The 71931-nt window shown below is 32.3% G+C and overlaps 5 protein-coding genes and 2 long non-coding RNA genes across 8 annotated transcripts; 1 reads left to right on the top strand and 6 right to left on the bottom strand.

Moving 5' to 3' along the window:
• Window positions 1-14711: 14711 nt before the first annotated feature.
• LOC146913470 (alpha-L-arabinofuranosidase 1-like) lies at window positions 14712-26560 on the bottom strand. Of its 2 annotated transcripts, XM_085716692.1 has the most exons (18): window positions 26367-26560; window positions 24982-25828; window positions 19545-19687; window positions 19186-19446; window positions 18812-18930; window positions 18569-18722; window positions 18015-18084; window positions 17649-17794; window positions 17087-17132; window positions 16934-16986; window positions 16662-16818; window positions 16458-16576; window positions 16294-16371; window positions 16048-16151; window positions 15853-15909; window positions 15560-15755; window positions 15107-15250; window positions 14712-15019 (listed from the first exon to the last, which is right to left on the bottom strand). In XM_085716692.1, exons 3-18 carry the CDS (start codon window positions 19647-19649, stop codon window positions 14921-14923), a joined length of 1908 nt encoding a protein of 635 aa, XP_085572818.1. In that variant the 5' UTR covers window positions 19650-19687; window positions 24982-25828; window positions 26367-26560; the 3' UTR covers window positions 14712-14920. The 2 variants fall into 2 exon arrangements, with proteins under 2 accessions (XP_085572818.1, XP_085572817.1); XM_085716691.1 differs by lacking the exons at window positions 24982-25828; window positions 26367-26560 and adding an exon at window positions 20724-21857.
• On the bottom strand, window positions 21954-23952 carry LOC146913471 (putative L-type lectin-domain containing receptor kinase V.6). The gene has a single exon (XM_085716693.1). It carries the CDS (start codon window positions 23661-23663, stop codon window positions 22731-22733), a length of 933 nt encoding a protein of 310 aa, XP_085572819.1. The 5' UTR covers window positions 23664-23952; the 3' UTR covers window positions 21954-22730.
• Window positions 26561-35507: 8947 nt separating the features above from the next.
• LOC146913469 (protein FAR1-RELATED SEQUENCE 5-like) lies at window positions 35508-37696 on the bottom strand. Its single transcript, XM_085716688.1, has 3 exons — window positions 37319-37696; window positions 36814-36911; window positions 35508-36723 (listed from the first exon to the last, which is right to left on the bottom strand). Exons 2-3 carry the CDS (start codon window positions 36862-36864, stop codon window positions 35647-35649), a joined length of 1128 nt encoding a protein of 375 aa, XP_085572814.1. The 5' UTR covers window positions 36865-36911; window positions 37319-37696; the 3' UTR covers window positions 35508-35646.
• An 11054-nt stretch (window positions 37697-48750) lies between these two features.
• LOC146913468 (putative defensin-like protein 244) lies at window positions 48751-49367 on the bottom strand. Its single transcript, XM_085719817.1, has 2 exons — window positions 49231-49367; window positions 48751-49065 (listed from the first exon to the last, which is right to left on the bottom strand). The coding sequence occupies exons 1-2, from the start codon at window positions 49304-49306 to the stop codon at window positions 48809-48811; spliced, it is 333 nt and encodes a 110-aa protein (XP_085575943.1). The 5' UTR covers window positions 49307-49367; the 3' UTR covers window positions 48751-48808.
• A 6036-nt stretch (window positions 49368-55403) lies between these two features.
• LOC146913467 (calmodulin-7) lies at window positions 55404-58947 on the top strand. Its single transcript, XM_085716690.1, has 2 exons — window positions 55404-55575; window positions 58227-58947. Exons 1-2 carry the CDS (start codon window positions 55500-55502, stop codon window positions 58598-58600), a joined length of 450 nt encoding a protein of 149 aa, XP_085572816.1. The 5' UTR covers window positions 55404-55499; the 3' UTR covers window positions 58601-58947.
• A 1815-nt stretch (window positions 58948-60762) lies between these two features.
• Window positions 60763-61709, bottom strand: LOC146913466 (uncharacterized). Its single transcript, XR_015013595.1, has 2 exons — window positions 61143-61709; window positions 60763-61040 (listed from the first exon to the last, which is right to left on the bottom strand). It is a non-coding gene; the product is annotated as an uncharacterized LOC146913466 (long non-coding RNA).
• Window positions 61710-67967: 6258 nt separating this feature from the next.
• Window positions 67968-68507, bottom strand: LOC146913465 (uncharacterized). Its single transcript, XR_015013597.1, has 2 exons — window positions 68356-68507; window positions 67968-68254 (listed from the first exon to the last, which is right to left on the bottom strand). It is a non-coding gene; the product is annotated as an uncharacterized LOC146913465 (long non-coding RNA).
• Window positions 68508-71931: the final 3424 nt, after the last annotated feature.

Genomic DNA, 71931 nt, shown 5'->3' with positions numbered 1-71931 from the left:
TTGTCTCTTCTCCTAGTAAAAAGTTAAAAGAACCACAAAATGATATACATATCCATTTGGATTGGCAGAATGAAATGAGTAAGAAACTACAAAACTATTAACACCACACTTTTCTAACATGTTATCTTTAGACCGGATATAAGAATGACTTGATTGTAGGGTTTAGAGAATACAATAATAAGAATGTCAATTGTTCGATCCCCACCCTCAATAAAATAAACAATACTAACATTCACCCTTTCTGAAAATTGTTGGGTTGAACTAAATTTAATCTAGTCTAACTCAAAAGAGATTGTTTTGTTAGAAGAAAGTAACATTTTGAGAAACAAAAATAATGTGTTTTTTTAGAATTATACTTCCTAAGTGACTTTGGGGGGTGAGGAAAGAAACTGCCACTCAATTTTTTTAAGGGTCCTACTTAAAATTTTAGCTATTCATAAAGGGCCCACAATATATTAAAATATATTGACTATTACTTTCCCCACCCTGCTGAATTCTAGCGTGCCCTATATTTTTTTTCCTTCCAAAAATACCTTAGTCAGATTATATATTCGAACTACTTTTGGATTATATAATCCGGAAAATTTCGTGCATTTTGGAGCTTGAATCACCCTGAAGGATCTTGATGCCAAAGTGCGTTGGATGGATTCGGGTTATCACTACAAGAAACATTACATTTTGCCAGGGGCAAAATCCCTGCCAAAAGGACGGAATCCCCGGAAAACTGGACGTTTGTGAGGGAATTTCCCAGGGGCATAAGCCATCGCAAAACCGCTCATCGCAAACCTTTTTCCAGGGGTTCCACTCCTGGGAAAAAAATGAGGGCCTTAACCCCTGATAAACGGCCTGGCATTTTCCCTGACAAAAGCCCTGGCATATTCCCTCACTTTCTTCTGCAACTTTGCAGTCTCTGACTCCGACTGCGCTGACTGACTGACTGACGACTGACTGATGGAAAGTCAAGTCAGATCCGCAAAAAACCAGGGACATGCGAGGAGTTTAACCCCTGGCAAACGTCCATATTATTTTTTTAAAAAATGTTTTATTTATAAAAACGTATTTTTTATTAATTAATTAAATATTTTAAAAATAATTTTAATTAATAAAATGTATTTAAATTAATTAAAAAAATCGATTTTTTTTAAAAGTTGTTTTTTCAAATACAATTAAATGTTTCAAAAATCATTTTAATAAATAAAATTTATTTTAAATAATAAATAAAATTGTTTTTAAAATATAAATAATTGTTTCAAAAATAATTTTAATTAATAAAAAGTAAAAAATAACAGATTTTTTACTACAGAAATTTAAAAAACGAATTTCCATAAATTAGAAAAAAAAATGTTTTAGAAAAACTGTTTTAATTAGTATATAAACAGTTTTCTACCTAAAAATACTGTTTTTATTAGTATATCAACAAATCTACCTAAAAAGTACATATTCAACATGTATCTAATCTATTTTCTTAAAAAAAAAACATGCATATATTCCATAAAAAAAAACATGCATATATTCTATAAAATAACATCCAACATCATCAACATATATTATTCTATATAGCATTTATTAATTTGAATTTCGAAAAAAAAAAATAACAATATATATTATTATACAATTAACATCCAACATCATCAACATATATTATTCTATATAGCATTTATTAATTTGAATTTCGAAAAAAAAAAATAACAATATATATTATTATACAATTTTTTCTCTAGTTTTAACATTTTTTTCTAATATATTATTTTCTTTAACAGTTTTATTTTAAAAAAAATCGAATTTTTTTTTGCCCAAAAACAAAACCGATCATGAAAAATTAAAACATCATATATATCCAAAAAAATCAAACATGTATTTTAAACTACTTATAAATTCAAAAATATCATATATATCAATAGTATTTAGAAGAACAAGTTAAATACAAAATGAATATTTTAATAAGTAGTAAAGAATAAACACACAAAAATATAAGAAGTGATGAGAGATTTACCAAATTAAAGAAGTTTGTTAATGTTGAAGAAAAATAGTGTATGAAAGAAATTGAGAAGAAAAAAGAAGTGATAGCATACTACCATTTCCGAGGACTTGGAAGAAATTGAGAAGAAAGAAATTGAAAGAAATTGTGTATGTTATAAAAGAAGTTTCCAGTTTCCAAGTATCAAACCCAAGTGATAGCATTCGGTGCAATGGCTTGGAAATATATAGATGAAAAAAGACAAGTGATAGATATAGGTAGGTCCCAACTTGCTTGAAAAAAAAAAAGCTAAAGTGTGCAGCGCTTTGTCACCTCAAGGAGTAACTTTTGCAGGATTATCTGCTTTTGGCAGGAATCTACCATTTCCGAGGGCCTATCCCTTAGACCATTTACAATGGTCACCAACATTAAACACCCTTCAACACCCACTTTTTCAATTCCCAACACTCCACATCATCTTCTCTCTCTTAATTCAACACTCATTCAACTTTAACCTCTCCAATGGTTTTTTTCATTCAACACTCTACCCCACCACCTTTTATTTCTTATTCTTATTTAATTTTATATTTTTGTTTTTATAATTACATAAAATTACAATTATCGATTATAATTAAATTAAAATAAAGAAACACTTAACATTTTTTTTTTGTAAAAACAAAATTTATTGGGATCCATTTCATTGGAAAGAAGATTAAAACTTCACTTAATTTGCTAATAGAAAGATAATAATAAGAAGAAGATAGTGAAAAACTTGATTTTTTTTTTCTGTGTCCAAATCAAATGAACCAAGTCTCTATTTATAGAGAAAAAAAAAATCATGAATTTTGGTATATTTTTTTGTTTTTTTTAAAATATTTTAAAACGAAATAATTGAGGTTTTTTTATTAAAATTATTCAAAACCGGGCATCCAATAAAGTAGCACCACGTGTCCCTCCATCATTCCAGAATTCTTCTTCTCTCTCCGTCCTCTGCTTTTCACACGCCCTGTCTCCGCGTGTGCTACACGCGCCAAAAAAGGACCAATTAAAACGCGACGCGTGGCATTTCTTCTGCTTTCAATTGTGTTGAACCGATTCATCTTCTCTATCATCCATGTCTGTTTTCAACAGGCATTAAACAAACCATTGGGATGGAATTTTCTGTTGAAAGCTACATTAAACAAGCCATTGTAAGTGGTCTTACATAACCCCTCGGATATTTGCTGAAAAAGCCTGCAGTGAACAGCTTTTGACCTGCCAAGCCTGCAGCAAGCTACTTTTGAATTTTCAAAATGGCGCCTTGTAATATGCGACGGAATAAGTGAGGGCCTACCCTTGTGTTATATGCCACGGGTTTCCCTTGGCATTTTCCCTGGGAATTTTCCCAGGGGTTACAAACCCCTGTCAAAATCCCTGGCAAAGGGTAATGTTTCTTGTAGTGTATATAATATGGACTGGTTTTACACAATCCGGATTATATAATTTTGAATGTGTCAATCACCCCGTAAAAAATCAACATTTGGGGTGAAAAAGGATGTTTCTGGATTATATAATCCGAACTTCAATTTGATGTTTGTTAAAGCTTCAAATGCGGTGATTTTCAGCAAAAAAATCCAAGTTTGTACAGATTTGTGTGGTTCGGATTTTGGGATAAGGGAGAGAGTGAAAAGTTAAAATTGTAAAATTGTAAAATGGGAGGGGTGATTTTCCTTATATATATCGAAGCAGTTCAGATTACGTAATCCGGATTGCATTTCGTATTTTTTCGGATTACGTAATCTGAAGGGCATTTTGGGAAATTACAAAGGGCACATGAGTATAGCATAGGGTGGGAAAAGTAATAGTCTTTGTTTTCCGCCGGTTGTGGTGTTTGTTTGTTGTGTGTGAGGGTCTTCCTTCTATATACAACGTCCGTCTATCTTTTTCTTGTTTGTTTGTTTCGATGCATTAATAATATTGGCTGCTTAAAAAAAAAAAAATGTAGAGGACAGTGTAAAACATACTTCTCCGGCATAATCAACTGAACTAGAGTCTTTTGGAAGTGTAAATTAAATACTCTCCGGTAGAAATTACTCGACCCGTGTGTCTCTTCGTAAATGTTTGACAAAACATTTTTTTAGCTTATAACCAATAAGTTATAAATTAATATTGCTTAAAAATATATACTTTGTATTTATTAATTTTCATGAGTACATTACCAAAAAAAAAAAATTTCATGAGTTTATAACTTATTTTTATTAGTTTATTGTGTTTCTTGACAAACTAATTCAACTAGCTTGTAATTTAAAACTTACTTATACACTCGATTTTGAATTTTAATTTTCGAGTACTTTTTTTGAATTTTGGTTGAATAATTCTAGAGTGATCTGGAAAAATTCAATTGGTTCTTTTTTCATTAATTGTTTCGAAAGTAAAATCCATAAGGTAAAGTGAAATGTTGCTTTTTTTTTTTGAAGGAAGTGAAATGTTACTTGGTAAATTACATTTATTTGAATCCACATCTCATCTCATTTAATAAAATCTGAGACTCCACTTTAGTGATAGTCAATCCGTTTTATATTTGTTTCAACTTGAAAATTCTTTTAGGATGTGTTTGAATGAAGAATTTACTTTTTCATTTTTAAATTACAGAGATTATGAAATGTTTTTTTTTAAAAGTTAACATATTTACATAATAAACTTACTTCAAAAAAAAAAATTTACATAATAAACAATCATATAATACTTTAATCATACTTAATTTATTTTAGAAAAACATCTTATATATAGTCCATAGTTTAAAAAAGAAAAGTAAACTATGTCCTCCCTTTCCTCTCCTAAATTCTCAATCATTGTTTCTCACTTGGGACTAAGTGTACAAGGTTATTTTATCATTTTGTTTGCTTATGTTTCCGACCCAATTGCTAAATAAATGGTTCCATTTCATATGAACATCAAATTTTACCTCTACATGCAATTACATTGTCGATGTATGACAACAACACATGTGACCACGTTCAATTAATTTTTTTTAAAGTACGTTGAATTAGTTTATTTTTTCAATTGTTTACCAACGTCAAATGTGTATGTGTCAATAGTGATATGTCAGGTATCTGGTGTTCATATTTGTGTCCGTGTTTGATGTACTTGTCTTGCTTCATGTGTTTGTTTAACTATGAGAAATGCTAGGTTATTCAAACTTGAAGGCAAAGTGATGCGATTTTTAGTAGGATTGAATAAATAATATCATGGAACAATAACCAAGTATGAATAGAGTTTTCTCTATGATTTCGCAACAAGAAAGACAGCGACAACATGGACTGCTTCCTCCAGCAATTTGTTCTTCACTTGATTGGTTCAGTTGCTATAGTAAGATTGAACCAGTAGCTGTTAGGTTACCTAATGGAAATAATGTTGAAGCATTTGTTCTTCACTTCACTGTGACTCCCTATAGACGTCTCATTAGCCGTCTCTTATATCTTAACACCAGCAGACCAAATATTACGCATTTGCTACCCAGCGACTCAGTTAATTCATGGCGCGACCAACAAAAGTTTACTACAAATTAAGTTGCAATGCGTATGCTATTATATCTTAAAAATTCTCCAGGTCAAAGGCTTATTTTTCGCTTGCAATTCTGAATTGCATGTCTTATTAGGATTTGTTGATGCTGGCTGGTTGCATTGGCACCCATAAATCAATCTTTGCATACACTAAGAATTTTTTTTAAGTTTTTTTAAATATAAATCGAATCAACAGTCACACGATAGTGTAAAATTATTTACTAAGCATGATATTTATTTACTATACATAGATAGTGTAAAATTATTTTACATGCATATTCCTAATAACACTTTATTAAATGTTTTTTACATGTTAGACTATTAACTAAACTTTTAAACAAGCACTTCATAACATAACATTGAATACAACGGTAATGTAACTTCTATCCACGATGCTAATTAAACGCATTTTGCTTGTCTAATAAGTTTGAATATGAAACAAGATTAAGAAAGACAATATTTTCATAGTTCATACTATGAAGCATTTCTTTTTGTAGCAAGTTATGGACCTTTCCTTTTCAGTCACTAGTGTGTTTGCTTCCTTTCTAATATAATATAATTTGTGGACCCCGCATCCTTAGATTTATGTTGAACATGCATGCTAATGTGTCTCTAAGTTGAACCGATTTGTCTTTACTTGATGAGAGCAATGTCTCCTTTTTTTCACTAACTTTTGTTCCTAACACGTGTCAAACTCCTATTAGGATTTGGACCATTGGTGTCATTAAGCCTTAACGCATTGACAGTGACCAGTGAAATCAATTGATTCCAAATCAATTTCAACGCATATTCAAGCAAATATTTTTCTATGTCATATGATTAACTTTTAACATTGTTCCAAATAGAATTACCATTTCTACTCAAGAAACTACGATTATAAAGCTTCATTGGCAAACAATGCATGTTTATAACCACAAAGTGATCATGCATGAAGATCCACAAGATGGATCTCTCCAACCTTTGTCCAATAAACTTTCTTAATCTTGTTTCATAGAATCTGCCACCAAATTTTTTTCAAGAAAGTGCACTAGTAATGCATTCTTTCAAGCTGCACACCGAAGTTAAACTCATATTACTACTTATATTACATATTAATGTATTTACATTTATCTCTCTACAAATACATTGAGGGTGCTAAAATTCAAGACCTCTCGAATTCAAGACTTTTTTTTTTTACCAGTAACCAAGCCTTTGGACTTGATTTTTTTTTTTTTTAACATAGTAAACTTATCCTTTAAAAAAATTTATATAATTTTTTTTTTTTGGGACAAACTTATAACATTTTAGTAGAAATCAAGGTACAAATAGATGATACTACATCAGCAAACAAGTGGGAGCTAACATAAAATGATGATACCTTCGCTAAGGCTGAGTGACCCATTGACTTGCCTCTGAATAAACTCGACATTAGAGTTTTGAATACTAATATTAAACAATTATTAGTGAAATCCATATTGTATAGTTGAAGTTCAGCCACCCAGATCAGAGTATTATAGAGGCCCAACACCTCCTCCATCTCCACATCCATTTTCATCACAAATGAACATACCAATCTCCACCCTACCGAGAGAGAAAGATAAAGACACGTAAAAATTACACTTATACCTATCAAGCATCGGTTTAGACAACCTCTCGACACCAACTCTACTCGGCTTTGATTTGTTGTTTGCCACTCCACTAGTGCCACTTGTCTAAATCACATTAGCCATCTTCCAATCTTCGAATAAATGGGCAGCTCTTTCCTAAATCATTGAGCACTTTGTAACAATGGTTTGCTCTTCTTTAGTCTTGTGATTGGACACTTTATAAATATATTTAATATACCGTAAATTTTGGGACTCACATCAAAGCTTATTTTTTTTTGAAAGAAGGACACGCATTAAAACTTAAAAAGTAGAATTTTAATATTAAAAAAATTAATTTTTATACTTTTAAAAATTTGAACACACATTATATGAAACAAAATTACCATGTAGTTGCTTAATGTATGTCCCAAGTCCATGTTAGTTTTTTCTTCTTTCTCATTTGTTGCATTTTCACATGTGGAACGGTTTGGTAGTGATAGCATGTGTAAGGATCACAAAAACATACAACAGAAAATTTAGAACCTTGGAAAAGTTCTAAACCAAGGTAATTTACTGCAACAGTTCAATTCTGGAATCTAAAGAAATTAAAGCATGAAATATAACCATGTTTGCTACCATATAATATTAATTGACAGGTAAAAACATAAATATAATCATGTTTGCTACATCATTTGGTCATTATTATAGGCAAAAATCTACCGTCTTTCTTAAGTTTATTGAATAAATGATGTATTCATTCATTGACCCCAACTACACCAAGCGCCCAAATGTTCAGTGATGCATTCATCTCAACTTTCAAAGTATGATAAAATCTCCAAAAAAAAAAGTTTCACACTTGATTCCAACCTTCAATAGAAAAGAAATTCTCATCCATTGTGTAATTTTCTAGTTTTGAATAACAGGAGGAATATGAATGAATAGAACGTAATAGAGAGAATATGGCTGTAAAAATATTTTTATTTAATAAGAAACTGATGTTATATTACAATCAAAAGAAATAACTGAATGAATAAAATGCTCCTTAATGTACCCAAAAAAAAAATGCTCCTTAATTATAGCACCGCTACTTACTAAGTGAAACTAACTTATCCAGTAAAACAAAATAATAGATATTTTGCTGACTTATTCAAACTTAAAACAAACAGAAAATGTGCTAGCAGCATCCAAAGACACGTTTTCAATACATTGGATTGGATGATGTAAGCACTGTTTTTGTTGCCTTTGAAAGAACCACATTTGATTCCAACCCTTCAATAGAAATCCCAATACTAACTGCTTTCTTGTCCAAGTTTGCAACTTTGGTTGAATAATTCTAGAGTGATTAGGACTAGGAGTATCTATTGACTTAACTCCGTGTGTTTATTATGTAAGAAGCTATGAACCTCTCATTTGAGATATTCATTAACTTGTTTTAATTATTACCTTGATTTAGGTTTGAAAGGATTGTTTTTATGGTCTCTTGTTGCGGTTGATGTCGATACTTATTTCTTTTTATGTCCCGGTGTATATAAGAAAGACATGTCTTGAATGACGAAACTCATTCTATGTCAGCATCAAATGGTAGTTTATTTGTTGTAAGTACGATCATTTCCACCTTGATGGTGTAGATTTAAGAAGGATGATGTGTTTTAATGTTTGTGAAAAAGTGATCCCTTTTTTTTAAGAAGGATGACTTTTGTTCAGCTGATCCGTACTATTTATGGGAACATGCTATTCAGCTTGCTTATTTTTCAAGCGGTTTGCGAGCAAGTCGATCTTTTTTGTAGCTAGTTTGGCTTTGTTGCATTTGGGTTTTGTGGAATGAAAGAAATCATTGTTTTTTCAAGAACATCGAAACTCCTATCCATCAGTTTTATTTTCCTATTGGTGTGCATGAAGACAACTAATATTAATATTCATCATAATTTTCATATATGTGGTGGTCGAGCCCGTTTTTGTAGTTTTGTCTATATTGTGACATGTTGAATTGTATATTTTTGAAGTTCTTTTTGACACCTTGTGCTATTAAGGGGCCTCGTGAGCTTAACTCAGTTGGTATGGACAATGCATAATATACGGAAGAATTTTGCTCTCCACCCAGCACTTTTCGCTCGCGCCCTGCAACCATTCCGAAAATACCCCTGCGCTAGTTAACTAGCGCAAGTGTAAAAAAACATAACTTAAATTTTACACTTGCGTGACTTAAGTCACGCTGCATGAGTTAACTCACGCAGAAATTAACAATTACGTGAGTTAACTCACACAGCAATTAACACTTACGTGAGTTAACTCGCGTAGGTATTGTTTTTCATAAAAATTATTGCCTTCTTCTCTATTCCTCTTCTCTGTTCCTCATCTGCTTCTCAAGTACAACACACCATAAAAACAACAACACAACACAAAGTCATCGAAGTCACCCCATTAGGACCCTTTCCAGAAAACTCTCTAACTTGAAGCAACTGCTATACATAAATAATGAGAAAAATGAAAGATCGTAATTGGATATGCGACAACTAATTAAGGGAGTTTCAAGGAACTGACCAAAGACAAATGCATCCAAACTTTTGTTTGGCATGTACTCATATATCGACATCTTTTCCTCTCCTTCAACACAGCAGCCAAGAAGTCTTATCAGATTTCGATGTTGAAGCTTACAAATCACAACTACTTCATTCTTGAATTCTTCTAGTCCCTGTCTGGATGATGAATTTGTGTTGTGTTGTTGTTTTTATGGTGTGTTGCACTTGAGAAGATGATGAGGAACAGAGAAGAGAAATAGAGAAGAAGGCAAGAAAAACAATACCTACGTGAGTTAACTCACGTAAGTGTTAATTGTTGCGTGAGTTAACTCACGTAAGTGTTAATTTCTGCGTGAGTTAACTCATGCAGCGTGACTTAAGTCACGCAAGTGTAAAATTTAAGTCCTGTTTTTTACACGTGCGCTAGTTAACTAGCGCAGGGGTATTTTCGAAATGGTTGCAGGACGCGAGCGAAAAGTGCTGGGTGGAGAGAAAAATTCTATACGGAAAGTCCGTAGTTCAAACCCCGGCCACCACAAACTTTAAAAAATATTGAATCTTTAGGGCCTTTGATTTCAATATGTTAAGGGAGATTCGTTAATTTGGGTTTCAGTTTGTTTCGTTGCCGTTTTAGCTTATGTATCATTAGGTGAATTTTCTTGACATTAAAAAGGGTTGAATTGATGGCAAAATATTATTTTTTAAAAATCAACGCAAGTAATTGTTTTTTTAATTATTTAAAAAAAATAGTATTAAACTCAAATGGGATACTTGTAATGGGACCGACCGACCGAGGGATATCATTTCAGTCAAATAAAGTTATTTATTGTTTTGACCAAAATCAAAATAAAATCAGTATCATTATGGCATTAAAGTAAATACCAATAAATATCATTAAATATATTCAAAGTCTTTAACGTCAATTATGTGTATATATACATGTGTGTTTATGTGTGTGCAATCATCCCAACATTTTTCATTTGATAATTGGTAATATTGTGCAAGGATGACAATGAAGTTAGGAAGCATTCTCCTAATAGTTGGGGCTTTGTTTGCTCTATTAACCCTCATCTATGGATCTGGTATGCTATATATCACAACATATGATTAATGTATATATATATTTTTCTAAATTACTAACTATATCTTGATATTTTTGTCAATATTAATGTTGTAGATGTGCATCCAGATAACAAAGATTTTTGTCTCAGAGAAATTGTAAGAGATGGAAGTTGTAAAGATCGTGGAGTATATTTTTGTTACGATGAATTCAATACAATAGGATCATGGACTATGGCTAAGGATTGTGAATGTCAACAACTTCCACAAAATAAACGTCGATGTCAATGTTGTGTCAATTGCGAATACCCACCTAAATTGTTAAACGCTTTTCATATTCGTCAAATTGACGATACACATGATAGATGTAGTAAATATAATTAAATGAATTTAATAAAATCTAATAATACTACTACCTCATAATATATGAGTTATTATATTTTGTATTTTTTATTATTATATAGATACTTATCATTAAAAAAGGAGCTTTTTTGATCGAATAATGTTGAATATTTCTTGATATTTCATGGAATCCATCTTGAATTTCATCATTACTAATTGGTTTCACATAATCATGGTTTTATACTGGGATTGCCACTACGGTTTAGTGGTGTTGAATTCATCTCCAATGAGTGTTATTTCCTACCATAATATCTCCTATTATATCATGATTGAATCCAATTACCACCATATGTCTATTGCTTCAAAGTGTCGTCCATTTCATTTCATTTCAACTTCTATTAGAACTTGTTATATCATGTTCAATCCAATTATCTTTTGGTTGAATAATTCTTGACAAATTAATTCAAGTAGCTTGTAATTTAAAATTTTATTTTAATTTTGAATTATCTTTTGGTTGAATAATTCTTGACAAACTAATTCAAGTAGCTTGTAATTTAAAATTTTATTTTAATTTTGGAGTACGTTTTTGAACTTTGGTTGAATAATTCTAGAGTGATTAGGACTAGGAGTATCTATTGACTTAACTCCGTCTGTTTATTATGTAAGAAGTTATGAACCTCTCATTTGAGATATTCATTAACTTGTTTTAATTATTACCTTGATTTAGGTTTGAAACGATTGATTTTATGGTGTCTATAAGAAAGACATGTCTTGAATGACGAAACTCATTCTATGTCAGTATCAAATGGTAGTTTAGTTGTTGTAAGTACGATCATTCCCACCCTGATGGTGCAGATTCAAGAAGGATGATGTGTTTTAGTGTTTGTGAAAAAGTGATCCCTTTTTATTTTTTAAGCTAAACCTTTCCTTTATAGTATACAAGTGGGAACAACTACTTATCTTGTGTAACCTCCCCATTTGAACCTCTCGCCTTTTATATAACGTCCACCTATGTGTCGAGCACGTGACTTGTTATGGGACCTTGCTCATGTGCCAAGCACATGTCATGTCGTATTTCGTCCTTATTATATGCCCTTGGGGGGGGGGGGGGGGGGGGGGGTGGTGTATGGTGCTATCTTCTTTTTGATGGTCCACAACCCCCAAACATGAGGATAAAACTTAAGCAAATTGTTTTATAAGCATAACATTAAAATGGAAGTTTGATGATAGTTCAGTAATATGTTAAGGGTGTGGAATGATATTCCTTTTTTATGGTTCACAACCCTCCAAGCACGAGACCTGAAAGGGCAAAGTGTTGGATGAGCTAAATGAAAATATCGAGATGACTTTCTTACGATTGTGGTGAGCCCTAAAAATCAGGATTTTAATTGCATGAGATATATATTAATTTCTTGATTCATCTTGTTCCGAGTTGAGTTTCATTATTTGATTTACTAAACTAGTTTATTTTACCCATGACGAGTTTCGTATGCCATTGTGTCATTATTATGCTTATAACATAAACTCTATTATTGTAATTTTATTTTTTTTGGTCAAGATTATTGTAATGTTTTAAATATAAACTCTAAACAAGAAATATCAAGGCGATTAACCAGCTACATTTCTTCATATATGAACCTTAACTACCATGGTTGACAAATCATAAATGTAGTCTAGTTAATTTTAATTATTTCTAAATTGCACATCAACACATACTTCAACAATTAGCAATTGTCACCAAATGAATCTTAATGCTACTTTTTAAAATTTGTACCAACGTGACACAATGCAAGTCATAAAGTTATAAAGACGAATTCAGAAAATTTTTGGAACTAGTTGATAACCTCCAAGATTTTTTTAGGAGAATTTTGGGAACTAGATGATTTTTTTATTAAAAAAAAAAATTCAAACTAACCTACTAAAATTAGTACCTAGGAAGAATTGCATGTGGAAGGATTCAGTCATTTTCAGCCTTATTAATTTAGGAATTGACTAAATTAATAATAAGATAAAAATTAACGTGATCAATTGGCTCTTTACATTTATGGAGACTTTTATTCACAAGCAGTACTGAAACTTTTATTGTAAATAGCAAATAAATATCAAAAACATAAATGGTGCAATCTTTTATTTTATCATTCTACAATTTTACATCCACATCAACCGTCTTCATTCCTTCCTAAAGAAAGAGATATATGAAGGAACACGTTTTCCTATGGAATATAATTCTCTGTTTTTCCAAACACACTCTTAGGTGACAAATATGTAACCTTTGTTGAAAAGTTTTGCTTTAAAGAATAATGTTTGTTTATAGAATGTTTTTGACAATAAAAATATATGAAGAATAATTAATATATTTTTTGTCGGATAAAAAGGGTGGGTGGAAGGTGTTAATTAAAAAGGGGAATTAGTCACTTTAGTCCCTGAATGGGAGAAGATTCGTCACTTTAGTCCCTGAATGAAGAGAAATTGCAAAACAGTCCCTGCATGGTCAATTTCAGGGACTAAAGTGACTAACGGAGTCTACATTCATGGACTAAATTGACTAACGAAGTTTGCATTTAGGGACTAAATTGACTAACAAAGTCTACATTCAGGGACTATTTTGCAATTTATCTGCATTCAGGGACTAAAGTGACGAATCCCTTCCGATTCAGGGACTAAAGTGACTAATTCCCCTAATTAAAAATATGGAAGTGTGTATTTCACAAAGCCTATGAATCCAATTACTCCACCTCTATAGTAAGACACCATAGTCTATACATTTCTTCTAAATCAATAGTATGGTTGATACTATATTTTGCATTATGCAAATATAGTGCTCCAAATAGATACTCTAGTAAGTACTTCTTCTTTACTGTAAGTATTTCCTAACATGGTGTAGTTTGTTGGTATCTTAGCTGAGATGGGTTGTGTTTTGATTCTGCTGATCTTGTCTTCTTGTGTGTGTTTGGTTCTATTGTGCCACAATTTGATTTTGAATGAATTCATTATGTATATAAAAGTGGATTGAACAATAAGCTCAAATTCAAGGTTAAGTAAAATCAATTTTAGAAGCCAAAAGCTACAAATTCTAGCTTCAAATATGTGAATAGAAGAACAACAACAATAATAGACATTAGAAAGACTGATGCTTCTGTGATTCCAAATATTACATTATGCAAATATAGTGCTCCAAATGGATACTCTAGTAAGTATTTCTTTGTTACCGTAATTATTTCCTAACATGGTATACATGCTCTATATCTTACTAGAACTATGCACAAATTGATTATAACCTCTGTTAGAGAATAAAGTTAGTTAACCTCTTTAGACATTTGAATTGAGAAGTCTAATAAGATCATAACAAAAGTGCAATGTGCCCCCTAACCATACATAAATAAAGTACCAAAATTGACATAATTCCACGATGGACACGAGAAAGAACCCCAACTGATGTTGGTACCAGGAATTACTGTTAGTACTAAAGGGGCATCCGAGCCAAACACATCTGAAACGGATAATATAAGTTGAGACAAAACACACTGCATAGGACTCCAAAATCCAAGTTGCCAAAACCTGAAGAAAAGCAAGCTGATTTCGCTTTACGATCTTTTATTGCTGCTGTTAAGTTATATGCAGAGTGGATTCAACCTAATTCAAGGTCTTCTAAACCATATTGCAAATACCAATACCATTTTTTCATAACTATTAACAATAGTAAAGCAATAAAATTTGCGGCCTCATATAAGATAAGTAGCGATGATGTACTTAAGCACCTCATATGTTTATATATCAGTAAGGTGAACAACAGTAAGATTCATCACACGAAATACAAAAACTATAATTATATATCTATCAAATCAATACTATATCCTTAAAGAAGAAGAACGACACAACCAGCAAATCAATTTGAAGGAACTGTATATATTGCTATTGCTATTACTATTAATATCCCTATTGTATAGCCATATCAATGACTGTGAATGAGTATGGAGCAATTTCCACACTCATTTCCTTTCCAGAGTTCTTAACTGAGCTCTCTTTTGGTACAATCTGCACAACAAAAACATGCCTCAAGTGTCAGAATATACAACTGAATAAAAGTGTGGAAACAGATGAAAAATAATGCATATTAGATACCTTGTTTGGCTCTGAAAAAGAGTTCTCATCCATTGGATTGGATGATGTAAGCACTGTTTTGGTTGCCTTTGAAAGAACCACACTTGATTCCAACCCTTCAATAGAAATCCCAATACTCACTGCTTTTTTGTCCAAGTTTGCAACCTGCAAAGTCACCAGTTTGTAACTAATGAGAAATACAATTACACCACAATAAGAGGAAATACTTATTTTTGTCCTTAAATATGTCACAAATGATTGATTGAGTGTATCTTCTATTAGTAATTTCATTGACCAAATTGATTAACAGTTGATGAATAAATTGACAAACATAAGATGCATATGAGGACTGTTCTTCTAATTTGGGTGAACTCAGAGACTATAACGATAGATTCTAATATACTCAAGGACAAAAATGATTGTCCTTAAATATTTAAGGTTAAAAAGTAAATAAGCTGAAGAGAACCACTTTACCTTAATCCTTAAAACTGATTTACCATCTACAGAAGATTTCCATGAAATTGCAGATGCAGCAAGTGTAGGAGAATTAGTCTCAAGAGTTGAATTTAAAAATGTGGCTCCACTTGATTCCTTGAAAAGCTTAATCAACCAATAGCTTGGAGTTCCATACACTTGGTGAGAATCAAATACAATTGCATCTGGAGTCCACCTAATTACAATGGAAAATCAAATGATGCTTGATTATCTATTTTGGATTGAAGAAAAATACTTGATGTAAAATACTTCACATATTGATAATTACATACCTCCTATCATTGGTATTCACAAAGAGGGGAGCATAATTAATCATGCTAACCACATCACTGCATTAAAAAAGAAAAATGTTAAAGATACATTGTAAAGAAGCGAACTTAATTGACAGCTCATATTCATAATTATTTATCTAATAGCTTAGTGTGTATGAAATAAGAAGTGTCTAAGAAGTTTAAGTTTGACTAAACCTGTTTTTCTCTAAGCCGATAAGGAATCCAGCTTCTGCTACAGCTGCCAAAAGGGTACCATTTCCTGCCTCTCCTCCAGTTAAGGCATACTCACTCACAAAGGCCTGGACAATATTCAAATACTATTGAATTACATAAAGCTGTTTAATAATGACATGAGCACTTAAAATAAATTCGGACACCGATCATGCCTAATAGCAATTGTTTTTCACATCAATGTAAGCAAAATAAGTTGAATGTGTTTACCTTTGGACCTCTACGCGAGGCATGATCAAAATCATGAGCCAGCCTGTGAAACATTTCATCGGCTGATTTTGGGTATTGCTGATTAGACAATAATATAGTATTAGAAGAATGAATGTGAGTTAAGCAAATGAAATAAAATTAACTAGTTAGGATAGTAAACATACATGATAATCATATAGGTCGGCATGGTGAGTTAAGTGGTGCTTAGATGCATCACAATTTGTGATGATTTGGATATTAGGGTAGGCCCGTTTGATTGAATCAAAGAAAATCGGGTAATTTTCTGGTAAAATAAATACAAAGACATATTAGGAAAAAAAAACAAAAAAAAAAGTGTAAAAAAATTAATTAAATCAATAAACATATACCTAGATAGAATGGTTGGAGGTTGTCGAAGTCACAGTCTTCATTTCCAACTGCTACATATTTTAGGTTGAAAGGTTGGGGGTGTCCCATAGAAGCTCTAATGGAACCCCACCTTGAAGTTGGACTTCCTATAGCAAACTCAATACCATCAAGGGCATCCTAAAAATATAATCAAGATTGGAAGTGATGGTCAGGAATTATGAAAGTATATAAGAAAAGAAATTGAGGAAATTATTAAACAAATTATATTTAAGGTAGAAAAAGAAAGCCATACTTGTACAAATGGTGAAATGGCAGAGACATTAACTTGTTCCTTGTGGCTGATACCTAAAATAAGATATTTTTTCAAAAGATCAAGAAACATTCTCAAAAAAAGGAAATCGAATCATTGCTAATTCTTGGTCTAAAAAGATGAAAAGAAGAATACCGTTGTTAAAAACCCATATTGGCAATGCATTAAGATCCTCTGCTAGCTGCTCAGAAGAAAAGGAGAGTATTACAAAACAAAACAAGTATTACAACTTTCAATTGAATGATTAGAAATCAGATTGAAGATCCATCCCATGTGATCTCTAAGTCAAAGTTCAATTGGTTCGACCAATTCAACTGACCGATTTGGTTTGATTCGATACAGTTGTGAAAACTCAAACAATGAATGCTTGTATAGATATGGAACGGTACCAAGAATGTTGTTAGAAACAGATCCAGAGATTGACCTAGTGAGACTCGTGAATCATTATTCAACTGGTTTAATCACGTTTGAACCAAACGACTAATATATACATGAAGTTAAAAAAGTTAGTTTATAAAAAAAGAAAAGAAAAAACAAATAGTGTGGTTCAAACCAATTCCACCCAGTTTGATCCGATTCAAAAAGATTATAAACTAATTGCGGTTGAACCAATCGACAGATTAGCCATTTCCATTCCTATATAGCTAAAAATTGATGCCATATCACAATCATCATAATAATAGAAATAGATACATACTTGGAGACCCTCAAAAAAACCAAACCCATCATCTGTCCAATAATCCCAAGCATCATTATAGTGACCATGTCTGTTCTCCCAAGGTCCAATTGTCTGTTTCCATTGAAATGCATTTTTTAACACAACTCCTTCAACATAGCAACCACCTATATTACATTGCAATGAAACAAAAAATGAAAATATCAGAGTGTGTGTGTATATATATATATATATATATGTATGTACATTACATTATATCACAAAAAAGATGATGGACCACTTGTCAGGGGCCAACAATTGTAACAATTACTTGCAATAATAATGGAAGGGATAGAGCCTCTTTTCTTAGCCCTTTTTGTTAAAGATATACTAAAACTTAATGTATACCTGGAAATCTAAATATTCTTGGTTTTAATTCTGCCACCATTTGAAAAAGATCCATACGGAAGCCATGTCCCTATGCCAAGAAAACAAAGTCATGAGTTTCAAACTAATTGCAAGGAAATGGAAAGTTAATTGAAGCAAATCATTTGAAAAGTACATTGAAATCGTGGTTTTAGAAAAAGGGTCTGCAACTACAATTATGACTATGATGTCAAGGTTTTTGATATCCATGATTGTATAGCAAGAAACTACAACTGTAGTTGCATCGGCCGATGTCAAGCTTATATTAGAAGAAAAAAAACCGGCAACTGCGACTGTGGGTGCAATGTCAAGGTTTTTCATGTCTCTGCAATTGTATAGAGACAGCGGTTGCAACCGCATAAGTCAATGTCAAGATTTTTGAAATAAAAAAAGGTCTGCTACTGTGATTGAGTATGATGCCTATGTTTGTATGTGTAATTACTGTATCACAACCGTAATTGCAGATGCATTAACAGTATTTTACCACAATTTTTCTTAATAGAGCTACACAACTAAAAATCATTTCAAATGTATACCTTATATGTGTCCAACGGCATAGCTGATACTTGGTCTAACCACACAGTCCCTTTCCCGGTTGCCGTAATTTGAAGGCTTGAGTAGTGATTAGTTTCATGGGCCTCCAGCACACGTTCCACTCTTCTCCATGTTGATGCATTTATACCAACACCACTGAAACATATAGACCAGACTATGTTATTATAATTTGTATTAAATCACTCAATAAATAAAAGCATAGGAAAATGCAATTCATTTACAACCTGATATCACTTGAAGCCAATTTTCCACCATTTGTTCCAACAAATGAAACTTTTAGATCAATTCCTTCTGTTGAACGAACATAAAAAACCACTTTGTATTTCTTCCCCTTCTCAATATTCTGTATATAGAAAGACAGAGAGAAATTGTGTTAAAAATTTTACAAAAGCCTTTTGATTAAATAAGCCAAAAAACTAGCAAGTATTTTATAAGTTTGACTTAAATCATGTATACAATCGTCAATATGAAAAAATATTACACTATAAATCAATCGTAATGCCAGATCATTAAAAAGTCACATGTTTCAATGGTTGTTATTTATTAAAATTTCAAAATTATAAACTTTTACATTTTTCAAGTAGCTAATTTATCTCACCATGCCCCAGAATCCGGGATTGGAGATGCCAACACCATCAGGTAGGCATGAACTGGAGCGGTCGCAATTTAGCTCCATCTTCAACGCATTCCTGTTACGCTTGAAGATGGAACTTTGCTCAATAGATGCTAGAATCCTTGGTTTGTCTCCGATCAAGGTCCATGGATGCAAACTGGAAGGAACTTTTTCTCCCTCGGCTTCAAAACCTCTGTTGTTTACGAGCTCCGCCCAAAGTCCACCAGCACCAGCGTGATTAATCTCCTTAAAAAAAACGAAAAAATTGATAAAATATAACAATATATGAATAAATTCAGTAGGAATAAAAAAGAAGAAAAGAAAAATATAAAAATTGAACTTACCTCGAAAAACACTCCCATGAAGGTATCAGGGATTTGCTTCCCTGATGACCTAGATGCATTGATTACCAACTTGGCTGTTTGAGCCTCAGTTGGATCGAATGCCATCAAAATGATACATAATAGATATATGGCTTTCAAGTGCACTGTAAATGTGAAAGAAAGAAAGAAAGAAAAAAACATTAAAATTATATTTAAACCAAAATATAATTGAGTGTGAGTGAGCCTATCAATTAAGAATGAAATACTTGATCCAAGTTTATAAGCTACAAACTGCCTATATATTCATCACAACTCACCATATTGATTATATATTCCCTTTAAAAATCATGTCATTTTGGTCCTTTCAAAAAAAAAAAGTCATTTTAGTCCTCTATAACCAAAGAGAATTTCTTTTCCCACCATATTAACTTCTCGCGCGACTTTTAAATTGACCATTTTACCTTTATTTGGATTTTATTATCCAAAGCGTATTTGACATTTTTTAGACTATAATGATAAATTCAACTCACATTTCAAATTATAAATCACTAAAATGATAAATATATCCCCTTTGTAAACCACTAATTCATTTCACTCCTCGATATGCAAAAAAACAGCAGGAAAGGCACAAGAGATAACCAAACAAGAAAAAGGAAAAAGCAGGAGAAAAAAACACAGCACAATTACAACGGAAACTAAAGTAAGAACACCAAAACCCAACTGATCAACCCCCCAACAAGAAACAACCCAACCACGGAGGCCAAGAGGAGGGAAAGCACAACATGGGCGGCCGAGAACCAGAGGCCCAACCACGCAAGACACTCCCTATTTCCCTTTCTTAGTACTTCACTTAGAAGCATAAAACATAAATGTCAACTGATCTCTATATTTTAGATGTTAATAATGAATTGTTATGATGTAGAAACACACAAATCTTGCAGCATATGAATGAAATAGGAGCTGATATGTCTATCCCTCCCTGATCTCACAAACTCAATATATTATTCTGATAGAAAAAGAACAAAGTGAAACAAAGCCTTCCCTCCCAATCCAAGACTTATTTCTTAAGACATAGTAAACAACTCTATTTGAAGGTTGAGAAATATGAGATGACATTGTTGAGAAATATGAGATGACATAGTAAACAAAGAGCCTATCAATTTGGAAAGGATGAGAAATAATGAGAGTTTGAAGGTTTACCTGAGATGACATTGTTGGAGAAAGATGACATTGTTTGAAGTGAGTGATGATTTTTTTCAGAGTTTTTGAGTTAGAGATGTATATGCTTAGGTGAACGTTCTGATGCCTTTAAATGGACTCTCAATGACTTTTGAGTGTGAATGATTCTATCAATTAAGAATGGAATATTTGATCTAAAAGTTTATATGCTACAAATGGTAAATACGTGAACCACTTGTTCAACTCCTTAAATGGAGGGTTTAGTTGTTGTTGATGTATATGCTTAGGTGCAAGAATGAAATTTTTGATCTAAGTTTATAAGCTTCAATAAATTAAAAAGGGGAAATACGTGTATAACCTTTGGATTCTTTAATTTTTTTCCATAAAAACATATAATGTCATCATCATACTTCTTCATTAGTCCTAAAATTGGTACTCCTAAAATTGGAGCTATGTAATATTTGGAAAAAAAATCTCTTCGAAAAGTCAATTGTAGGATAAAATAATAAAGCTCAATATTTTCTAGACACTTTAATAGCAGGACTTAAATTATTGGGTCACATAATTAGGATAAAAGGGGAAATACGTGCTAGAACATTTTCTAGACAATTTATCGTCGATCTGACCGGTGTATAACATCTCCCTCCTCATCGGGCCCACATAATTAGGGTCGATGAACCCCGATATACAGATGTGGCGCAACCGCTCCACAGAGAAGTAACGGAGGTGGAAAGTTGCGGTGTAGGAGAGGAGACGCGGAAAGGACAAACGAGACATAACGGTGGTGGAAGGTTCCTGTTTATCTTGGTTTCATTTGGGTTGACTGTAGAGTTTATCTATTTTTTAATCGATCATTCTTTTGCATTTAAATAATTTAAAATTGTCGTTGTGAAGATTTTTAAAATTTTAAAATTACAAGAATTGACACATAAACGTCAAGTGACCAAAGTTGCACAGTCAACAACTGTCATTTAGGCGATATTCTGCCAAATCATCTCTTAAATGGGTTTAGGCACTACTTTAAAAGACGTAATTTTTTGCAAGGGCGTATTTAAAAAAAATTACAGGGACCAAAATTCAAATTGATCATATTTGGTTACCCAGATATCTGAAGCAAGGCAAATCAATAATCTTACACATTTAAACTCAATCATTTTTGGTTAAAGCAATTAGGTCACAATTCCAATACATAAAAACATGAACTTTCAAATTACCTCATTCTTTGTTTTCTTTTGCTCTAGAAGCCTATCATTAGCTGGGCCAAAAATTGGTAACATTGATTTGACAGGATTCACATTTTATAAAGAAAAAATGAACTTCAAATTCTCTGTTATGAAATGACTAGATACTACTAAATTGTATTGTAACAGGACAAGAGTGTGTTGTGATTGATTCACACTGCGGTGACTACAATTCAGAAAGCAAAATCCTTTACACGACAGCTGAAATCGTGAAATCCTTTACACGACCTGGACCACGACCGTTATTTTAAACCTTGGCCACGTGTATCCTACTTTGGTTGTCATATATCTTGCAGAATCCAAGCAGGTGACATAATCTCAATCAACAAAACCATTGACATTTCCGATATGCCATCATGGCATAAATACAGTAAACCAACTTATGTTTCTTTCAAATATCTGAAGATCCATTTCATAGCCTCCGAATTCAGCTTTCCTTGATTTTCCATGTACCTACTCAGTAAACTCATAGCATAAGCCAACTTGCTTCATAAGCCTGTCTGAAGAATGAAGAATTAAAGAGCTCATTTACTGTGAAAGGTGTTCCTTTGTTCCATGATGTTCCTAACAATGTTTCTTTTAGTTCTTTCTCTGCTATATGCAAAACCTCTGAATCAAATGCACCACCTTCACTTGTTCAACGTGTTCATGCTTTGGATTCTCCCATGAAACCCCTTCTGATAGATTGATGAACTCTTTAGGTAGTTTTAATGGAAAAGACTTTGTTGGTGTTTTTAGGTTCAAAACTTGGTGGTCTAGTCAATGGATAGGAAATTCTGGATCTGATTTACAAATGGAAACTCAATGGATTCTCATTGATATTCCTGAAATCAAATCCTATGTTGTTGTCATTCTGAGACGGTAAAAATGGATTCTGAGACCAACTCAACAATTTCCCTATCTCAGGTTCTTTGTAAATCATCTTTTCAAAGCTGCTATTAGGCCTGAAATCATAAACAAGAACCAGCGCATCTTTCTCAACACACCTACCCAGCAACTGAATTGAATTCTTGTGCCTTAAATCAATGGACAATTCCGGGAGAAACTCGGTCTTCCCTTCATTAGAATGCCTCGACCTTTTCACTGCAGCGATGGTTCTAAAAAATATAGAGAAAGCTTTATACACAGTACAAAATGAACCGTAACTAACAATTCTTCTAGGATGAAACTCTCTTGTTGTAGATCCCAGTTCTCTGCGATCAAACTGTCTAGGACAAGCAACAAACCAGGTTTCGGTATTGTTCGATGACACTTTTCTCATCCCCTTCCATTTCAAAAAAGAATAATACCCCAACAAAGAAAAAACAACATAGAAAGCAACATGAACAGTAGCAACAAGACTAAACTTCTTCTTGGCAGAAGACGAAAAAGATGAACGAGACCCGAGAACGTTTATCTCATTTATCTTCCTGATAATCTTCGGCCATTTTTTCGATGTAATCAAATCTTGAAATACCTTTGTGTAAGATATGAGATCCCTATAGTGAATTGATTTGTGTTTGAGCACATGAATTTCCTTTGAATTTTCAAAAAACAAAAGTGAAGATTCAAAAACCTTAAACTGCAAAGTTTCATCACCCACAAAATGAGTGTGTCTTCCAAAATACCAAAACTCCACAACAGATAAACTCAACATGTTGAATAAGGTGTAGTTACAAGAACCAATACACATCATATTCATTCCATTTGATAAATAACAATCAACAACTGGAGGGCACATAGCGACATAAAAAATGAATACATTTCTGATGAAACCGACAGAGACAAATTGAGTGACGGTGTTGAAATGATATCAGGTGGTTTGGGTGGCGGTGCAATCAGCCGGTGATTAGATGATAATGGCTTAAAATTTACCTCACTTAGGTGTTGCAGATTGGAGGGCGAAAAACGATTTTGCAAAGATGCGCTCCATTTGATTAGAAAGTTGACATCAAATCTTTGGTTCTGCACTATGAGAGCACTATCCTTCTATTCCGACTTATCACCCAACGATTGAGAATTGCTCTGCAACTCATCACGCAAATCTGCCATTTGATTAAGGAGGAAGGGAGTTGAACCAATCGGGTAAGGGGTTTTAGTTGAAACTTGGGTTGTGAATGTAGAAGCGAGGTGAAGATTTATGGGTAAAATTCCTTCAACCTTCAATTTTTCCATGCTATCGTCGCCGACTAAATGAGCTGAATCACTCGACATTAACGAATCAGTGAGAATTGGTGTCGGAACAGAAGATTGTTGTTGTTGAGAAACTTCGGCAACATCGTGAACATTCTCTTGGTGATTCTCTGGTAGTGGGATTTCTGTGTTGTTCGCTGAAAAGGCACACTGTTGCTGGAGATCTTCACCTTCTGCTTGAACTTCATCTTCATCAATATCCCTCATTACTATCTTAACATTCGTATGCTTTAACTGAAAATGATCTAAAGTAAGAGGTTCATCACATAGGAAACATAAACCCATTTCCATCTTTTCTTCAACTTCCATAACACTCAAAATTTTCTTCAGTTTGTATCTAGCAGTCATGGTGTGCGCTAGATCGAAGGCTCGTGATACCAATTGATACGGATTGAACCTAACTCCAACTCAAAACCAATGGCTCAATGGGGAGGATTGCCCAATCCTATATAAATCCTCACACCAGGTTCATGACTTCCGATGTGGGACTCCAAGTAAAAACACATTCCTATCATTGAAAATACCATGTCATGATTTGTGCTGAAAGTAGTTCAACACAAGTAAAAGCATTGAAACGAGTTTCAATGACCTAAACTTCCAAATTCCAATGTACCATATAAACTCAATCATTTTTGGTTAAAGCAATTAGGTCACAATTCCAATACCCAATTTGTATTTTCTTAGCAACTAACAACAATCAAAACATAAAAAACATGAACTTTCTCTAATGGGGTTATATAAAAATCAAAACTCTAACACAATACCAAGTTTTAACAACAATCAAAACATAAAAACAAGAAATTTCTCAAATGGGGTTGCATAAAAATCAAAACTTTAACAAAGAGATGAAGAAGAAACACACCAACCTTAAAAGAATACCGAGGATAATAAATACCAGCATGAACAATTTCATTGTTTCTTGAAACACACCAACTTCATTTTTGGTTGGTGTAATCGCTTTTTAGAGGTGAGAAATGTCCATACTTGGAAAGTCTGTCCACCACAACAACTATAACTGTGAAACCATTAGCCAGTAATAAAATCCATCGATATATCGTCCCAAATAAGAGAGGGTGTTGGTAAGGGTTGAAATAACCCGGCAGGAGCAGATGTGGCAGATTTAGCCTTTTGACATACCAAGCAATTTGACACAAATTTTTGAACATCACTGACCAAGGATGACCAGAAAAATTGTGCAGCAACCCTTGCTTTTGTCCGAGCAATACCTGAGTGGCCACCTAAAATAGAGGAGTGAAATTCCTCCAATATAGTTTGAATGAATCAGTGTAGAATTAGTAGGAACCACCAGTCTGGACTTCCAAAGTAAGATACCACTTTTGACATGATAAAAAGGATGAGGTCCTGCATCTTGCATACAAGCTTGCTTGACTCCCAACCAATGTGGATCCTCATTAATGGCAGCATTAATAAGCGTGATGAGAGACAAGGTACGTCCAGACAGAGCAAAGAAAGATCTAGATAGTGCATCTGCAGCAACATTGTCCTTTCCAGGCTTTTATTCAATGGAAAAATCAAAGCGTAAGAACTTATGGAGCCAATTCTGCTGTTCAGGAGTCTGGATGGTTTTCTCAGTCAGAGATTTTAAGCTTTTCTGGTCTGTTCTAATAATGAATTTCTGACCCAGAAGATAATGTCTGAATTTTGCTATAGCCTCAGTTATTGCATAAAGTTCGCTTTTACGCAAAAAATCGCCTGCAAAAGCGGACTGAATCAAATTCTAAACAAAAAAGAGGGAAAAAGCCTAAGCAAATAAAAATACACAAGTATGTCTGCAGCCGTAGCTACATCAAGGTTTTTGATGTGTTAACGACTACACATATCGACTGCGATTGTTGCCACATGACCCACATTTAGTCACAATTTTATGCAATATCAAGCAACACAAAACATTACCATGACCGAAAAAGGAAATTCAAGGAATTAATTTACTGCAACGGTTCAATTCTGAAATCTAAAGCAACTTCCAATGCTCCCTAACTTACAAATATCATTCATTTTTGGAATAGTCCCTCAAAAAAGTGCTTAAAATTTGAATTGTACCTAACTCTCATCACACCCTTCAATTCATACCCAATTTCAACTCAATCATTAATCCTATAAATTTCAACTCAGTCATTTTTGGTTAAAGCAATTAGGTCACAATTCCAATACATAAAATCACGAACTTTCTCTAATGGAGTTACATAAAAATCAAAACTTTAACAACAAGATGAAGAAGAAACACACGAACCTCAAAAGAATGACGAGGATAATAAATTCTAGCATGAACAACTTCATTGTTTCTTGAACTAGTTCCAGTATCTCCATTGGGACAGTGTTGTTGCGTTTCCGTTCCAATTGTTGCATTTCATACGAACATGATCACATTGTTGAAGAAGGAAGAGATCGATTTTGATTTGGGAATTTAGGGTTCTAATCTATTTCAATTCATTTCATTTCAAATTATTATATTTAATTATTTCAATATTATTATTATTATTATTATAAACTTTATATTTTTTTGAATAGTACGAAAAGAAAATCATTTAAACTTAAAAAAAAAAATATATCAATTTCATAATAGTTTTTTCTTTTTTTTGGTAGTGCATTTCATAATAGTTTTATAACTCATTTGTTATAGCTTTTTTTAAAATTCGTTTAAAAAAAATCATACATTTGTTTGATATAGAAAAACATTTTTATATAATTGTATTTAGATCAATTAAAAATTACTTTTTTTGAAGAAAAAAATATTATCATGTAAAGACGGTATCACAATAGTGATGAGAAATGAAGACGGGTATCACAATAGTGATGAGAAATGAAGACGGGTCTCTCATTCTAGAGCGCTCTCTCCATCCATATTGACCCGACCCATTTAACTCATTTTCGGGTCGTAAGTCGATTCGGGTCAAAATCTGGATGACGGTGGTGACAAGTATATTAGAATTTTGCTCTCCACACAGCACGTTTTGCTCGCACCCTGCAAGCCTACCAAAAATACCCTTGCGCAAGTTAACTTGCGCAAGTGTTGATTGTTGCGCAAGTTAAATAACGCTACGTGAGTTAACATGCGCAGCGTTAGTTAACTCACGCTGCGTGCTTTCTTAAACAAGGCAGAGCACCTCATTTCCTCATTTATTCTTTTCAAAGGAAAGCATGAATGTCGAGCGAAATGCTTGAGTCCTGTTGTTTGGCAAGTTTGAATTTACCTCATTTCAGAGGTAAGACAGTTGTTGTAGTTGGAATGCACATTCCAACTACAACAATTGTCTTCCACTAGATGGGGTAATTCAAACTAGTTAAATGGCTGGACACCGACATTCGCCCGGGAGTGTTTTTGTTCCATTCTAAATGTTAATTTCTTGTTGGCTTCGTTTAAATGATGGTATCGAAGTGTCAAGGTCTGGACCTCATTCCGCCGGCACTTAGATACTATCATTTTAAACCAAGACCAACAAGAATTTAACATTTGGAATGGAACAAAAGCACTTCTGGACGAATGCTGGAGTCCTGCTTTTTAGCTAGTTTGAATTGACCCCATTCAGTGGTAAGATAATTGTTGTAGTTGGAAGGTACATTTCCGAATGTAATGTAATGATAGTTTACGTACATGTCTTTTACGTAATGTAATGTAATGATACCACAATGTAATGTAACGTAGATGAAATTATATCTAAATAAAATTGTCTAAGAATTAATGTTGTGTACTTATCGAATTTATTTATTCAAAACGCCAACGCCATTTTTATTTGAATTAATGTTGTGTACTTATTATAATTTACTTATTCGATACGCAATATTTATTCGAATTCACGCTATCGCAATATTTATTTGAGTTCACGCTGTCGCAATATTTGTTCGAATTTTATTCAAATTTATTTTATTGACTTTATTCTTCTAATTTATTTTATTGAATTCACGCTATCGCAATTTTATTGACTTTATTATAAAAAATATATTGCGTTGATTAAGTCACACTGCGTGACTTAACTAACGCAGTGCGTGACTTAACTAACGCACCATATAAGTTGTGCGTGACTTAAGTCACGCACGTTATAATCTCTGCGCAAGTTAACCTGCGTAAGTTGGCCGGTTCTAAAAACTGAAGCACAAACGTTTCTTGGACGGTAGTCAATGGTCTTCAATGATTTTTGCACGTTTTCCTTCACATTTGACCACGTTTTTTGACTCATTAATTGCTATATACCTAATACCCCCTATAAAAACCCTCACATACTTCCTCTTTTCCTCACATTTTCTCATCCCACTCTTTCTCTTCTTCTTGCTGCTCTTCTTTGTTTCTTATTAGTTTCTAGGGTGGTTATACCGCTTTAGGTATATACCAGTGGCTTCTGGGGGAAGTAGTGGTCGGTCCGGTCGGGAAAAGGGCATCTTGATGTCGTTTTCCCCAGGGCTGATCACTATTTTCCCCAGGAGCTATTTGGCATATACCGAAGAGGGTATCAAATAAGTTTTGACCTCAAGAGGGCATTAAAAAAAAAAGTAAAAAATCAGTCTTTTTTGCGCGACTTAACTCGCGTAGTGCGTGACTTAAGTCACGCATAAATACAACGTACGTTAGTTAAGTCACGCCACATGACTTAACTTGCGCAAGGGCATTTTTGGTACGCTTGCAGGGTGCGAGCAAATAGTGCTGGGTGGAGAGCAAAATTCAGTATATTATGGTAGTGTCGGGTATTGATTTCGTTGAAACACACTTTCACCCGATACTTTTTTTCTTTCATGTTTTTCTTTCTATATTGTTCTGTCTTTTTTTCTTTTTTTCTTTTTTTTCATCTTTGTTAGTTATTACATCCTTATTTACAAGGTGTATAACCCTATCAAACACTTACTCAAACATCAACAATAATTTGAGGAAACAACATAATTCAATGTAGCTGGATAGTGACACGTCTTCGATTATAAGTGTCGATGCTATTGAACCCGACCTCTATTTACTTGATAAAGTTAATGTAATATCTATACTTTTTATATCAAAAGATACAAAATTTTAGTATGATATTTTACATTCCAATTTCACTTTTCGTTTATACTTTTTCTTATCATTTTAATCTTTCTTAACCATTAATTTTTTTTAAAATAATTGGTTTACAACTTATGTTATCGCTATCGATAAAACGGAAAAGTCAGTTAATGTCCATCTTGTACTTTATAACTATAACTAATACTCTCTAATCAGTAAAATAAAAAAAGAAAACTAATACATCCCATATGTCTCATTTGCATTATTTTAATTGATAAAATAATATGAATGAAACATTTATTATTTTTTTTCTAGAGGAGGGATATAATATTGACTAAAAGAGTAAGTTAATAGACTTGCTCCAAATCATTTTTGTTTTAATCTAACCGTCTTAATTAATTATTTGATTGTGCACCTAAAAAGATTCACACCTAATCAACCAATGGACTGTTCCTTCGGCCTTCTTTCAATTGTTCCACAACCAAAGCAATTATTTCCAATCCATACCTTCATACCAAAACATTATGCTACCAAACAATGGAGATTAATACCGTTTCACATACCTTTCTGATCGATTCAGTGTTGTATTTCAATTGCTTCAATCAACCAATTTATTTCTTAAAATTTTATTGTTGTATCTATTTCTAAATTTTATTGTTGTTATCTATTTCAACCTTTCCGATCAATTGGTAGTCTATTTCAATCTTTGGAAATATGTACCATTCTCAACCAATTCATTTGTTCTTAATCAATTGCTTCGATCAACCAATCTATTTCAATTGCTACCCTAATTCTCACATTTAATTTAATTGTTATTTGAAGATTTCTCAGTATTTCAACTATAATGTAAAAGCTGGAATAAACTTTTTGAGATTTATCAAAGTTTGAAAAACCAGAAAAAATTGAAGCCATTCCAAGATTACTATGATTTGTCCAAGCAAATTGTTTCTAATCATGAAATGCAGGTTAGGAACGGGCTTTCGATCAATATCTTAGGAATTAAAAAAAATAAAAAAAAATGTTTTTAGGAGGAAGAAAGCCTACGGGATGTTCACGGAATGAGCAAATAAAGCAATACTTCAAACCATTAGATTAAAAATAATTGATGTATATATATATATATATATATAGACACACACACCCACACACATGCGCACGCGTTCATTTCCTCTCAATTGCCATCATCCCAACATTTTCCATTTGATAATTGATATCATTGTGCAAGTTTGTTGCAAGGATGACAATGAAGTTTGGAAGCATTCTCATAATGGTGGGGGATTTGTTTGCTTTCTTTACCGTCACCTATGGATATGGCACAACCTATGATTATTAATATTTTTAAAAAATAGTAGTAGTATATTCTAATTTTGAAATGATTAGGTATCATATTTTTAATTGTTGATAATGATATTGTAGAAGTGAAGCCAGACGCTCAAGTTAAATATTGTCTTAAAGAAATTATCACAGATGGACACTGTCGTTCAAATGATGGACCTACGTATAAACGTGATTGTCAAGCTGAATTCTATGCAATAGGATCATGGACCATAGCTAAAGATTGTGAATATAAGGAACTCTCAAATAATAAGCGTCGTTGTCAATGTTGTATCAATTGTCTGAATGAAGCCAACGTACTAAGCAAGGCTTTACATATTCTCCAAATTGATGATACACATAATAGATGTAGGAAGTAATTAATAATTAATAGAATTTAATAATACCTCGTATTGTTTTTCTTTTGTGAGTAATAGACCTCATATTCTAATATATGAGTTGTTATGTTCTGTGCCTCTGTTTTGAATTTTTTTCAAGTATTTTTTCTGACATTTTGATCGAATAATAATGAGTTTAGAGTGATCTTGTGAAAAACATGAATTCTATAGAGGAAGTGTGAAAGGATGACAATTGGGGTTTCTGCAACTGCTGTGAGTTTCTTTCTGGGTTTTGGGGGTGCAGGTAGCATTGGGGTTATCTTTCTGAGTATAGTTTAGGCCCATCACTTTGGACTGTCTGGGTTTCTGCTGGGCTTCTATTTTAAGGCAGAGTTTTTGTTTTCCGGCAGTTGTGGTGTTGTTTGTTGTGTGTGGGGGTGTTCTTTTTATATACGACGTCCGTCTATCTTTTTCTGGTTTGTTTGTTTTAGCCAGTCATGCGGTTCTTGTGCAGGCGATGCATTAATAATATTGGCTGGTTCAAAAAAAAAATGGGCGTTGCTATATATCACGATGCTTTTTATCCCGAGAGCTTCCCGAAAATATTGTCAGCCAATGAAATCAAGTTCTGACACGGAAAACAAGGAGATATTTGTGTGATGTGGGTCACCCCTTTTTGTTATATAGCCATCGGGAATATTCTTGAAACAAAAAATTCGGGATGTAAAGCATTTTCCAAAAAAATATAGAGTATGTGTGAGACATACTTCTCCGATGTAATCAATTGACTACGTGTCTTATACTAAAGTGATTTGGAAGTGTAAATTAATTATTCTCCGGTAGAAATTACTCAACTTGTGTGTCTCTTCGTAAGTGTTTGATAAAACAATTTTTTAGCCTATAAATATTGCTTAAAAGGATATACTTTGTATATATTAATTTTTCATGAATTTATAACGTATTTTTATTAGTTTATCGTGTTTCTTAACAAACTAATTCAACTAGCTTGTAATTTAAAACTTATTATTTATACACTCAATTTTGAGCCTCTGTTTTGAATTTAAATTTCGAGTACTTTTTTGAATCTTGGTTGAATAATTCTAGAGTGATTAGGAGAAATTCAATTGGTTCTTTTTTCATTAATTGTTTCGAAAGTAAAATCCATAAGGTAAAGTGAAATGTTAACCCTCTATACATTAGACAAATTTGGTTGAACAAGCCTGAACTTCAATTGATATCAATGGTCATAGTAGTGATCTCACTAACTTTTGTACTCAAATTTGTCCCAAAGACAAAATCTTCATGGTAAATAGCATTTTCCAACTTATTTTCCAAACCATTAGATTTATATTTAAAATTAGCATGGTAAATAACCTTTCTCTTCACTAGTGTTGGCTTCCTTTCTCATATAATTTGTAGCAAGCAAGATCCTTAGATTTATGTTGAACATGCATGCTGCTGTGCTGTGTCTCTGTAGACCCCACATGCTTAGGTTTATATTGAACATGGATGCTGATGGTGTATATAGTTGAACCGATTTGTCTTTACTTGATATAGCAATGGGTCCTTTTTTAACTTCACTCTAACTTGATGATTTTTGCCTTCATACTCCAAAGTCAAAACAAGCCCTAACGCATTGACAGTGACTTGTGAAATCAATTTCAATTTCAACGCATATTATAGCAAACAATGCATGTTTATAATCTTCCTAGGGTGCATTTAGTTTGGACCAGTTGAAGTATTGGTCCAACTTGGACTATTTTTTTTCACCATTGGCATGTGATTGGCATCCAACAAAAGTGAACATTGGCATGTGATTCTTTGAGAGAGAGAGAAAAGAAATTGAGAGTGATTTGGTGTTGACAAAACATGATAAGCTTGGTGTACTGCTTTAATCTAATGGTGAAAAAAAATGGTCCAAGTTGGACCAATACTTCAACTGGTCCAAACTAAATGCACCCTCTTCCTATCTTGTAAAGTGGGTGAATTTTAATTTGGACCAGTTTATGTTGGTCTCCAACTTGGACCAGTTAAAAACTAGCCTTAGATTTAATGAAAAATATAATGGACGGTTGTCATTGATGGCTGGGAACCTGCTGTATAAGTTGAAAAGAATCCAAGCCTAGTGTATGTCTTGCTGCACATGAGCAGATTTGTCATCTTGTGAACATGTAATTATGGGCCGGGTTAAGTCATGGACATGCAAGATGGACTGGGTTAAAGCCTTTTAATATTGGGTAAATGAATTTCTGGGCCGGTTCATTAGAATAGTAATAGGATCATGCCAATGAAAATGATGTGCAGCGCTACAGTGAGTAAGTTTGCATGTGTTAATAGAATTTTTTTTCTATGTGAGAAAAAATAGGTTATTTATTTCAATACTACTTTCACTCTCACAATTTGACAAATAGATAATTCTTTTATTGTGGACCGAAATAAATAGACAAAGTTATCTTTAGAAAATAAACAAAATATAGTTAATTTTTTTTTTTAAATCGCTAACAATTTGATTTGACAAAATATATGTTTGCAATGAACATTTAACTATTGAAATGAACATATAGTTCAAATTTGATTTGACAAAATATAGTTGAAATGAACAAAATATAGTTGCAATGAACATTTAACTTTTGAATGTGTTAATACAATTTGATTTGACAAAATATATGTCTTCGAAAAAACTTAATATTTAGTTAAATTAGGAATGAATCAAATTATTATTTAGTTCAATTAGGATTCAACTAACTTATTATTTAGTTCACCTGGGGTTTTCACTAATTGAAGTCTAGTTCAACTATTCTTTGAAAAAACTTAATAATTAGTTAAATTAGGAATGAACCAACTTGATCTTTCTTTCAACTAGGGTTTTTACTAATAGAAGTTTAGTTCAACTAGTCTTCGAAATAACTCAATATTTAGTTCAATTAGGATTGAACCAAATTGATCTTTCTTTCAACTACGGTTTCGACTAACTTATTCCTTAGTTCAACCAGGGTTTTCACTAATTGAAGTTTAGTTCAATTAGTCTTTGAAAAAACTTATTCCTTAGTTCCTTAGTTTACTTCAAAGACCTAAACGTGCCTATCATCTGAACGGCAACAAGTACAATCAATCCGACCGTTCAAAATAACCTTCTTATACCTAAAAGGATATAGAAACTTGAATAAATTCAATTTCACTTATTTTCATTTCACTTCTTATGACCGTTCCTTAGTTTCATTAACCTTCTTATGACCGTTCCTTAGTTTCATTTCACTTATTTGTGTTGTCTGGGTTTAGATGCCACAATATTGCTTTCAATTTCGAAACACTGCAATAAATTCAAAATAATGACTCTTTATCTCTAGAGTGAGACAAGATGATTGAACACTTCAATGTCGTTCGCCTCTAATCGTAGAACAAAAGATTTGATTCCTACAATCATGAAATGTAACATAAAAGACAACGATGCAAGACGAGCATAACTTAAACACTAATAAGACAAACAAAATGTAACTTTAGAGAATAATTCGGGGAAAAGAAACTTAAAGACTAATCCGAAATAAGAGTCAGATTTAAAGCACCACAGATTTGATTCGATTTAAGAACAATGTTGTTGACCAATTATAATCACAAGCACACGAATAATCATAAAATAAACGGTTTATGGCACCATGCCTTAATTTAATGCTTACATCAAGTGTACTGATACAACTAAATAGATTCACAAACACAAACGAAGATAAAATAAATGGTTTATGGCACTATGCCTTAATTTAATGCTTACCAACCAAGGTACTACTACAATTAAACTGAATAAAAAACAGACAACTAATGATAAAATAGATGTTCCATAGCGTTATAGTTAAACAGAATCATCAACACATTTGCATCTTCAATACATACCCTGCAAATTTACAAACACAAACAGAGTGTCAACCATTTTGAACAACTACAAAATAATGCATCATAAATATCTTGTACGTTTGTGAAAAAGAACTAACCATATCAACATTTCCGATATCGCCAAACTCCTCGTTCTCATCAATGTGTCCATTATCAATGGCATTGGATTCAGCTTGATTACCAAATGGATTTTGAGATAGAACCGGACAAGACTTGCGATTATGGCCTACAATCCTACATATACCACAAGTTTGTGTTTTTTTTACCATGGTCCCTTTGTTTGGTTTTTGCGGATGACGGTGTTGCACCACATCCTTTAGTTCTAACCCTATTTGGATTCAGCAGTGTCTCCTCAACAAAGGCAATATTAGGTACATATGATGAATCAACGTCCTTGCATGCATTTTCTAGAACCTTGGTGTGAGATTCAATTAAATCAAATGTACTACGCAAAAGTGTAGGCTTCCCACACTTCACAGCTGCCACGGCCATCCTCTTACATAGTTCAACCACATGTGTAAACTGACTTACCATGGTAGGATCATTTGAAACATCATTTTTAGGTGTACAAACAGTGATTGAATCTTTTGCATTTTTGGTCCATCTTTTTGAAACAAGGCTATCCGGCAAGGTTACGATGTTCAAATACACCAAAACGGCTATCACGTGTTCACATGCGATGCCGAGGGACTCAAACCTTTCGCATGAGCACTTGAAGGTGAGACTAGTTGGAGAAAATGAAACTTGCCATATTACATGTGCTCTTGGGTATCTACTGACCGTATAAACATAACAAGTTAAAGTTTTCCTAGAATCAATAACAGTGCATGAACATGCTCTCCGTAGAATTGGTTGGAATAAGAGAAACATCTCTCTTGTATACAGCTCACCAGCAACACTCTCAAGTATAGGCAAAGGTGTTTCTAAAACAGGTTCACCATGACTAGAACCAAAATCTGCTTCTACTTCCCTAAATCTCATGTAATTCAAACATCTAAAATATTGTTTCAAGCTTTTCTCATTGCCAAGTCACCATCAGTTATGACTGACGTAGGACTTTTCCCACCCATTGCTTCCAATAGTTGTTCAAGTAACCACACGTATGTATGTTCTGTTTCATCACAAACAATACCAGCACAAAATACAATACTATGATTATGATGATTCACTCCAGAAAATACAACCAATGGGCACAAATACTTGTTCCTCTTGTATGTGGCATCAAAAGCAACTACATCACCAAAAATCTCATAATCTCTTTGTGCAGCACCGTCACACCAAAACAAATGTGAAAGCCTTCCTTTATCATCAGCCTTATGCCGCCAAAACATTGTTTCATCGCTAACGCGCAAGCTTTCAAGATATTCACATGCGGCTTTGGCATCTTTAGAAGAAGTTAATCGCTGCCTCTCTTGTTCATTGTACATATCTTGCTTCCGAAAACCAACTCTTTGAAACCCACCAGCTTCATTAGCAAACAAACCAAAAATATGGTTTGTCTTGATACCAACTTGTCGCATGTTGCTCATTCGCCAAATATCATACTTTGTCATCTTCCTATGTGCCGGAAGCATTCCCTTGAATTGGTCATCCAACATTGAATGATTATGTTCATCGTTAAAAAACTTCATGTACCACCGACCACTATTTACATCAATATGCACGCGACACTTTGCGTCGCAACCGCACCTCACACGAGCTCTTGGCACACGCTTTCGGCTTGTGGATGGGCCACTTTTCTCTTTACTAATCCCTTGCCTATAACATACAAAGGTCTGCTGAATTAGCTCTCCTTTGTTGTTCCTTACAACTTTGCTTTTGCGGCCGGCAAACCCATGAAAACTCGCATACCAATTGTAAAACAGAAACGCCACACCAACATCTACAAAATGATATCTCCATAAATCATCTATGCTCAACTCTTCGAAATTGATACTTGAAATGTCTTCCAAGCAATTCACGGCAGTTGCCTCCACAAATTTGTTACCATTACTGTCATCTGCAACCTCTTCTGTTGTTCCAGGATCATAACTCTCTTCATTATGCTCATTCTCATCCTCAGACAATAACAAATTTCCCAAATCCTACATAATAAGCAATTGAAATTTTAATATTTTAAACAACAACTAATCACAACATATAAAAAACAAATATAAGGAGGAGACAATACAAACCTGTGGGGAATCGACTGGGTGAGTAACAGATTCAGAATCAACATCCTCCATTTCAATCTATTTTCAAGAACCAACACTTCAACTTTATCAAAATAACCCTGCATGTATTACACAAATTCGCACATTTAAACAATTTTAATAGAAGTTCTTGAAAATAATAGAAGTATCATGGAGAAAGTTCAACAACAAAGTTTAAATTGTGGAAAAATTTAAATTGGGAAAAACTATAGTACATAATTTCAACAGCTCAGATTATTTGGGAGAAAGTTCAGCTTCTAAACCAACACAATACACAAGCCAGTACTCATAAAAGTATCATGGAGGGTTAATATAGTACATAATTTCAACAGCTCAGATTATTTGGGAAAAAGTTCAGCTTCTAAACCAACACAATACAGCAGCCAGTTTCATGGGTATTACGAACACGGGTATTAGGAACACAACACAATAAAACTTCTAAACATACAGTTAATTAATTGGGAAAAAAAATGAAATTGCGACATACCCGTGATATTACGAACACAGTACAGCAGCCACCGATTCACAGAACACAGCTTAGATTATTGATTTGCATTGAAAACCCATGATTTCTTTGTTTTGTTGGGGAAAATCGGATGTGAAGATTGGGGGGAAGTGGAGTTCACCGTGTTTATCATGGAGGGTAGAGACACAGAAGATTCATTCTGTAAATTAGTTGTAAGTTGAGTGAAAAAAATTGTCTTTGAACTATGGGTTTGTTTTGTTTGATTCGAATGGAGTGAAAAACCCAACTCAACGTGTTTCTTTGTTTTGTTTGAGGGGATTGGATCTGTAGATCTGTGGATCTGTTGATTGAATGGAGTGAAAAAAATAATAACTTTATAAATTAAATGAGGATAAGGGTTTACTAGCTTGTTGTTGGGTTATAGGGTGTATGGTATATGACAACCGAAAGAGAACCTGTGATAGCAGGTAATTTTACTGGTCCAAGTTGGACCAAAACATAAACTGGTCCAAGCTAAAGGGACCCTGTAAAGTGAACCACAAAGTGACCATGCCGAAGATCCACAAGATGGATATCCCAACCTTAGCCCAATAAACTTTCTCAATCTTGTTTCAAAGAATCTGCCACCATATTTTTTCCAAGAAAGTGCACTAGTAATGCATTCTTCCAAGATGCACACCAACATTAAACTCATAGTACTTACATTACTAGTAATGTATTTACATTTACCTCTCTACAAATGCATTGACGACGGAGCTAAAATTTGGGACCTCACAAATCCAAAACTTTTTTTTTACCACTAACCAAGCCTTTGGATTTGAACATAGTAACCTTATCCTTTAAGAAATTTTATTATTTGTATATAATTTTTTAGGGGAACAAACTTATAACATTTCATTAAAAATCAATTTATAACCACGTGATGGTGCATCAATAAACAAGTGAAATGATGATACCTTATCTAAGTCTGAGCGACTAAGTGACTTGCCTCCGATTAAACTCGATCGACATTAGAGTTTTGAAGACTATCATTAAACAATTGTTCACAAACATTCATAATACTACCGAAATCAGTAATGTCTATGCTCCTTTCACGAAAATAATCTACAATCTTTTTCGAGCTGAGAGTGAAATCTATATTATCTAGTTTAAAATCAACCACCCAGATCATAACATTATAGAGGCCCAACACCTCCTCCATCTCCATATAATTGGGGTGAGCCAAACAAGGGTCGGTTTAAACCACCTCTAGACACCAACTCTACTTGGCCTTGAGATTGGTGTTCACCACTCCACTACCTGTCTGAATCACACTAACCATCTTCCAATCTTCTAATAAATGGGCATCTCTTTCCAACATCATGGAGAACTATGTAACTAAGATGGTATGCTATTCTCTAATCTTGTTTGATTAACTTAACTTTTTTTTTTGGAGTGTGTTTAGTACTAACCTCTTTTTTCTTTCACTAGGTTATGATTGGACAGTATGAGTATTTAATGTGCCGTAAATTTTGGAAATTTTTACCACCACTAAAGTTGAGATTTTTTTTTTTAAAGTTTTTGTTATCTAATTTATCCTAAAGACACATGTTAATTCCCTGTTTGGTTTCATGACCACCAACCGCAAATGCACGTTTACAGCCTTCTACCGTGATTTGGCTGAGGGTGTTTGTAAACCAAGATGGTATGCTATTTCTCTAATCTACCATGATTTGGATCTCAGCTATGGAATTGATTCTAGCTGAAGTAGCATTTTGTAGATTTTACGTTTCCTTCAAATCGATTCTAAAGCAACCACAAGCAATATATCAATTTTGCCTTCTTTAATAAAAGGAACAAGGTCCCTTCCACTCGTTAATTTATGGATCTTCCTTCTGTCAATTTTATTAATTTTATTGTCAATTGTGTTATATATACACATAATAGAATCCACGTTGGTATATTATAAACCTAAAATCAATCTTGATTTAAACTATCTAAACATCGTCTTTAATATAAATCAATTCTTTTCCGAGGGCATCCAAACGTAAATCACTTTATGTTTATCTCACTTCTAATCAAAATCAATTCTACCATAATTAGTTTTTTCACCGCGGGACCAAACACACGCTAAGAATCTTAAAAGTGGAATTTTAATATTGAAAAAAATAATTTTTATACTTTTAAAAATTTGAACATACAACTTATGAAACAAAATTATCATGTAGAGAACTTGCATACTACTTTCCCATCTACAATTACCTGAGCAATCCAAAATTTAAGTCCTTTTATGGAGGACACATGGATATGGAATGGTAATTGGAATGGAGAGTATTCAACGTGTAGTGGTTATCATTGGTTACTCTCTTACCATGAAGTTGGAATCTCTCAAGAAACTTGGAGTTGGATTTGGAAATTACCGATGGCAGCTAGTGTTCAATTTTTTATTTGGCAAACTTATCACCGTTCAATTCTTGTCAAAGCAGTTTTGGCATACAAAGGTGTCAATGTTTCTTTTGATTGTCCATTTTATCATAATGAAGATGAGACTATTCTCCACTGTCTCCTCCATTGCTCTCGATCTGTTGCGATTTGGCAGGGTTGTGGTTTCCCTGATCCAATTTCATTGTGCTTAGATGTGGATGTGGATAATATAGCTAAGGTAATCCACCAAATAGTGAAGGATATTGGGATCCTTGCACCTTTGATTTTTTGAAATATTTGGTGTACAAGAAACAAACTAGTTTTTGACAATATTCATCCAGATATGCACTCGACTGTCGCGACAACATTTTCCCAACTTCATCTTGCACACAAAGCTTTTGGTACTGACCCTTTCGTGACTCCTATTCCAACTCAAAGGATGGTGAGTTGGCAGCATGGGGACGAGGACACCATAATTCTCAATGTTGATGGAAGTGCTTTGAACAATTCAAGAAAGGCGAACTATGGTGGGTTAATACGTAAGCACGATGGAAGATTCCTTTCTGGTTTCTTTGGTAGCGCGGGGATCTCGAATATTTTACGTACTTAGATTCAAGCGTTGTTGACTAGTATATAAAGTTATGTTGGGAGACAAGTTATATAAAGCTTATGTTTTTCTCCGACTCTTCATGTTGTACAGTTGTTGACGAAGGACATCTCGAGGTTTCATCATTATGCAAATCTCTTGGTACACATCTAGAACTATCTTGCTAATTAAGAATTGGTTTATTTCTATTCAGCATATCCTTCGGGAAGGAAACTATTGTGCTGATATCCTTGCTAAGTTGGGAGCTAATAGTTCAGACCGTCTTGTTACATTTGATGAGTCTCTTCCACGTTTATCACATGTTTTACTAGTCGATGTTTTAGGCGTGTCCTTTTCAAAGACTTAATTTTCTCCTTTTTTTTTTTTTTCTTTTTTTCATGTAACCTAAAAAACATAACAGTTTTTTTAGTCTGCATGTGTATGGTTTGACTCTTCCAACAGTTTTTTTTTAAGCCAAAGAAATTTCGGAGAGTGTTTAGTACTAACTCATTTTTGCTTCATGAGGTTATGATTGACCACTTTATAAATGTGGTGATGTGATGTTTGGGAATTTTTTTCCTTCATTTGTTGCACTTGCACATATGGAACGGTTTTGCTACTGCCAACTTGTGTAAGGTTTGACTTTTCAACTGTTTCTTTAATATCCTCACTTGTTAACAAAACCACACGTGATCCTTCTCCTTCCTTATTAGAAATTTTTCCATTTAAAGGAAATAGAATTTTAGTAAATATCACTAAATATAATTAAATTCTGTAGAATCGATTATGTGTATATATACGTGTGCATTTTTTATGAATTGCAATTATCCCAACTTTGATAATTGATAGCATTGTGGAAGTTGAAAACAAGAATGACAATGAAGTTAGGAAACATTGTCCTAATGGTGGGGACTTTCTTTGTTCTCTTCAACCTCAACTACGGTTATGGTATACTAGCTATATAATATACAAATATGATTATTTTTTTGAACAACACAAATATGATTATTAATATTTTAAAAATGGTATTACTATGCTATAGTTGAGGTAAACTCTCGAGTTGTAAAACCTTGAGTAGCAGTATATTCTAATTGTCGTTAATAATGTTGTAGAGGTACAACTAGTCTCTCTCAAACTAAATATTGTCTTAGAGAAATAACGAGAGATGGAAATTGTAGTACAAATGATCGACGAAATGATTGTCGTGGTGAATTCATGTATGGAATAGGATCATGAACCATGGCTCAAGATTGTGAATGTCAAAAACTTCCCGAAAATAAGTGTAGCTGCGCATGTTGTGTCAATTGTGATTTCGAAGTCAGCTTGTTAAGCGAAGCTTTGCATATACGCCAAAGTAATGTTATCCCTGATAGATGTGCGGGTAATTGATCAGCACTTATATCTAGCACTTCATATTTTCAACCACACATTCAATATCTCGTTTTCTTTTTCATTTTTCTCTTGTCACATCACTACTATATCATATCTAACATGCATCATCATCTTTATATCTATCTCTTCCATGATGTAAATAAGTTGTTTGCGTCTAGAATTTTTTTATTATTATTAATGAAATTTAATAGTAATTCGTATTGTCTTTTCGGTTTGTAATAATACCTCATCTTCTAATATATGAGTTGGTATGTTTAGGGCGTGTTTTGTATTTTTATTTTCAAGTACTTTTTGATATTTTGATCGAATAATATTGAATTTTAGAGTGATCTTGACAAAAAAAAATCTAGAGAGGAAGTGGAAAACATACCTCTCCAATATGATCTACTCACCCCGTCTCTCGTTCTAGAGTAAGTAGTAACTGCAATTAAAGTATTCCTTCGGTCGAAATTACTCACTCAATGTATCTATTTGAATCTGCACGACAAAACATATTTTTAAACTTATAATTAAAGTATTCCTAATCATCGTTTTCTCATGATTTTATTACATTTTTTTTAGTGATTTATTGTGTTTTTGATAAAGTTTTTTTTAGTTTTTTGATAAGTTAACTCATATAGCTTGTAACTCAAAAATCTTTTTCTCTCACTTTTACCTTTATTCTTATTAAAAAAATTAAATATTAATTAAATATTGTGTTTTATATCATTTCATATTTATAATCTAGTTTAACAGTGAAATTTAAGATAACAATAAGCATCATCACGAAAAAATAGCAATACGGCTTTTGTTGACGTCAAGTATGTATAAGTTCCAAGCTGCATGGCTATGAACGAGCACAAAAATTTAGTAGAAACAAAATCTACAATTGCAGGTGAATCAAGATACCCCAAGAATGTCCTAAGCAAGTGTAGAAGAATTAGTCTGAAGAGTTGAATTTAAAAATGCGGCTCCACTTGATTCTTTGAAAAGCTTAATCAACCAATAGCTTGGAGTTAACCCACTTGGGTTGGCCTAGTGGCATTGGCTTGGGATCTGGGAGTGTGCTCCTCCTCGAGGTCTCAGGTTCGATTCTCCCTAGTGTCTTTAGCTTCTTCAAAAAAAAAACCAATAGCTTGGAGTTCCATACACTTGGTGAGAATCAAATCAAATACAATTGCATCTGGATTTCACACTAATTACCATTGAAAAATCATATAATGCTTGATAACCCTAATTGGTTTGAAGAAAAAACTCCAAATAAAGTAAAAAAATATATAAGTTGAATTAAAATTTGGAAACTTAATGCAAAATGCATATCAATAATTTCATACGTTGTGTCTATTAGCTTATTTAACTACTAGCTTAGCGTGTGTTAAAAAGAAGTTGCTAAGAAATTTTAAGTTTGACTAAATGGAATCCAGCCAAAAGGGTTTCATTTCTGGTCAAGGCATACTCACTCACAAAAGCCCAAACTATATTCAAAATAAAACGTTATTTAATATTCACATGACCACTTAAGATAAATAAATAAATAAATAAATAAATAAATTATATTTTGTTGAAAACTTAACTTTTCATAGTAAGATAGTGTTTTGTCGTCTTAACCCTTCAGCTTTTAGGGAAAAGGGTTTTGGTAATCCGAAAATCCGCTAGAACTTAATAAAGTCTGTCTTAAAATCGTTTCATTTATGATTTCCAATAGGTTTGCGTTTAAATAAAGTTCCAATAAGTTCAACTACTTGATTATATATAATCGTTTCATTTAACACATTTTTCGTCTATCTATGTATTTGATGAGTTGAACTTAATTGCAGAGACGTATTTTTTATTATTTTTGGTCAAGTTGCAGAGACGTATTTACTTAACTGCCTAGTCAACGAAAATGAGAATTACGTTTTTTTTAATTATGTGTCTATAAAATGTAATACTCCCTCTGTCTCAAAATAACTGAGTTGTTTGTAATAAAATATTGTTCTAAAATAACTGTCTCGTTTAACTCTTCAATGCAATATTAATTACTTTTTTTCAATTATACACTATAATTAATACTACTTTTATCATTTCTAATTCAACATCCTCTTTTACTTTGCATTTATGATAATACTGAATACATCAATACTTGACAAGGACATTCAAAACTATTTTTCTCTCTTTCACTCATACTCCCTCCGTTTCAAAACGAGTGTCGTTTTAGCCAAAAAAAAATTGTTTCAAAATGAATGTCACTTTCAGTTTCCAATTCAATAATAATTTTTTCTTTTCAATTGTACCCTTCAATTAATACTATACACTATTTTCAAAGTATTATTTTTTCTTTAATGAAAAACAAACCAATAGTTGATTAGGATAAGATTTCATAGAACGGAAGAAGTACAACCTTGCCAACAAAAGAAAAACTAATACGACATTAAAAAGAATTAAGCCTCACAACAAGTTTTGATTTTGGACCTCAAGTTACGTTTGGCCGCCATGTAGACATGACATCGAATTTAATAGACACATGCAATGATTTTTGTTTAAAAAAAAAACACATGCAATCATTTTAAAAGTATATAATTGTATGTGTCTACACCACACATTGATGACTTTCAATCACCATTGTTTTTCTTAAATTATTATCAATCTCTACGTGTGTGGTGTGTGTCAATGCTTCATAGGTTTATGTAAATCAAATTTTCACTAACTAACACATACGATCTTCCTAGCTAATTATAATCTCTAATTCAAAAAATGTTGTGTTTAAATAAGGTGTGTGCACGCGCACGTATGCGTGCGTGCGTGACATGTGCATTTGAATGCGAAAAAAATTAATTATGCTAGTGTGTAACTAATGTGATTTTCGAATTTAATTATGTGTGTTTTATGCTTCTTAGTTACTATTTCAAAAAAATAAAATATAAATTAGAAGTTTTAATTATATGTAAACGTTTTAATTATATGTAAATTGGTGTGTTTTAAAGTTACGACTTCAGTAATGGTTGTTCTCATTTTGCTTTCGACATTCACTTTGCATTTAGTTGAGGCTCAAACAGTCAAGTTGGTCATAAATGCCTCTAAGTCATCAGGGAAGCAAATCCTTCATAAGTTGAATAATATTTGATGAGGATCTTCAAACCTTTGGACCAATACGTGAGGCATGATCAAACGAGTCACGAGCCAGATTGTGAAACATCAATGGAAGATGATGGGTATTGCTGATCACAGGAAAATCATAGTATTTGAAAGATAACGGAAATTGAAGCAATGAAAGAAATTGTATTAGTTAGGATAGAGTTACATTACATGAAAATCATATAGATCAGCAGAGTGGGTTAATGGATGCCCCGAAGCATCGCAATTTGTGATTATTTGGATATCCGAGTAGGCATGTTTGATTGCATTATAGAAAATAGGGTAATTTTCAGGGAAAAAAATAATACAAAGACTAATTAGGAAAGAAAAATAAAGAAAGTGCCAAATTAATGAGATGGTCCGCTAAGTGTTATTTGTCTTAAAAAAATAAAATAAAAGAACTTGACAAGTTTATATAAGAATGACAATTTAGCAATATGTATACAAAAAATGCACACAAAGAATTATAAAAGTGACAAACTTATAAAAATAAAAAAGCTTACCTAGATAGAAAGGTGTGAGATTTCTTTCACGGTCTTCATTTCCGACAGCCACATATCTTAGGTTGAATGGTTCAGGCAACGGTGTCCAAGCTTATCCTACCGACAACTACATATCTTAGGTTGAATGGTTTAGGAAACGGTGTCCAATCTTATCCTACAAAGGTGAGAGTGGGTTAATGGATGCTCCGAAACATCACAATTTGTGATTATTTGGATATCCGAGTAGGCATGTTTGATTGCATTATAGAAAATAGGGTAATTTTCAGGTAAAAAAAAAATACAAAGACTAATTAGGAAAGAAAAATAAATAAAGTGCCAAATTAATGAGATGGTCAGCTAAGTGTTATTTGTCTTAAAAAAATAAAAATAAAAATCAGAACTTGACAAGTTTATATAAGAATGCAATTTAGCAATATTTATACAAAAAATGCACACAAAGAATTATAAAAGTGACAAACTTATAAAAATAAAAAAGCTTACCTAGATAGAAAGGTGTGAGATTTCTTTCACAAACTTCATTTCCGACAGCCACATATCTTAGATTGAATGGTTCAGGAAACGGTGTCCAAGATTATCCTACCGACAACTACATATCTTAGGTTGAATGGTTCAGGAAACAGTGTCCAGGCTTATCCTGCAAAGGTGAAAGATATTTTGTCACGACCTATTCCTAAATCTCTTAGGCTCTTCGGGCTTTCCTAAGACTCGCAGGGTTCTATAGAAGGTTTGTGCAACATTATGCCACCATTGTGAGCCCTCTAACTGATTTACTGAAAGCTACTACTTTGAAATGTACAGCAATAGCAGAAACAACATTCAATCACCTCAAAAATGCTATGACTAATCTACCAGTTTTAGCATTACCTGGTATTTTATATTTATACCTAGAGAAACAGACTTAATTCCTTGCTTGTTGGAAGAATATCACTCCACACCATTAGGCGGACATTCCAATATTAAGACCACCTTGTCACACTTATCTGCTGTATTTTTCTGGCCCGACATGTATGCTGATGTGAAACAGTTCATCAACGGTTGTAATATAAGTACTAATTCGTTAAAAAAAAGTTAAAAATAGGAATTAACGGTGCAAATTTACCATGTAATATAAGTGAAATCTTGAAAATAATTTTGGAAAAGTTAATTATGGTGTGTGCACACATGCATGCGTGCGTGCATGCACAAGTGCATATATGTATGTGGAAAAAAATTAATGGCTAAAATGTGTCAAAGGTTCCTGCAAATATGGTCGATTTGGGTTTTGGTCCTTGAAAAAAAATTAAATATACCCTTGCAAATAATTCTATCTTTTTAAATAATCCTCGGACTTATTTAGTTGATGATTTGGCATAACATTGACCACATGGTAGTTGCTGACATAACAACTCTGTCCATGTGGAGCTGACGTGTCAATTTCTAAAATTTAAAAATTAAAAAGTAATTTTTGAAAATTGGAAAATATTGTGAAACTATATTTTTGAAGTTTTTCTTTGATAATATTTTTTCAGAACCAAACAAGGTACTGATTCATATAGTTAATTTCCTTTCCTTTTATAAATTAGTTATGTTGTCAACTTGTCTTGGTGAGTGTTTGTTATGTGAACAATATATGTGTAATGATGTTTTTTGTACACGCAGGTGGTGCCGAAGGAAAGCCTAATTCAGAATGCTGGGAAGATCATCAATGTCCATATAGATCCAATTTCGGTTACTTCATTTGATTTTAACATGTAATTAATCACAGTGACGTCATCCTCCCACATGAAGTAGTCACAGTGTGTCATTTTTATCTCCAACATAGTCAGCAAAATATTAATAATACATTGTTTAATATACCGTTTTAATTAAATATACTTTGATCTCTGCAAATAATTTGTTTTTTTTTTTTGCTTTTAGTCTTGAAAATTTTAATTTTATTTTTAGTCCTTTTAACTAAATATGCTTTTTAGTTCATATAAGAATTAGTCCTCACATGGAAAATCCTGATTAACAAACCTATGAATTTTCTTGCAGTGCTGGCTAGTTTTTGGCAACCAGGAAAGGGTGTCAAAATCAGCCCCATTGACGGCAAGAAGGTCATATGTCAATTCTACCATCTGAGAGTGAAAAATATTTTGAAAAGAAGATATGGGTATGTGTGTCTGAAGACTTTGGTGTCAAAACTATTTTGAAGAACATATTGGAGTCGTTATTAAATGGAAAAGTTGATGAAAACTTCTCATTGGACAACTTGCAAAGTAATCTCCGTCAAAATTTATTAGAAATAAAATACTCGTTAGTCCTAGATGACATTTGGAATGAGAGTCATAAAAAATGGATTGAATTGAGTACTTACTTGATGTGTGGTACTAAAGACAGTAAGATTTTAGTGACGATTCGTAGTAAAACTGTGGCATAGTCTCGGAAAGGGTTGCTGCGCTAATTCGTGGGCAACCTCATTCGCTTACCTCCTAGTAAACTCGACAATAGAGTTTGTTAAGTCAAGAGCAATAGTTCCTCGTATCCTCCATAATAACACCAAATTCAATAATCTCAGCATTCTCGTGCTTAAAGTAATCTGCAACACACTTCGAATCGACTTCAAAATCAGCAAGAGGCAGCTGCAAGTCATGTACCCACCGAACGGCATGATAGAGACCTAGAGCTTCTCCTATCAACTGAGCAAATTGGGGAAAACCACATTGTTTTTGCAACGACAAAACACCCCTCCTCGTCACAGATGCACATACCTAGACCTACCTTATTCGTAGAAGTCGAAAAAGATGCATCAATGTTACGCTTAAACCTTCTGCGTGCCGGTCTCTGCTATCTACATACCCCTGGCCTTGAAACCGTATTCTGCTGTGCATATGGCAGCGTGACAGCAGCTGAATATTGCTGTTGACAGTCGCGCATCTGCTGCTTGTTGTTAGCAAACCTCCAATCCTCGATTAAATGCTTGGCCCTCGCAACTATATTGTTGTTCATTTCAGTTACATTTTCCCATAATCTCAGGTTCCTACTTTTCCAAATGCTCCACAATACTGTTGCAAACAATTCAGCCTGAACGTGTACAACATTTTCCGGCAGGTGAAATGTAATTTCTGGCGCATCATCATACCTCTGCAGCAAAGGTTCAATCAAGTGCCACAATCCAGCAGTTCTCCAAACACCAACTGCTGTACAACAGTGGAAAAAAATGTGGTAACTGTCCTCACGAGGGTTGTTGCACAAAACACACGACGATGGACAGTTAACTCATGGAGCAATTTCTTTTTAGCTTAATACGAGATTTTTGGTGCAAGCTCAAATTGATGCAAATTAAATATAGGTTTTAAACTTCCCTAAAAAAATAATAATTAAACTTATGTTTTTTTTTGAAGGAATAGGTTTTATACTTATTGTTTCACAGTTGCGGATATTTCCTCATTGCATTTAAAACCTATATTTGGCACAAGTCAGATATAGTTCTTAATAAATTGAAAGAAAAAACAAAGGACCAAAATATAAAACTTCATATTATATGAGGTATTATTAAATTTTATTAATTATTAATTACTTGCTACATCTATCATGTGTATCGTTAACATGGCTTATATGAAAAGCGCCGCTTAATACATTGGCTTTATCCGGACAATTGATACAACATTGACATCGACGCTTATTACTTGGAAGTTGTTGACATTGACAATCTTTAGCCATGGTCCATGATCCTACTCCATTAATGAATTCATCTGTACAATCACGTCCATGTGGCCAACGATCTGTACAGCTTCCATCAACTACAATTTCTTTGAGACAGTAGTCCACACCTACAACATTATAATCAACAAAATTATCAACAATATAGTACTTATAGCATGCATGGTATTACTACTTTAAAGAAAATATCAATCGGATTAGTCGGTCTTTGAATCGGATACCAAGATTTTTAAAAAATTATATTAATAATCATAGGTTGTGAATATACAACATACCAGATCCATAGGTGAGGGTGAAGAGAGCTAACAAAGCCCAAACCATTAAGAGAATGCTTCCTAACTTCATTGTCATCCTTGCAATTATCAAATGAAAAATGTTGGGATGTTTGCAATTGAGAGGACATGAGCACACATATATATGGACACAATTGATGTTAAAGACTTTAAATATAATTAATGATATTTATTTATATTACTTTAATGACATAATTCTATTGACTTTATTTTGATTTCAGTCAAAAAAGAAATAAATATATTTGACTGAACATGTACTACTAGTTATAGCTATAAATACTTTTTCAAAAAATAGTTATTACACATGAATAATTTTTTTGAAGGATATGAATATTTTTTTTTTATTATAAAGAGGATCTGGGAGCCTGACACATGAATATCTTTTTTGTTGGTACAAGACACACGAATATTTTATTCATAAGAAATGAGTTAATTTTTTTTCCTTAAAAAAAAAAGTTAACTTTTTTTTTTCTTTCTTCAGACATGTATAAAACGTAAGACATTTAAATATTATGTAAAAAGTATTCAACAAAATAAATTATCTTATTTTTCTTGCACCACGCTCTTTTTTTTCCTCTCTTTCTTTTGGTTATATTTTAATTTAATTAGGCTACGATTTTGTCTTTCTGTCGTTTTCTCTCATCACATAATTTTACTGTTAAGATTTTTGACGAGTCAATATCTTATCAATCCCTCGATTATCTTTACTCAATGAAAAAGTTATGATGCAATTGAAAAATCTGAAATATAAATATAAACAATCTTGAATCACAATGCTGAAAAGTATAAACAACACCAGTAAACAAATAAAAGATCCAGCATCTTGAAGATTAGTGTACAACACAACGCCTTGATCAGAAAAGTATTTGTGAAGTATTAAGAAAAGTAAAAATTGCCAAAAAAAAAAAAACTCATTTTTATACTTTCAATTACAACTAATTATCTTATAACTCGTTGATGAATCTAGTCTACCACCATAGGAATGTTAACAAAGTATAGAATTAGGTGGCAAGGTATTTTAGTGTATTTGCATGTGATTGCAAATACTTTTTAAACCGTTCCTCTATCTCTCCACTCGGTTTCCCTAGTCATTTATACATGAGATTAGTTGACAATAGCATATACAATTATGGACCAACAGCACCCCAATCTTTTAACATACTACATATATAAAAACGTAAATGGAAATAGTTGCATCACCTATATTGTGAGTGGCTACTTTCCAATGTGCATCTTTCATAAACTGTATATCTCTGCAGAATGTAGTTGAAGATAAAAAAATGAAAACAAAGAATATATAACAAATTAGAAAGCAAGAGGGAAGGAGAAAAGTTGATGTGGATACAATCAGCAATCCTATGGATAATGGATGCATCTTTCAACTTTCATTGGTATGAAGAAGAGAGTTCAAGAAAGATATTTAAACCAATAAAATATAAATTAACAAAAAAGAAAGTAATAAAATTGGAAAGAGTTAAGTTGAATATAAAAAAAATGGACCCTAACATATCATGGCGATGATCAGATCTCTATCATATCATGTGCAGCAAACGGACCCTAATATTTTATGGTAAAAAGCGGTTATTATATTAAAAGTAAACTCTTTTTGTTTGGCGTTTACCGCTCAATCACATACCTACTAAGGACAACTTGGTAAAAAAGAGCGTTATTAATAACGACGATCAAACTTGCACATGAGTGTGTGGGTTTGAACGAAGACAAAAATCATTTATTTGTCGGATGTGAATTTTCTTCCTAAACAACTGGTACGATTCTTCGAGCCACGACTACGCGTTTGTTGCAATAAACCTACCAACTAAGAATTTCAGACATTGATCTTCGAGTTCATTCTCTCATGAGAAACATTTTCAAATCAACAAAGGTGCATTGAGATGTAAAAGTGGTCAAGTTCGTTAACTTAGGAACTAGACTAGACTATAGTTAGTTTATTTATTTGATTCAATCAACTAACTGTTCTAGATTTCAGTTAACTTTTAGTGGAGTGCTTAGGAAATTCGTGACTATACTACATAATATGAGATTGTGCTTAGGAACTAGACTATACTATAGTTAACTTTCAGTTGATATCATCAATAACATCCATCATCTATTTTTTTATTCCACTGTCTACCCTTTTTTATGGAAATCTATTCTATCTATTATTCACTTGTTAAAGTTAATGCATATAGTTTTGCTCCGTAAAAAGAGACAATTTTGTAGATATTCATCACTATTCCATCAAAATATCAAAATTTAAAAAAGTAGTTGAAAAGAAAATTCTAAATTTGAATTTCATTAATTATTAACTACTTGCTACATTTTTTTATACAAAATTACTTGCTATACATCTATCTTACGTATCATCAATTTAACGTAAATGAAATGCATGGCTTAATACGTTGGCTTCATCCAAACAATGGATACAACATTGTCCATGATCTTACTACATACATGAATTCATCTCTACAATCACATTTAAATTATTATATTTAAATACTCATGGAAATTAAGATATAACTCCATTTGTGTTATTTTAATTCACTTTAACGTTTTTTCTCTGTCTCAAGTATCACTTTAGAATATCGATATAACATCTACATTTTTTCTCTCACTAAAATATTCTTATTTATTGAATTTCACTCCACTAACTATAACTAATAATGATGTTTATACAAATGATACTAATTTTATCATTGAAGTAAATCAAACTAATTATTTTCTTAAGAACAACGTACAACCCCTAAAGAGACAATTAAACTGAGACAACTGGAGTACCCATTAAATTTTTTATTCATAAAAAATGTACTCCTACATTGAATTATTTTAGGCTTTGTTTGCGAGTTTGGAGGGGAAGGGAGGGGAAGACTTGGGAAAAAAGGAATAAGTAAGTGGAAGAAATAGAGGAAAATGGGAGAAGAGGGCTTTCGGGGGTTAACTTTTCTTCATAATACAAAACCCTCCTCATTTGGAGGAACTAAAAAATTGTATTGGAGGAGGGTTTTGGGGGGTTTTGGAGGGTTAATAAGAATTCTTCAAATTTAATTTATGTTGTTATAATATTTTTAAAATTAAAAATAAAGTAATCATATGCATTAATTTATCATTCTCTAAAAAACTACTCTTTTAAATTTTTTGAAAGATTTCTCTATTTTTCCTTATATTTTGCACCCCTCAAAGCCTTTCCTTTCCTTCTCCTCCAAACTCCCAAACAAAGCCTTAGATGTACTAAAACGTAAGACGTTTAAAATAATATTTCAAAAGTATTCAAACAATTTTAGTCTAAAGAGTGTATTTCAAACAAAATAAAAGTATTCACAATTCCTCTAAAAAAAGTATTCATAATTAAATTTTCCTTTTTAAACAAATGCTTTTCATGATATGGCTACAACAAAAAAGACGAGGATCATACGCTACATGCAAATTTCAGTTTTATTAAGAAAATTAATGTGTTCATTTTATAAATACATGTACCAAAAATACCATTTGAACAAGTACTTAATCTTGATTTTTCATATTCTAGAACTTTGAAAATGAGCTTAAGGACTTTCTTTTTGTTAAATGAATGTTTATATTTTGAGACTCAAAGGAAAAGAACTTAAACGTTTACATGAGGAAATTCGTGAAGTAGCAGTAGCACAATCTGCCAAATGAATGTGTGAGGAATTGGACTTGTTGAAAAGTCAAACCTACACATGCTAGTACTAACAAAACTGCACCATGATTTTGGTTTAATAAAATGGACATTTCAACTGGTGATATCATAGGGGGAAATTCTAACTTGAACACAACCCTAAATTAATTTCATTTGGGTATATATTCACAAATGAAAAAAAATTAAAAAGAGAATGGATTTAAATGATGTGACTAAATAATTTTTTTTTAAATTTTTTTATATTTGTGTGTGTGTGACCAAATAAATTTAATTTGGGTTTGTGCTTATGTAAGAATTGCTCTACCATAGGTTGGAGAACTGACATACTCGTTTGTCACATTAGTTGAACATTTATACACGAAAATTATAGTCATTGATATTGCCATTTCTTATTTCTTTTAAGAAATGGAGATGATTTTTACTCCATAATCGATGCACTTCGAAGAGGACACATGGTTGACCAAACAACCTAAAGGCAAGAAAGACAATAAAATATGAAGCAAATGCAATGAAATCATTTGTTTTTGAATTGCAAGATAGGGGAGTGAAAGATGTTGCATGATGCAATTTATTGTTGATGAAAACCTATTAATGAATCCACAATGCATCTTGTTGATGAGAACCTCTTCTTAAATCTAATAGTTCATTACATAATTTTTTGAATTTAAAGAAACCAATTTGATGAAGTTTTTTTTGGAAGGGGATATGTTTTATTTTTAGGGATAGAGGGGATATTTATGAAGTTGTTAAACTGAAAATTGAAGAAAAGGTAAAAATAAATCAGTAAAAAATTCTAAAAATACATATATAATAATCCACATAAGAACACCAAAAAAGAGTTGGGATGGAAATAAATCATTTGTGCATATTCACCTAACCCAATAACTAATAAAACCTCCAATTATCTTGGATGGTGACCCAATGGACCGTCCTACGCATTTATAGACTTTATGTTATCTTTCATTCTGTCCAAAAAATATCTTTAATAAAAAAAGTTAATCAATGTCACAAAAATCCTTTATTAGAATTTTTAGTTGAACTTCAAAGGGAGGTGCAAAAAAGATGAATGAAAATGACATGACACAGTTTAAAGTGGGCCATATGCTTCACACATTCCGTGTCCAAACCGCGTAACGCGTCCTATGTCTCCTCTCCACTTGGCTAGTTTGTTGACTATAGTGATGATTAAAAAAGACAAAATAAAATAAATAAATGTCCAACACTATTTAAATTTAAAAACACATAACAAATTAAACTCTTAGAGAGAACTTGTCATCCATTTCAGTTTCATAATACTCGAGAGATTAGTCTCCGTAGTTGTGCGTGAATGATATCCGATTTATACAAAAAATGTTAAATATTCTCTAAAAAAACAGGTTAGATATATTTTGATGTTAACCCTCCAGTTTTTTAGAAGAACGACTTTTAGTAATTTGAAGTTGAGAAGTAGCTAAAATCTGATGAAAAATTATTCCTACAAAAAATTGAATATAAATTCGTGAATTTTGATTTTTGTAAAATGTTTTTTAATTTTTATCTCTCTTAATTGAAACTTGGTAGATACAAAAATATTGTTTATATCTTATCTACTAAAAATATAGTGATTATACTTTATAGTTTTAAGTGTTCATTTTATGTTGGATAAATGACATTTATTTAATCAACGAAATTGAGTTTAGGAGAAGAAGTTAGAACATGTTTGATTTAGTGATCGGACAATCAAATGTATCTCTTATATAGTAAATTCTAAGAAAAGAGAGAAGTTAGGAAACAAACATTCCCGTTGACGTGATTTCTTGTCGTAGTTTTAAAATTTGAATTGCGATCGAGAGAGAGGTAGCTGCATTTTATCCTCGACACGACATATTTTAGATTTTAATGTATTAGATAATCATATGCTAACAAGAAAGAGAGATATATTTGAGGGTAAAAATCATCTCCATTTGTAATTTGTTCCATTTATTGCAATTTGGAGAGAGATAGACACAAAAATATTAATGATTGTGGGATCCAAATTGCAATAAATGTAACAAATTACAAATGGAGAAGATCTTAACCCTATATTTGATGTCTCTTGGGACAATCATGCCACTTTCTATTGGACACAAAAAATAGAACATATTGCTCATGTCGTTGATCTTTATCTAATTTATTTGTGATGCATTAATATTTTTTAAGTTTTTTTTTTCAACTAGGTAATTTAAATTTCAAAAGTCCGGTGAAAAAATTATGAGATTGATTATGGTTTTTTGGCATAACATTCACACTAATAATTCGAACTAAGTAGCACAGTAATAGATAACAAAACTCACTATGAAATTTTTTAACAATGTTTCATTCCTAGTTGACTCAAGAATAATTTAAAAATTGTAAAAAAGAAGATTATTTATTTTTGTAGTAATAAAAAGCTAAAATTAGTAAAAAGAAGTGTGAAGACCGTGTTCAACAGTAACCTCATTCATTGATTGATATATATAAAACGCCAGCGTTTCATTGAAGATTCATTTCAAACACGCGCTCTTTCATTTTCTCTCTCTAAAGCTTTAACCGATTCAGTTTCTCTCTCTAAACAAGAAGAAGAAGAAGAAGAAAAGCGACGATGGCAGATCAACTCACAGATGATCAGATCTCTGAGTTCAAGGAAGCTTTCAGCTTATTCGATAAGGATGGCGATGGTAACAATCTCTCTCTCGTTCTCCTTTTTTTTTTTGTGGATTGTTTTTGTAATTTTTTTTTGTTGTGATTTATTTGTGATGCGATTTTGATTAGGAATTTTGTTAGTTTTTTTTCTTTCAATTTTATGATTTTGTTTTGTTTGATTGATTTGTGATGTGATTTGGATTAGAAATTTTCCTAGGTTTTGGTTTTCCTTTGATTTTGTTAATTTGTTTTGAATTTCATGGAGCTTATTTTATTTATTTTATATATTTATGATTATTTTTTATATGATTATTCATATTATTGTTATGTTAATTTATCGTAATTTTGCTGATTTAGATGAACAACTGATTTCAAAAAATTGAATAAAAAAATCAATGTTTTTTAATTTAGAAAAAAACATAGAAAGCTAAAGAAAATTGCGATTTGTTAGGAAAAATTTGTAGCTTATTCGTTCAAGTTATGATAGTTCTAACTTCTAAGGTTATATCTCAATTTTATTTTGATAGTTTATTACGATAGTGATAGGTAAATACTGGTAATAATTTAAGAAAATAGAAATGATTGAACTTTCGTGTAACTATATGTGTCGTTGTCGTGTTCATATGAGACACTCTCACTTGTCAGCCACTTTATGCATTCGATCCGAATCGTTGTACTGCATAGGTTGCAATACTCTTTTTTGTAGAATACTTACTACTTTATAATGACGGTGACATGTTAATACCGATAATAATTTAAGAGAATCGAAGTGATTGAATGTATATGTCAGTGTTGTGTTAGTATGGACACTCTCCGGACACCTTTGTAGCACCAACACTTGTAATCAAAGTCATGTTGTTGTCCAACATGACATCGACATGTGATTACATTCAAATAATTCATTTTTCCAAATTACTACCAGTGTTGTGTCTGTGTGTCTGTGTCAGTGCTTCATAGCCGGACACGCCTTTGGTCCGAATTGTTAGTGTTAAATAGGTTCGAATACTTTTTGTTTGTTTTGCTGCCCTTTTTGTAATTAATAACCAGCAAGGATAAAGATTATGATTCCAATGAGGAAGTAAGGGATAAGATAGAACTCTCACCTTGATATAATGGTTAAATGATATGTTATGCTACATGTGCAACTCTTTTTCAAAGTGTTATTGACATTTTTGTGGATATGATCCATAAATATTTTTCCTATGGTTTGTGAGCTTGTTTATGTGTCTTGAGTTTTGAGAAACATGACATGATGGCAGGTGTTGAAAGATACTAGGTCTTCATGATGTAGTTTATTATGTGTTGTCAATAACCGATCAAAGCAAATAATGGGTTGTTCAAATTCAACTACGCTATTGTGTTATAGCATTTTTTTTACAGCCCTTTGTACTAAATAGTGAATCATAGAACAATGATGATTTGCTCATATTCTACAACACTGAGTTTATTCATTGTAGAGTTTTTTCTTTGTATAGAGTCAAAGCTTGCTATCACTATCTTGTTATGTCATTTGAAGGGTTTTTTGTTTTTTCCATTGAAAAACATATACTTTGACCTCAATTTGATTGAATGAAAAAAGTTAAATACATGTTGGCTATATTTATGTGGCTTATATACTAGTAGGGTGAGAGAAGTGGGATATGATAAACTCTCATCTTGATTTAATGGTTACTTGATAGTGATATGTTCTGCCACATCTGCAACCCTTTTTCATAGTGTTATTGATTTTGTGAATATTATTCGTAGATATTTTGCCTATGGCTTGTGAGTTTGTTTATGTGTATGAGTTTTGAGAAACATGGCATGTGACATGTTTTGAAAGATATGGGTTTTCATGATATAGCTTATTCAGTATTGTCAATAGCGGGTTGTTTGAATTCCACTATGCTACAGACTACAGTGTGAATTTGCTTCTATATGACAACACTTTCTATTGAATAGGGAATCACAAAACAATAGTGATTAATTCAAATTCTACTATGATATAGGCATAGTGCTGCTATTTGACTCACTGATTTTATTGTAAAGTTTTTCTTTGTTCATTTAGAGTTCACAACTTTCTATTATTTTTGTGCTGTATTATTTGAATTTCTGTCTTTTGAAAAACAGAGACAAATGCAGACCTGTATTTGATTGAATGAAATAGTTGAATACACACTGACACTGGCTATATAACAATGCCAACAGCACCCATGTTAGTAAGTGCTGGAAGGAGTAACACTTGGATGCGTTACCCTTGCTGTTGGCATTGTTACGTGGCTTATATACGAGAAGGGTGAGAGATGTAAGTGGTGGAGAGGAATTGAATCAAACTAACCATATTATCATGAATAAAAGTTTGACTACACATTGAGTATGTGTGACTAGTCTGTGTGGTGTCATATCAATCACTAGCTTGATCTCATAACCTCAAGGGGCATGGTTCAGATACTTGAAAAATGGTCGTTAGTTAGCGTCATTTTATTTCACGATGATTTCCCATTTTAGTTATGTCGCTAATACACTAGCAGGGTGTGTAATTGTAACTAACCATAATCATCTTACTAGCCAGGATGTAAACCAACCATAATCATCTAACTAATTCTCATCTAACTAGGTAAGAAGTCTTTTGCTTATAGGGGAATGAATTGATGACGCTATAAATTTGTTGTTGATTATTATATATATATATGGTGTGAACTTGCAGGTTGCATCACAACCAAGGAGCTTGGAACTGTTATGCGTTCATTGGGGCAAAACCCAACTGAGGCAGAGCTTCAGGACATGATCAATGAAGTAGATGCTGATGGGAATGGTACTATTGACTTCCCTGAGTTTCTTAACCTCATGGCAAGGAAGATGAAGGACACCGACTCCGAGGAGGAGCTGAAAGAGGCGTTTCGGGTTTTTGACAAGGATCAGAATGGTTTCATTTCTGCTGCTGAGCTTCGTCATGTGATGACCAACCTTGGTGAGAAGCTCACCGATGAAGAAGTCGATGAGATGATCCGTGAGGCTGATGTTGATGGTGATGGTCAAATAAACTATGAGGAATTCGTTAAGGTCATGATGGCTAAATGATCTCTCTTCTTTCAGAGAATGTTGATTAAGGAAATGACAATAGGGGAGGAGGACAATGTTTTACTTGTATAACCTTGCTTTGTAGTAATCATTGCCCTTTCTTTTTACATTTTATTTCATGATTAAATGTTTGATTAGTGGTAAGTCCTGCTGCTATTGGTTGTGGTCGAATGGTGTCTTCTTAGTTTGTCTTGTAATTTTATCTGTCGAACAAGTTTTAGTGATAATGTCATTTCAGTTCCTACCATTCATATTTTGGTGAATGGTGATGACTATTATTGTAATGATATTTGACGTTCAGCTTTGCATGACTTGTAATTTTATAATTTCTTCTTGAATGGTGACAAGAGGTTTAAGTAGTTTAGGACTTGTGGACCTAAGTAAGTTAATCTAGAAAACCAATTTAATTTGAGGCTACGTGTTGTGTTTTTTGATTGAAAATGACTGAAAACCAACTTGACCAATTTATGTTGTCGACTAGTCGGTTTCATGAGAAAATTATGTTTTAGGACTATTAGTTTTTTACCAAAAACAATATTAAAGACTTTGAAAAAATTGTATACTTAATTAAACAATCAATGTTGACCATAAATTAAAGAGATTTGAAGTCTTATTATTTGGAAAGAGGCTTTTCGAGTTTTCGACAAGGAGCATAATGAGTTTATTCCTGCTGCTGAGTTTCACCATGTGATGACCAACCTTGGCTAAAACTCACCAAAAAAAACTCACCGATGATGAAGTCGGTGAGATGATTCGAGAGGCCAATTTTGATGGCGATGGCCAAATAAACCATGAGGAATTCGTTAAGGTGATGATGGCCAAATGATCCCTCTCAGATCATATACACAAGTACCAAAGTTATGAAAGATATAAGGAAGCAGGCAATGTTTTACTTGAATAACAGTGCTTTGTAGTAGTCATTTTCCTTTCTTCTTCAAGCTTAATGGTTGTGGTTGAATGGTGTCTTCTTAGTTTTTTTATTTTTTAATTTTATCTTTTTAAAAAAGATTTGATGTTAATGTCAATTCAGTTTCTATAAATTATAAACACTACATGCACATCTTCAACTAGTTTTCAGCTTGTGGAGGTTTTGATGTTGGTTAATTTCAAGCTTGCTCAAAGATGGCAAATTTGGACTTACATTGCCACCACTCTTGTATTGTGCCAAAGTACCATGACTCCGGTTTTCTTTTATCAAGCTTCTCAATCGTTGAGTTTGGATGGCTATTAAGATTTTTTTTTTTTTTTTCCAGATTCATTGAATAATTGATGTATTTGATTTATAATATAGTCCAGATATATCATTTATTCAATGAATCAGAAAAAATATACGAGTATTTGTTTATAATAATGATAGAAGAGAGTAGTAATTTGGATGACAATTGATGTTCGGTGTCTTGTCCTTTTCAGAGGCCATGACCCTTGTAGTTCACAATAGGTGAGCATGAACACCAATTGAGACTTGCTTGATTCACTACTTTAAATAACAACTCTTCATATGGTGGAATGAATCATGATCTTGGAACTGTTATGTTGATGGGTGTAATACTTCCCTAAGTTTCTCAACCTCATGGCCAGGAAGATGAAGGACACTAACCTAAGGAAGAGATGAGCCATGAAAGAGGCTTTAAAAAGTTTTAATGTTAATGTAAATAAGAAGCAATAAGTTTATGTTAAGGGTAGTTTAGTTTCTGACCATATTTAGTAATTTGACTGAAAAACCAAGTTGACCAATCTTTGTTGTGTATTGAGGAAAAAACATACCACTTGACCCTTCCATAAAAAATTAAAACCGAATATAATAAGGGTCGTTAATATACGCAAATATTCTTTTTTCAAATTAATTCAATAACTGATGTATTTAAACTGTAATACAGTTCAAATACATTAGTTATTCAATGAATCTGAAGAAAAAAAAGTTGTTTATAATAATGACTGGAATGAATAAAGACAATGGGAATGTGGAAAGAAATTTAGGGTCTCGTTTGCATGACGATCTGGACTTCTTGTGAAAATGATAGTTACAAAATTCGGGGGACAAGACCAAAACTCAAGAACAAAGAACCAAAGACTTTCAACTTCCGCCTCATTAAAAACATTCTAAGAATAGTCCAATGTGATAAAATGCGAGTTTGATAAACAACACAAAGACAAGATAAACATAAATCAAAGTCCAAGAATAATTATTAATGTATCAATTTTATGACATACAAATAATTTATAATTTTATAAGTAAATTATATTATAGTAATACATTATTGATCTTGTGAACGAAATTTAAAGCTTAAAAAGCATAAACCAAAGTGCGAGGGAAATTATTAAAGCACAATGGTTATATATAGTTACACACATTTACAAACATGTTTCAAGCACTTTGGAGTTTGCTTAAGGCCACACATTTGTTTTGGACAATCCCGGTCTTGGTCGCAACCAATATGCACTGTCAAGTCAAAGAAAAACAAAGGAATTTTGTTCAAGGATTATAAAATATTGTGTCTAAAATAAAGAAGAAAATGAGAAAACAATGTCAAAAGTTACTTACTTCCATTGGTTACCATGAGAAATAGTGAAAGAAACACTAGCAAAGCATAAACATAGTTGAAAACTTGAGCCATATTTTTCTTAATGTATATCTAAAATATAAAGTTTTGTTTAAACCTTTTATAAGTAAAATTTAAATCTTTGGCAACATCAATTAAATAGTCTCCCCTTAATAAAATATAATTAAATAATATTTTTTATGAATTAAGAATTGTAAGAAAGTATTTATTAATTTGAAGTTATTGTTAATGTCTCTAATGTAGATCAAGGTGACATATTTGTCCTTTAGCTCAATAAATTGATCAGTTAAACATAATAAAGATCTCAAATAAAACTTTTGATGCTCGTCAAAGTTTCTTTGGTTTTTTTTTATTAAGGGAAAGAGTACCAAAATTAAAGAGAAATAAAAGTGATAAATGATGAATGTTTTTTAGCTATGATAATTATGCATTGAAGAGGTGAAAAAACATTTATTTATAGATCAAAATTACAATTTGATAATTTTTTTTGGGTTAGAAAATGTTAGGATCGTAAGTTAATACATATCAAAGGTGAAAATGACATTTTTTGTTGTTGATATCCACCCTCCGGTTCCCCGGGGAAAAAGGAAGAAGAAATTGAGAGTACCCACCATGAATCATACCTGGATTGTCTCAAACAATTCGTCCTAGGAGGAGCTATTTAACCACAAGAGTCATTTCACTTGGTTGACAATTGCATGAGTTGATCAAAATGTTAAATAATTTTTTGGTCCGTATAAATATATCATTTTCTGTTTTTAATCCCTTTAAACAACGATCTCTCAAATGTTTTCCGTAAGCAAACTTGGTCCTTGCTAGTTGTAACATCCCAATTTGTGTAATAAGATTATAAACTTTTTCATTTGGATTGAGAGATGACATTGATGTCTTATCTCGAAAACTTCGATTGAAACAAATTAAAATGACTTGCATTTGAAGAAATAGTTACATCATAAATGTACAACATTTAAATAAATCCTAAATCTAGACGACTGATTGTGATCCGACATCTACTAACGTTTTGAAATAGTTTATACCTAAAACACAATGTCAACATGGAATGAGATATTAACTATCAAAATAATCTTATTAGTTATTACTCAACTTTTGATGTTACACTATCAAAATATGTTAAAGTGAAACAATTAATATAGTGGGACATAAATTGAAACATGATATATTTGTATGAGGAAAAAAAATATTTCAACCAAATCTTTGATCACTATAAATTTATCATTTTTTTGTTTTTGATCCGGTTATATAGTGTTATATACACATCCTTTAACAACGAGGATGATTCATAAAATAAAAAAAACAATGAGGATGAGCGCTTCCTCAAAAAGAAAAAGTATGGGTCATCGTGAACTTAACCCAGTTGATATGAACAATGCATAATATATGCAAGATCCGGGGTTCAAATCACGGCCACCACAAAAAAGAAAAGAAAAAGTATGGGTGCTCAAAATAACGCCGAACTCAAACTAATCAAAATTATTTAAACCTACAACACTAGGTCTAAAACACCTTACCCTAAACATTCTAAATGAAAGCTATCTATTGGAATTTGATGGGTTTGGCCAATTTCCCCACAAGATTGGCCTTGAAAAGATTGATTGAAGCTAACAAACCTGATTTTTTTTTTTCTTCTTTCTAGCTGAGCCTTGGATTGACTTTTCTTGTTTTCCAAGGAACTTGTTCCACAAATTAGGTCTCAAACTTTTTGCAGTCAGCAATAGAAACAGTATGATTCCTAAGTAGTTACATTCTCATTTCTTGACAATGGAAAAGATATAGCTTGCTCAATGATTTATGCATCAACTTTCTACGTGAAAAGAAGAGAACTATGGAATAATTTAGATGCGCTCCAAGATCAATGCAGTTTACCCTGGTGGTTTATAGGTGACTTTAACACTATTTTAGGTGGCCATAAGCACAAATGTATGTTTTCTCCTCCTCCTAGAGTCCCCATGGAAGATTTTCAAAATTGGTCTGACAATCATAATCTGCTGCATATTCCAACTAAAGGTGCTAGTTTTACATGGTCTAATAGCAGAAGTGGGAATAGAAACACTAACAAAAGGTTTGATAGGGTGGTGTGTAATCAAGCATTGATTGATCATTGTACAACAATCACTTGTTCTACTCTTTTAAGGCACAAATCAGATCATTATCCTTTTGGAAGTTAATTGAAGACACTGGTTACAGTGAATTTCTGATGAATCAAGAGAAGAGTAATTTGCAATTAGAGTTGGAGCTGGCCCTGGACATACATGAACTCTTTTGGAAGGATAAACCTAAAATCAACTGGCATATAGAGCGAGACAGAAACACTAGAATTTTTCACAGTGGTAAAAATGAAAAACACTACAAGGCTGATCACATCCACAAGAAATGGCGATGAAATATTGACTAATTAGGAGCAAAATAACCTAAATCAAAATAACCGTTGAACTGAACTATCGAAATAAACTAAATCAAAATTAATTGAACCTATATTTTCAAGCAAAGTTGTTTCACTAACTACTATGTCAGCTTTTTATTTTTATTGAATTTTTGTAATAATTAAAGAAATTTTTCCAATTTTATAAGATCTTATATTTAGGTCGACTTTTTTTAAAGTAGCCATCATTATTTATATTTATAAAAAATAAAATAAGTTTATTATAAGTTTTATTATAAATGCACAATTATAAGTCTTATTGTTAGTTATCTTCCTTTGATCTCTCCTTTCGTTTCCTTCCTTTGCCTATTGATGATTGGAAATTGGTTTTTTGATCCTTGCTAACTTCCTTGCTGAAGGGTGTGTTTCTTTGGTTTTCGTGGTGTTTCCTTCTTGTTTTGGCCCTCTCTTCTTTATCTTGCCTAGGGCTTGGTGAGTTTGGTTTTGATTTAATCTTTTCTTGGAGTGATTTACTGAAATTGAAAATTCTACATTATGACCTTAAGGATTTGGTCTTCCATGGTAATGTTTATACTTTGGTCTAATAGACAAATTGATAAGGATCATATTAAGGAACAAATTGATATATTTTGTAATAATAAAGCAGTTTTTAGATCAAGTAATTTTATTTAATTTTCCATTTTGAACACTACACTTTTAAAATTTGCAAATTTATTGATCTTGGCTAGTTAATTTGACAGTACACACAATATGGTTTAGTTAATAATATCTCCTAGAGTTGTGTCAAAAAAAATATTGTATTGGGACTATATATTATCATGAATGAAATAATATAAGTTAATTTGGATAAAAAAAATATCTCCTAGAGTTGTGTCTTCTTTCGTTGGCACATTGAAATCAAATTATTACGAACACAAGTGCTATTTGGTACAACACATTTTGTTGTTGAAAACATACGATTCAAAGACTGACCAATTATAAAGTTGAAAAAAAAATATAGTTAAACATTTAGAGGATACCTTATTGTACTCTTGCTCTACTCTTTTTACACACTTTGTGCTAGGGGTAGATTTTGTCCCCTGTGGTAATATAATTCATTTTGCCTTGTTAAAAAAAAAAAACATTTGGAGGAAATCACAGATATGAGGTGCTAAAACAACAGATTAGGTATGTTCGTCTCTTATCGTGTCGTGCATTTAACATTTTTAAAAAAATATTATGGTTAAATATATTTTTGGTCCCTATAAATATGTCAATTAACGTTGTCTACCATCAACTCATGCATGAACTAATACATTTTAGTTCAACATCTTTCATTCTTAAATTATAACATCAAAATCAAGCCAAATCCAATAGTCTGAACGAAGATTATTATCTTTTCAAACCAATAAATTCCACATTTTCACATTCACAAATCATGAAACAAAAATAAATTAAATAGTGACACATATCAGTGTATAACAGCTCGTATGTAATCACTCCATTAAAATTCTAGGTATATAAAATACAAAAACACATGCAAGTATTTAAGGTACCACTTAGAATATGGAATAATAGATATTAGAATAGTCCAAGTAGCTAATGCTAAAATAAGTTAGGTCGATACCACACATAAACATACGTCTTTGATATTTTTTATATGCTTTATTTACTTCAAAATGTAATTCTTACTAACTATAATAATAGCAAGTTATGCAGAACATCGAATGAGCTATACTTTAACAACACGACAACCAACTATTTGTATTACACTACATTATATAAATATTTTAAACTATTTGCATTACACATGTGTAAGAAGAAATTTTCAGAATACTAGTAAAAAAGGCCTCAAAAAAAAGGTCTCTCAGTTGTGTAATTTTCTACCACATGTTCCCTTTCCTTATTTGTGACATTATCACAATGTTAATTTCAATAATAGTTGCAAATGCCCACAACAATTCTCTAAGGTCAGATAGTGTGTTCTATTATCAACCTCTAAACACCTCCAACTTGGAAACTACAAAGTTCATTGCAAGTAGCTTCACTCTTGAACATCCAACTAAGTTTAAATGTTTAATCTTACAACATCTTCTTAAAACTTGACAAATACCTTTAGAGATATAATTGCAATATGATTAAATCAAGCATATGCAAATTGGAAAAATGTAAGCAACCATTATGATGCTTTCATCAGTTAACCACGAATTGTCACCCTCCGAATAAAGAGACTTTAATTGAGCGTATACACCAAACCCCACCATAGAATCAAAATTCCCTACACTCTTACTCCCAGTTCTTTCTATTTTGATTTCACTAAGTGAAGCACAATTTCTAACAAGTGGAAACAAGGCTAATTCTGTGACGAAGATTTATAGACACCAAATTACCAAAAAACAAAGACAACTCGACAACATGTTGATCATTCATAAAATAAGTGCTATTAAGAACCAAATGTTGTAGACATTGACACTTGGATAACAAGTGGTGGATTGAATTAAAGACATTACTTTGATAGTTGACCAAAGCGTGACTAAGGTTGAGTTCTTTAAGCAAAGAGAAACAACCAACAACGAAAACAGTTTGTTGTTATCAAGAAACGTACGTGTTGGAACAATTGACAGAGGTCAACGTTGTAACTTTTTTAGAGAAAAATAGAAACCCATTAGCAGGAAAGGTCCATTGGTTGGAGATTAAGAGCGATATGAGTTTCTTTAATGCGAAGTTTAAGATCTAATGGAGAAGATCATCAAGGTCAAGGTCATAATTGCCCTTGCGCTTGAGGTTGAGCAAGTTAAGGTTGGTGAACTTGCTGAAGAGGAGACCAAGGAAATGGCGTCCTTGAATGTCGATAGTGAGTGAGAATAGGAGGCAATTGGTGATGGAGAGGAACTGTTTAGAGACAAAGGATAGAGAATTGAAGTAGTGATGAACAGGGGCGGATCCAGACTTTAGGTACATGTGGAGCTAAAATTTCAAATAAATAATAATACAAACAATTTTTTTTAATCGACAAATATTATTACCTCATTGTTTGATACAATACATTACAATGAAAATCATCTCATATCCATTTGTTGAAAATGAGATAAAATGACATCATTGCTAATTGTTAATAGAGCATCTCTTAACCATTGATTACTCATTTTATTACATATGTTACTCTTCACAACTTGCAGTTGTTGCTACCGTGTGTGTGTGCGCTATATGTGTTTTATCTACTAAAAAAAAAAAAAAAAAATAGGGAAAAGCATGTGGAGCTATAGTCCCACATAGCTCCAACATGCATCCGCCCCTGGTGATGAATGTTGTAGTTGTCGCCTTTGTAGAAGATGAATTTGAAGATATATTCAAAACACTAAAAGCATCTCCAATGTGAGTCTTCTACTTAATAAGTACATTGACTTATTAAGAACCCCTATTGGAGAAAGAAAAATGGGTACCTATTAGTTACCGACAACTATACAGGGACTCTCTCTTGAGCTAACGTGTCCCACGATTAACATAAGAAAAAAAGTAGATAAAAGTTGCCCCACCATATCAAATTCATGAATGCATTAACAATCTCAATTAAATTTTGCTTCTTCAATGGTGATTTTACGAGTTTTCAGTTTTTTCTTCAGTTTCTTTTTGTCGCTTTATGTTTGGAAATTGTTCTTCGATTTCATGTTTTTCTTCAGTTTTAGAAGTAGTGTATGTAAACTGAGTTTACACAAGTGTATGTAATTTAGGTACATGATAGATGTATCCTATCGATGAAGAAAAAAGAAAAGCATCTGAAGTGAACTACCAAAATTACATACACTAAATGATATACAAATTACATATATTTGCATAAACTTGGTTTACATACACTATATCTTTTTTTATAATGAGATTTAATTGATTTTTTAATTAAAGATTTAAATATAGTATAAAAAATATAAAATTATAATTATAAGAGTTTAAATAAAGGGTATAATCGAAAGATATCAAGTCCAAAACAATATATCCTCTTTATATATAGGAATAGATAAACTGAAAATGATAATAACATCGAAATTCAAGAAAAAAGAACCATAGGCTTTCAACATCTGCTCATTAAAAACCTTCATAGGATAGCTCAATGAGATCAAACATGAGTATGATGAAAAAAAATGTAGAGCAACTAAACAACACAATGACAAGAGAATCATAAATCAAAGTCAAAGGGAAATTATTAATGTGCCAATATTATGGCATACAAATATGGTACTCCCTCCGTTCCTTTTTAATTGTCACTTTTAGATAAATTTTTTGTTTCTATTTAACTGTCACTTTCAAAGTTCAATGCAACATTAAACGATGTTTTACCAATATTACCCTTAAATATTTATTGTGGAGAAAGAAACATATGAAATTAAATATTAATTTAATAAGGTCATTATAGTAAAAGTAAAAACAATAGTATCAAAAGTAGTAACATTTATTGATTGTCTTGGTTTGTGTAAAATGTCAAAATGTGACAATTAAAAAGGAACGGAGGTAGGTAGTATACTCTTATAATAATACATTCTTCATCTCGTGGAAGATACTTAGAGCTAAAAGAAGCATAAATCAAAGTGTGCGGAAAATTATTAAAGTAAAATGGTTACGATTAAACACATTTACAAACATTTTTAAAGCACTTCGGAATTTGAGTAAGGAGACACATATTTTTTGGACAATTCCGGTCATGTTTGCAAAGAATATGCACTGTCAAGTCAAATAACAATAAAAGAATGTTGTTAAAGGAATATAAAATATTATATCTAACATAAAGAAGAAAATAAAAAAATAATGTAAAAGTGACTTACTGCCGTTGGTTACCATGAGAAATAGAGAAAGAAACATCATCAAAATATAAACAAAGTTGAGAATTTGAGCCATATTTTTCTTCATGTATGCTTAAAATATGAAAGTTTGGTTTAAACATTTTATAAGTAAAATATAATGCTTTGGTAACATTAATTAAGAGGCTGGTTGTTATAGCTTTTTTAAGAAAAAAATCACTTTTTTTAAAAAAATAATCACTTTTAAGAGTTTTGCATCCGTTTGTTACAGATTTTTAAAAAAATCAAAATCTAAAAAAAATCTAAAAACAACTTCAAATGAGAAGCTGTTAAGAGAAGCTTATCAAAAAATAGATTTTTTTTAGAGGAGAGAGAAAATATGATTTTAAATATTGAACTAATTTTGTAACAAAAAATCCCTTTTATATAGTTGTATCCAAACAAACTAGATTATTTGTTTAAAAAAAGTGACTTTTCTTACTGCAAACAAACGCAAAATAGATTCTGATTTTTCACAAAATCTCTAAAATATAATCTCTAAATTATTTTATGTCAAAATCACTTTTATTTTAATCCGTAACAAACGGGCCCTAAATAGTTTCCTCTCAATAAAAATCAATTAAATAGTTCTTTATCACTTAAGAATTGCAAGAAAACATCTATTGAATTGAAGTTATAGTTAAATATCTTGAAGGTAGATCGATGTGGTATGTTTATCTATTAGCTCACTAAACTTACCTGTTAAATATAATAAATATCTCAAACAAAACTTTTGATGCTCATCGAAGATTCATTTTTTTTGTAATTAAGGGACAAAATCCCAAAATCAAAGAGGACCAATGAATAAAATTAGATTTAAAAATAATGCAGTGAAGAGGTGATAACCCATTTATTTATAGATTAAAATTACAATATGATGATTTTTTTTGTCAGAAAATGATACGATCATAAGTTAATAAATATTAAATGTGAAAATCGCATGAGTTTTTTTTTCTTCTTGGTATTAACCTTAAGTTTTTTTGGGGCAAATGACCTTAATAATCTATAGTTCGGTGGAAGAGTAAGTAAAGCCTAACTAAGAATTTTTTATGTATCAATGATGAATATTTATCTTTTATTGTCTCGTACTTTTATATGCACCAATTACAATATATGTTTTCTTAATATTTGTCATTGTAGATTTTTTTTCTTTGTTTAGAGTCAGAACTTTCTATCACTATCTTGTTTTATTATTATTTTGGAAGTTTTTTTTTTTTTTTTTTTTTTTCCATTTGAAAAACATATACTTAGACCTCAATTTTGATTGAATGACAAAGGTTGAACTCATGTTGGCTACATTTTTGTGGCTTATAATGGTTATTTGATATGTTCAGTCACATCTGCATCCCTTCAAAGTGTTATTGATTTTTTTTGTGAATATTAATCATAGATATTTTGCCTATGGTTTGTGAGTGTGTTTACGTGTATGAGTTTTGAGAAACATGGCATGTGACAGGTTTTGAAAGATATGGGTTTTCATGATGTAGCTTATTCAGTATTGTCAATAGTGGGTTGTTTGAATTCCACTACGCTACAGACTACAGTGTGAATTTGCTGCTATATGACAACACTTTCTATTAAATAGGGAATCACAAAACAATATAGTGATTAATTCAAACTCTACTATGATATAAGCATAGCGCTGCTTTTTGACTCACTGATTTTATTGTGAAGTTTTTCTTTGTTCATTTGAAGTCAGAAAAGTCAGAACTTTCTATTATTGTCGTGTTGTATTATTTGAATTTTTGTCTTTTGAAAAAACACAAACAAAAATGCAGACCTGTATTTGATTGAATGAAAAATAGTTGAATACACACTGACACTGGCTATATAACAATGCCAGCAGCACCCATGTTAGTAAGTTATTTTGGTGATAATGTAATTTCAGTGATAACACTGGCTAATCTGTATTTTTGTCTTGTAATTTTATCTCTTGAACAAGTTTTAGTGATAATGTCATTTCAGTTTCTACCATTCATATTTTGGTGAATGGTGATGACTATTATTGTAATGATATTTGACATTCAGCTTTGTATTACTTGTAATTTTATAATTTCTTCTTCTTGAATGGTGACTGAGGTTTAAGTGGCTTAGGACTTGTGGACCTAAGTAAGTTAATCTAGAAAACAATAACCAATTAAATTTTTGATATCAAATGACTGAAAAACCAACTTGACCAATTTATGTTGTGTATTGAGTCAAAACAAACCAGTCTTGGACTTGTCGGTTTCATGAGAAAAATTATGTTTTAGGACTATTATTTTTTGACCAAAAACAATATTTAAGACTTCGAAAAAATTTGTATCACTTGATTAAACAATCAATGTTGACCATAAAATAAAGATCAACAAATTAGATTTAAAGTCTTATTATTTGGAAATTGTATATGAAGAACACTGACTCTGAAGAGGAGCTGAAAGAGGCTTTTCGAGTTTTTCGACAAGGAGCATAATGAGTTTATTTTTGCTGCTGAGTTTCACCATGTGATGACCAACCCTGGCAAAAAAACTCACCGATGATGAAGTCGGTGAGATGATTCAGAGAGGCCGATTTTGATGGCAATGGCCAAATGAACTATGAGGAATTCGTTAAGGTGATGATGGCCAAATGATCCCTCTCAGATCATATGCACAAACACCACTCTTGTATTGTGCGAAAGTACCATGACTCCGGTTTTCTTTTATCAAGCTTCTCAATCGTTGAGTTTGGATGGCTATTAAGAATTTTTTTTCTTCCAGATTTATTGAATAATTGATGTATTTGATTTATAATATAGTCCAGATATATCATTTATTCAATGAATCAGAAAAAATATATGAGTATTTGCTTATAACAATGATAGAAGGGAGTAGTAGTTTGGATGACAATTGATGTTCGGTGCCTTGTCCTTTTCAAAGGCCACGGCCCTTGTAGTTCACAATAGGTGAGCATGAACACCAATTGAGACTTGATTCACTAGTAAGAAACTATAAATGGTGCAAGGAAACTCAAGATTTTACATTGACAGGTGATATATTATTTCTTTCAAGAGTTCACTGAGTTGCGTAGGTGAGCGAGAGATAATGATTTCAACGCGTTCTTAAAATTTCGTCAACATACGTTCCTACCATATATAGCACTTCCGATAAAAAATTGAAATTGAAAAATTATGGGTTTTAAGGCTAAAGCCTTGATGGCCTTCCACTATACACGTCCCTGAAATCAACCATATACATATAAATAGTTTTTAGCTAATTAACTAAGTCACAAGCTACTTTTAAAAAACAACTATTCATATGGTGGAATGAATACTATTGACTTCCCTAAGTTTCTCACTGATCTTGGAACTGTTATGCTGATGGGTATAATACTATTGACTTCCCTAAGTTTCTCAACCTCATGGCCAGGAAGATGAAGGACCCTAACCTAAGGAAGAGATGAAAGAGGCTTTAAAAAGTTTTAATGTTAATGTAAATAAGAACCAATAAATTTATGTTAAGGGTAGTTTAGTTTCTGACCATATTTAGTAATTTTACTGAAAAACCAAGTTGACCAATCTTTGTTGTGTATTGAGAAAAAAAC

The sequence above is a fragment of the Medicago sativa genome, chromosome 6 (genome assembly GCF_051527215.1).
Source record: "Medicago sativa cultivar Bolivia chromosome 6, Bolivia_mono, whole genome shotgun sequence".
Classification (NCBI taxonomy): Eukaryota; Viridiplantae; Streptophyta; class Magnoliopsida; order Fabales; family Fabaceae; genus Medicago; species Medicago sativa.
The sequence above is the reverse complement of the archived record's forward strand: the minus strand, read 5'-3'. Positions and strand labels throughout refer to the sequence as shown.

Excerpts from the sequence above, each read along its gene's own strand:
- LOC146913470 (XM_085716691.1), bottom strand. The coding sequence starts at position 20,754 with ATGTCATCTTTCTCCAACAATGTCATCTCAG. Across the intron at positions 18,931-19,185 it reads ATCCCGGATTCTGGGGCATG|AATATTGAGAAGGGGAAGAA; the intron begins GTGAGATAAATT and ends TTCTATATACAG. Across the intron at positions 18,085-18,568 it reads TGCCGTTGGACACATATAAG|GGACATGGCTTCCGTATGGA; the intron begins GTATACATTTGA and ends TTCTTGGCATAG.
- LOC146913471 (XM_085716693.1), bottom strand. The coding sequence starts at position 23,663 with ATGTGCCCTCCAGTTGTTGATTGTTATTTATCAAATGGAATGAATATG.
- LOC146913469 (XM_085716688.1), bottom strand. The coding sequence starts at position 36,864 with ATGGAGGATGTTGATTCTGAATCTGTTACTCACCCAGTCGATTCCCCA. Across the intron at positions 36,724-36,813 it reads ACCCAGTCGATTCCCCACAG|GATTTGGGAAATTTGTTATT; the intron begins GTTTGTATTGTC and ends CTTATTATGTAG.
- LOC146913468 (XM_085719817.1), bottom strand. The coding sequence starts at position 49,306 with ATGACAATGAAGTTAGGAAGCATTCTCTTAATGGTTTGGGCTTTGTTA. Across the intron at positions 49,066-49,230 it reads CACCCTCACCTATGGATCTG|GTGTGGACTACTGTCTCAAA; the intron begins GTATGTTGTATA and ends ATAATGTTGTAG.
- LOC146913467 (XM_085716690.1), top strand. The coding sequence starts at position 55,500 with ATGGCAGATCAACTCACAGATGATCAGATCTCTGAGTTCAAGGAAGCT. Across the intron at positions 55,576-58,226 it reads ATTCGATAAGGATGGCGATG|GTTGCATCACAACCAAGGAG; the intron begins GTAACAATCTCT and ends GTGAACTTGCAG.